This window comes from Muscardinus avellanarius (genome assembly GCF_963383645.1).
Source record: "Muscardinus avellanarius genome assembly, chromosome: 1".
NCBI classification, from domain to species: Eukaryota; Metazoa; Chordata; class Mammalia; order Rodentia; family Gliridae; genus Muscardinus; species Muscardinus avellanarius.
The window spans coordinates 159,436,928-159,509,016 of record NC_137786.1 but is presented as its reverse complement, the minus strand read 5'-3'; the positions used below and the strand labels follow the sequence as shown (position 1 = coordinate 159,509,016).

Genomic DNA, 72,089 nt, shown 5'->3' with positions numbered 1-72,089 from the left:
AAGTAGAACTTTCTTTCACTATACCTAGGCCTAGGTTTCCACAAAGGAGAAATGGTTCCTCATCACTTCCCTAGCAGGTAGATAAATGCTCGTGCTCACTCCTTCTCTCTCTATTTTACCTGAGAATTAGAAAGGAATCTGTTAGGCATTTGATCTTTGATGGTTGAATACTTTCCAAGAAGTATGAATTTTGTTTTTTGTACTTGAGGATTTAACCCAGAAGCATTCTACCTCTAACCCTTTTTAGTTTCTATTTTTAAATAGGGTCTTCTTAAATTCCTGAGGGTTTCACCAGGTGCTTGAGTTCAATTATTTTCTATTCTTTCCTTTGTTCAGATTAAGTCATTTCCTTTGTCCTGTCTGTAAGTTCTCTTATTCTTTCCTCCGTTGCATTCATTCTATTACTGAATCTATTCAGAAAGTTTTTTTTTTATATTCATCATTATATTTTTCAGTTCTAAAATTTCCACTTTTCTCATATATGCAATTATTTCACTGGGATTTTCTATTTTGTTTTTTGCTTCAAGCATTGTTATAACTGTTTATTTTAGGGTGACCATTTTTAAATCCTAGTTAGATAATGACATCACATCACTATTTCATATTCCCTCAATTTCCATATAAACTTTAGAATCAGCTTGTCAAAGGAGTAATTTCAGTAGAGATTCTGTTGAATTTCTAGATCAATTCAGGGACTATTACCATCTTAGTAATATCCAGGCTTCTAATCCATGAACATGAGATATCTTTCAATTTATTCAAGTCTAGTTTCTTTCAACTGGTGTTTTGTAGTTTTCAAAGTATAAGCTTTGTATTTTTTCTTAAACTTATTCTCAAGTATTTTTATTATGTTAATGCTACTATAAATGGAATTTTTTCTTAATCCCAATTGTGGTAAAATAAGCATAACTAAATTTACTATTTTTATACTTTTCTTTGTGCATTATGATTATATATCATAGTGAGGCTCACAGCATTACAAACGCACATGCATACATCATGGGTTTGTTCCCTCCACGTTCCACCCCCTTTCTTCCCTCCCCATACAGGTTAGTGAGACTGGTAGTGATATCTTTATATATGGACATAACATTATTTGAACTGTTCTTTCCCCCAGTCCTCCTTTTTCTCCTCTCTGAATATGTAACTCAAAGAATCACTACAGTCATTTATTAAAAGTTTTTATTTATATACATACACATACTTTAGACAGATTTAATGATACATGTGTGCATATTATATTTGTGTGCACACGCACACATCGAAACTGTAGTCATATTGAATTAGCATTGGAATTCTCATTGTAACATGGCTCTTTGGGGGTTATAAATAACAATAAAATATAGTCAAAATCTAAATTATCTCAATAGTTCTCACATTCTGAGAGATACAGTATTGTTTGATCTTTCCTTATAGCCAAATAAATTTTAGATATATGTTCTCAAGTGGCTGGATTTTGGTTGGGAATTTCCTTAATAATAAAAATTCTTGAAGATTTTCAGGAGTAATTTAATCAATTTTCTTGCTCTGGGCTGAAATCTTTAAACCTTTTTCAGACATCTTAACATACTCCATCTCTCAGTAAAACATTTCCATACTTATTACACTCTTGGGGAATTCTTCTTTATGTCTGACCTGCTCTAATTTGAGCTCGTCTCCTATCTTTTGTCTCCTGACATTTTTAAGGAGACTGGAACATCCTGGATGCATTCACATAATCACCCAAAGAAGTTACCACTTCATTGTCTGACTTTTGAAAAATGCCAAGAGCTATTATCATTAAAGTTAAATAATGCCATGGAATGGTAATTAATTTGATCTTTAACTTTTCTGTATCATATCCTTGCACAGAGAGACAATTGAATATAATAAGTAATACACTGGTTAGGGTTCTGGAGTTTAGTGTGGGTCAGACTGAGGTTTCCCTCTTGGCTTCACCACTTACTAGTAACGTTTTCTCAGGCACGTTGGTTAGCCTTCCTGAGTCCCAGTTTCCTCTTTTGGAAATTGGGATAATAAATGCTTCCTTCCTATGGTTATTATACTTAATAAATTACTGCCTATAAAGAGCACTATACGTGAGTGTCCTGTAAATATGTTTTATTGTTTATGATCTAGGCCCACTCTATTAAAGTAGAGCAATGAGATATAATGCAATACATAATCATCCTCAAGAATTATCTAAGAGGTAGTTTGCCTTTCCCATTGTTCCACAAGGTCAAATTTGAAAGTAGTAATGTAGGTCTTATTTATTTGCTTTTTTAAATGTTTTCTAGTTTAAGTACAAAAGACAAGAGAGAATACTGAATGTCTTTATAAACATTACTTCTTAATTCCTTTGGGATTTTCTCATTTTCACAGAACTCAAGTGTCCTTAAGTCTTGCTGAGTTTTGTGAAAAACCTACAGACAATGATGCTTGGTGGCAACTCGGATATTTCTGGTCAAGTGGCTGTCAGAAATCAATGGAATAATTCTTAGACTATTTCTTGGTCTGCACTGGACCTCTATTAATTAAGTCTAATAGAGAGACAAAGTACCAGGATAAAATGAACAAGCAAGATACAGAACAGAGGGATTAGACAGCATTATACACTGGCTGCTAAGTCAGGCAAATGCTCAGAAATAAATGAGCATGAGCTCACAGTCCTTTTCTGCTTAATATACCCTGCCCTCCCACACAAGGACTATTATGTCAGCATGACAGTTTTCCAGCTTGTAAACTATATGCTACAGCCCTCAAGAAATAAGGGAACATAATCTATGTGAACTAAAAGGGTGCAACAACAACCTTTATTGGTTTTTAAGTTGTCAGCAGATAACTAAGCTAAGTGAAAACCTAGCACAAAGGAATAGGGCTCAGTCCCTGATTTGGATGGGGTTTTGTCCTGTAATAAATAAAGCCTTGACTGTATATCAGTTAGCCTGTGTAATGAAATACCTAAAGCAAGATACTTCTGGAGAAAAAGAGAGTGTTAGCTCACTTTATTTTTCACATTTTTTAAGTTTAAATGTCCAAAAAGCAAGGCATAGGCTCTGGCAAGGGCTCCATGGCAAATCATAATGGCAGATGACAGGAGCATTTGTGAGAGGAAGAAGGCACCTTTAGAAACAGGAAGCCAGAGAGAAGCTCGGTTTCCACAGTCTCTTCTGAGACCCCACCCCCAAGTGAGCTCTGCCCCGCCCCCCTCTAGACTGCCTCTTAAAAATTACACACCGGGCATGGTGGCGCACGCTTGTAATCCCCACGCTTGGGAGGCGGAGACAGGAGGATAGCGCAGGTTGGAAGCCAGCTGTGCTGGCTTAAGAGACCCTGTTTCCAAATAATATATATATAATAAGTCTGGGAGTGTAGCCCGCAGGTAGAAGGGCTTCCAGGAACCCCAATGCCACACACACACACAAATTACACACCACCTCTACTCCAGCAAACCAAGGACCAAGCTCCCAACTCATGAAACTTTGAGCTAGACGCTTAAACCATACCCAAACCGTAGCAGGTTGCTTTCATTTTTTTTAGTGTCTCTAAAGGTATTTATACTACTATTGTATTAAATCATGCTTTTTATTGTAAAAATGTGAAACTTAAAGTGACTTTACTTACAACTATATTATGATTGCATATTTAATGCTATTGCAACTTAAGAAAATCTCCTTAAATAAGTGTGGAGATTCAAAACAGTAAGTTTAATTACAGATTTTATCTTTTTAATGAAAAATGATAGAGCGCTATAGTAAGAAGCTACCAGTTCAACGACATTATTTCTTACATGTGTTCCTAATTCATCAAATGTTTACTGACACTTTACTATGCTCGGAAGGAAAATTTAAATTTCAGTGACTACATTTCTTGTATGATGCTTGCTTAATTCTGACAAGTAAGGTTTGAAAAGCAGAAAATGTATGAAGATTTCAAAAGCAAAACACAAAGTATCCTTTCAGATTCTTCTCAATATCATATTTCTTGTCCCCTTTTTAAATGCTATAAGCTGAATAGCCTGGATTCCTTCCACCTCTTTAATAGAACTTAGTCCTCAATCATTGACTTTTTTTTTTTTTTTTTGGTGGTACTGGGAGTGGAACCCAGGGGCTTTTCTACCTCTGGGCTATACTCCCAGACTTATTTTATACTTTATTTGGAAACAAGGTCTCACTAAGTTGCTGAGAGCCTAACTAAGTAGCTGAGGCTGGCTTCGAACCTGTGTGATCCTCCTGTCTCAGCCTCTCAAGCGCGGGGATTACAAGCGTGCGCCACCACGCCCAGTAATCATTCACTCTCTTTAGGCTCCTATATAGAGGCTGTTTGGATGAGATGTTAATAAGATCAGCACCTCCTCTTTCACCCCAGTCATGGCTTCCATTAAATTGGGAAGGGGGGGAAATGTATGAGAAGCAATTTTCTTCTAAATGTGCAGATTGCGTGCCTGGTTCTGGTTGTCTGATGTTGATCATCAAGATGAAAATAAAAATGTGTGGTCAGCTCAGTCTGAGCCCCTTGCTACTAGCTCTTGCTACTAGCTCCCAATTTTTGAGGCTGGAAGTACAAACATTTATTTGCCCAAGGTACCTCGTAAGATAGCAGTGTGGGTCTGTCTATGAGAGGTCTATAGTATAATCCAAAGTAGAATTCTTTTTTTTCAATATTGGGGATGGAACCCAGGGGCATTTTTCCGCTGAGCTACCCTCCCCATCCCTATTGTTTTTATTCTTTCCATTTTGAAACAGGGTTTAACTGAGTTGCAAAGGGCCTCAGCAAATAGCTGAGGTTGTCTGTGAACTGCAATCCTCCTGTTTCAGCCTCCCAACTGCTGGGATTACAAGCATGTGCCCCCAATTCTTAAACTAAAAATTTCTTTTAAGTATTGTGCTTTATTTTAAAAATCTACAAGCTTTTTGTATCTTAAATCAATGCAATATTTATATTTATATTTTGATATAAAGTGATTTCATCTATAACAGTCTCCAGCTAAGACTTGCTAGATGCTTGCCAACTCCATTTCCTCTTCCTGGGCACACACAGACTCCTTGCAACCCCTCTTAGAACGAGTGACAGAGTCCTGTGATTAAGCTCTAAGCAGTAAGATGTGGGTAGAAGTGATCTACTTCCTTTTCTAGGCCTGGCCTCCATGCCCCAGGCAAGATTGCCCATGCTTTTTCTTTCCCTTCAGTCGTGATTCTAGAGGCAGATTAGTTTAGTAGGGCAGTGACATAAACATAAGGAGCTGTAACCCTCTAGTCCTCTATTCCCACATGGAGAAGGGCCCCATGTTCAGCACATTGTGACATGAGCAAAATACAACCTTTCATTATGTTAAATCTCTAAAAATTTTTTCCTATCAGTTGTACTCATCAAGGTATGATCTCATTGAGTTAATCATTTTCAAAATGGAGCTGAACTGAAGAATAGCATTATCAGGTCTGGTCTCTAGGCAAATTTTCTCTCCTGATGTTAAAATACCCTAGATTTCAAACTCACAAATGTATGTGCACATCATAAGTTTTTTTTTTTTACCAGTCTTCCCTTTTTCCCCTCAAAGTTCTATCAGAGTAGTCATGATATGACATGCCCAGAATGCCATTTTAAAAGTGCAGTAATCTGCCGGGCATGGTGGCACACGCTTGTAATTCCCAAGCTTGGGAGGCTGAGACAGGAAGATCGCGCAGGTTTGAAGTCAGCCGTGCTGGCTTAAGAGATCCTGCTTCCAAATAAAAAGTATAAAATAGGTCTGGGAGTGTAGCCTGGAGGTAGAAGGGCTTCCAGGAACCCCAGCACCACCAAAAATAAATAAATAATTAAATAAAAATGCAGTATTTCGGAGCTAGTTTGGATCAAAATTTTGTCAACTGAATCTTCTCATCCAGAAGAAAAACTGCTTGCATAACATAGCAGATTTAAATGATACCTAACTCACTGTTGTTCCTTTAGTGTGTCAATCTTCATTATAAAAGGATGATTGATAATGTGATTTATTTTACATTAATGACATTGTTACAGGAAAATCATCTGTCCTAGGAATAAATATTATAGAGTGGAACCTTAATCCTTATCTCCCAAGAGAATGATTTCAAGCAGAATGCACAAATTTGGAATATGAGAGGTTTATTTAAGTAAGTGGAGGCACCGTGACAAAAGAAGGCCATGATAAAGGGCATTACAGTTTAGAGAAAGAGTCCAGCTGCGTTCTAGAAAAGGGTTGGTTTATGTTGGAGAGAGAATCTGACGAGGGCCACTTCCCCGGGATGGGAAATGACATGAAGGAACAAAGAAGTTACTCTCCAGAGAGAGGGTTCAAAGCAGCCCATTTCCAGGAGTGTAAACCACAGCTAGTCTTCCATGTGGCCAGTTTTATTCGGCTCAGAAACCTTTCTCCTGATGCATATGAACTTGGAGAGTAGCTAGCTCCTTTTGAGCCACAGCTTAGTGTGTCTGTGCTGGTTTTGCCATGTTGGAAAGGTTTCTCACGGGAGCCTAAGTGAAACCCTGCAGGGTGGAGGTGGACTCTAAAATAGCAAATGTAGATCTTAATCTCTTCTCATGAGGTTTGGTCAGATCCTCTGTCTCATTTTTTCCTGCCCTGTTCATCTCTAATCGACTGAATAAGATAATTTCTGTCACTTATATATTGAGAATATCAAGAGTCGCCATTCCCATATCCATCCTTTTCACCAAATGAAAATCCTAGGACTTGTAACACTCCCTCCTTGCACCTGTTCTCGACAGGTTTCCTATTTTCCAAGGCTGCACCCAGTAAACACCACTTGAGAGCAACCTTTCACCACACTTGAGCACGGTGAGTCCCAGACAATCCCTTCACCAAGTTATTCCACCAACAACCTCTCACCAGGGTCTCAAATTGTTGTAACCTCAAACCACTTAATGGTTGTTCAGTGTACTCTTGGACCATTAACTTTAAGTGAAAAGAAGGAGATTTGATGAGTAAATGATAAAAACCAAGTATAATATTAATGGTAAGAACAATTGTTTCATGTCAGTGGACAAAAGATGATTTCACTGCCAAACTTTCACTAAGTTTTGGGCTCAACAATTGAAGCAATGAGTTCTCCATACATAATGTCTCTTCTCTGCCTCTTTATTACTTCTAAATTAGAGAATTCAAAATTACAGTTATAGGTCATTGGGAATGTCAGCAAGTATTTGATGGCTCCATCTGATAATTCTGGATATTCGGCTCAGACTTGGACCTGGAATTAATGGAGAAATTTATCAGTAAGTAGTAAAGCCCAAAATCTAATTGAAACTTGGCAGTTTGATTGGTTTTACTCAGTGGCAGTGGCAAATAAATTTCTAATCTAGTCTTTGATTGAATTCCACTCTGCAGAGCAATTCTTCATGTCTCACAATAGCATTTCAATGTGGATTTTACATGTATCTAAAGAAGATTTCATTGCTTTATTTTCTCTAATGGAAAGAAAGCCATCAAATATTGGGAATTAATCCAGTGTCTAGCGACTGAGGGTTGTTTTTTGTTTTGCCTTGTTTTAATCCTGACACCATGTCCTTTCCATTGGAAATTGGCAGAGGTTCATCCCTAAATTACTAAATCCTGGTTGTCAAGATAATTAAAAATATTGCTGAGATACTCTGTGGATTTTAAATGACAAAAATGATCTTTACTGGTATTATCAGTGTCGTGGAGAAATTTTCCCATCCCTTCTTTCTCGGTTCCTAGGACATTTCTGTCTGCCAACCAGCAGTATCTTGTACTCACTGCCTGTTTCTGGGGCAGAATGTGCTGGAAAAGTATGCTCAATGGCTGCAAGGTGATCTTAGCTATAATCCTCACTATTTATGTTTAGGGGCTACTCATCAATTCTTCTAATAATCTGGGTCTCTCTCAGAATTGAGCACAACACATCTTCTCCAGTCTATGGAAGGTTCTGAGACAATGTCCAGTTAAATAAAAAAACTCAAAAACCTCTCCTACCATGGTATTGCTTTTCTGTTTGTAGTATGATGACCAAAACTCAACAAGCACTTCCTTCACATACACAGCACAGAGTATCAGCTAAAGTGGACTTGCTGTTAGCACGTCCATCTGATGAGTGTCTACTGTGTTGCATATCACTGAAATGTGATTTCCAGCAGTTCCTTTTAACAAACTCTTACCAGTCATTAGCATTGGGTGGTAGTTTTTCAAGCATAAAAAGTGACTCAGATCTGGTTTTGCCACAAGAAAAATGATCTTGGGGCCTCTTTTCTTCTAATAGCAAAAGTAACTGACTGTATATTGAAAGGCGCAATGGTGGCAATTATTCTGTTTGGGGTTCTTGTCTGTGAACCACAGGGCACACTCTGCTTATGTGTGAATACATGGGCAGAGTCTCAGGAAAGATTTTGGCTATAATATCATCCTTCCTAAATTTTTTTGCGGCACTGGGGATGAAACCAAGGGGCATTCCACCCCCGGGCTACACTCCCAGCCCCATTTTGTTGTTGTTGTTATTGTTGTTCTTTATTTTGAAACAGGGTCTCACTAAGTTGCAAAGCGCCTAAGTAGCTGAGGCTGTCCTTGAACTGCAATCCTCCTGTCTCAGCCTCCCGAATGCTGGGATTAAAAGTTTGTGTCACTATGCCTGGCTTTCAGGAAAGACATTAAAGCACATGGGTTTTCAGTTAAATTAATTCCTGGTTCCAGATATTCACTGCTATTCTTTTTTTCTTTTTATTGGTGCATTGTCATACATCTTAACGGAGTGCAAGACAGTAGAGGTATACATGCACACATCACTCAATTAGCCCTCACCCAATTCCCACCTCATTCCCTCCCCTCTCCTTCCTTCTCATGTAGTGACTGACTTTGATATATTTGTGAATGTACATCATGAGCATTAGGAAATTTCCCTCTTCCCCCCTCCTATTCCCCTCATTTGGGTCACCTTATTTGCTCATCTATAACTTCTCCTTCTTTGTCTACAGTTCCTCTTCTTTTGATTTTCCTAAACTCGCTACTTCTACACAATGACTATCTTGGCAGAGCTTCTTGCAGATTGATGCTCTTGAATAGCACTGGTATCTATTCATGGCATAGATCCTGAGACACGCAGATAATAGGCAGCTTTTCAGAATGCCAAGAATGTTATCTTTTGTCAGAAGATTCCAAAAACCTACTGGATAGGTCTCTTTTACCAGCAAGGAACCCTTTAGTAACAAAAATCCAGAAAAACATTCTTAGATCTAGATGCCATCTATGCTATTGGACTTTAAGACTGAAAGGGAGCACTTGCATTCTAGACTGCATCTAATTTTTAAAGAAGTGAGTAGAAAGCAGAACTCATTGTTTTCCATTAATTTTAATCTGTTCATGTAAAACATGAAGCCATAAAGGCTTGGGAAGAAGCATTTTTAAATATTTTCCTTCTTCTACACTTCATACACATCAACAAAGCCTTCTGTTTTTAAGGTATGTCTAGTTCATATTTTCTTTTTCCTTTTTTCTGTTGGCAGATAATAATTGTGTCTTTTTATGGGGTACTGTTGATATTTTGGCATGTTATATGTTGTTTTACTCAGGATATTCAGGTTACTCATCATCTCAAATATTTATCATTTCTTTGCAATGAGAACATCCAAAATCTTCTCTTCTGGCTAATTTGAATTATATGATACAATATTGCTGACTGTAATCACCTTCTTTGCAGTAGAACACTAGAATTTATTTCTTCTATCTGGCTGTGTACCCCTTAACCAATCTTTCCCCATGTATATGTACACAATAGAATTTTACTCAGCCATAAAGAAAAACAGTTACATCATTTACAGGGAAATGGATGGAACTAGAGGACATTATGCTAAGTGAGATTAGTCAGTCACACACACAAAAAGAAATTGGATGCTTTCTCTAATATGTGAAAGCTAGGGAGAAATGGGTAACAGGAGGAACTCTAGATGAAGAAAGAGATCCTATAGAGGAGCAAATAAGGTGACCTGAGGGGATGGGATGGGGGAAGAGGAAAACTCTCTAACACACATGATGTTTTTTGTTTGTTTTTTGTTTTTGTTTTTGTGGTACTGGGGGTGGAACCCAGGGGCTTTCTACCCCTGGGCTATACTTTCAGACCTATTTTATATTTAGAAACAGGGCCTCACTAAGTTGTTGAGGACCTCAGTAAGTAGCTGAGGCTGGCTTTGAACCTGTGCAATCCTCCTGTCTCAGCCTCCCAAGCACAGGGATTACAAGTGTGCGCCACCACACCCAGCTCACACATGATGTACTTAAACAAACACATCAAAGTCAATCACTAAGCCAAGCACGGTAAGGAGGGATGGGGAGGGGAAGGAGTGGGGATCGGGTAAGGGCTAATTGAGTGATGTGTGCATGTATGTCTCCACAAGTTTTTTATCACATTAAGATATATAACTACAATGAACCAATAAAAAAACTAAAAAGAAGATACTCATATTTTGTTGTCTTTGCTTTGGCCTATTGAAATAGCATACAAAATAAAAAAGAGGGTCAGCCACATTCATTCAACAAATAGACACAGGACAACGGGACAAAACAAATAGCATGATTTTGTTTCTGTGCTTGAATATTTTACTAAGTCCTGGGGTTCTAATATGGGCTTTTCCTTGCTTTTTCTTTGTCTCCCTCTCACCACCATGCCTTTTTGACAATTCATTGATTCAACGAAGTTTTTCAAGCATCTATCATGTGCCTGACACTCTTCTAGTGACTAGCAAACCTACTCAACAAAACTGCCTCCCTTAGGGAAAGTAAACAGACAAAATAAAACAATACACAATTCACTCTGGGTAGGAGCAAGGAGGTAAAGGAAGGTTTCCTGGTAAAAGAGATGCCTAAAATAACTAAGGACTGGCCAAGGGAAAAATATGGATGAGAAACTAAAAACAATTCATTTTATCCTGAGGAAGGGAGAAAATCATGCAGATGAAAAGCAGATGGGCAGTGTGTTTGTGGTGTCACAAGCTATAATTGTAGGTCGAGGCAGCAAGTAAGACCTGCTGGTGAACCACATTATGGAGCTTGGTCTTTGGACAGCCATAATTAGAAAAAGAAGAAATCAGAAAGGAGTGTCAGGATTCGATTTTCAAGTGCCTATTTGACAAGATAAGATTTTCAAGTGCCTTATTCTGTGCCCTTGTGGAGTACCGATTGGTTTCAAAGTTACAAAGACCAGAAGATTCTACAGGTCCAGGATGAGAGGAGCAGCACTGGTTTTTCTTTTCTATTTTCTGTCTGCTCTCTTATTCTACTTTGGACTTGTTGAACCTTCATCCACTCCCAACACTCCTTTCTTGTCCTCCCTGCTCAGTGCAGGCCTTTCCCATGGCCAGTCCCTGTCTTTAAGCAGGGATCAAGATTCAGCATGGATAATAAAATTATTTCCTAATTCCTCATTCTTAATTCATTTTGTCCAGGAACATGTATTACTCATTTTTTTTGTTTGTTTTTTGTTTTGATACTGGGGATTGAACCCAGGGCATGCTAAGCACATGCTCTACCTCTGAGATATACCCCAGCTCTAACAAAGTTTCATACTCTGTTCCCTTCCCCAAACCATTTCACTTCATTCCTCTCATAGCCTTCCCTTGAACAATCAGTTATTTAAAAATATTAAATTCTACTTCTTTATCCTAACTATGTCTCCATTTTCTGCATATTTCCTTGACTTTATCCAAAAGCCTATTTTTACAGAGATGTAAATAAAAATCATGATTATTTATTTACTTATTGTGGTACTGAGGATGGAACAGAGGGGCATTCTACCTCCAAGATAAACCCCCAGCCCTAATTTGTTATTCTTTATTTTGAAACAGGGTCTGTCTCACTGAGTTGCAAAGGGTTTCACAGCTAAGGCTGTCCAAGAACTGCAATCCTCCTGTCTCAGCTTCCCAAATGCTGGGATTACAAGCATGCGCCACCAAGCCCAGATTCATTTAAATTTATAAAAAACAAATTTTAAAAGGCAAGTTCAGGCAAAATAATTATATTTATTGAAAATTCAGAAGTTACATTACTTGACGACACAGTTTTCATATTTTTACAAAGAAAAATAATGGACTCAAGCAAAATGGCATTTATTTTTCATTCAAATTAATAATCCTTTTGAAAAACACAAAAATCCATCCACAGCTTGACTTATTCAGAACAGAAATGTGTATTTTCCTATTTGTTATCTGGAAAACCAATGTAATACTCTTTAGAGTAATTTTTTCAATATGTCATCTTTCTTCATCCACTTTAAATGGTATATAATATCTGTATTTAGTTCACACAGACTACTGGTGCATGTGTGTGTGTGTGTGTGTGTGTGTGTGTGTGTGTGTGCGCGCGATGCGTGCCAGTGCATGCATCTGAGTAGAAAGTAACCAATTTTAATTTGAAATTTGAAGAACTGGAGTTGTCATTTCACTTATCAGAGACATTTCTTAAGCATATTTTCTTATTTCCTAGGTCAAAACCAAATAGTTTCAGAAAGATGTGTATCTTACTAAGTGCTAGTGGCATATATTACATTAGGCATTATCCTTGCAAAGTACTATTACAGTCAGTGATTTAACGTTAGGAAGATCTGGTTATAGCCAGGTGTGGTGGCACATGCTCTTAATCCCAGTACCTGGGAGGCTGAGAAAGGAAGATCACAGGTTCATGGCCAGCCTCAGAACCTAATGAGTCCCTCCACAACTTAGTGAGACCCTGTTTCAAAGTAAAAAACAGAAAAAGAGCTGAAGGTATAGCTCAGAGGTAGAATGTCCCTGGATTCAATCCCCTGTACCAAATGCACACACAAAAAGATCTGGTCATACCTTTTAAATGAGTTTTTCAAATTTTATTATAAATGACACCTCCCTTTCAATGAAGAAAAAGAAGAGAACCCTAACTTGGCATATACTATCAGTAAGAAAATGCACTATTTGCATGGGGCATTATCTGTGGTGAAGAGATGTGGCAGGTAAGCTACGATAAGACTTGTGGGTTTTCTACTGCTAGAAATGACATTAATATAGAACATTAATATTTTATAGATCTTTAAAGATCTTTTATGTGTCTATTATGCACAAACTGAGTGAATTCAATCCCATTGGGAAATTTACAACATATATAATGTCATAAATTACTTATAAAAATGTAGTACACTGTTTAAGCAAGAGGTTTTAGTGAACAATCAAGTGAGGACAGAATTAAGACATACTGTGGCATTGCTAATACAGTACTTCTTTTCATTTGTTAAATCATTAAAATGGTCTTTAACTAACAAAGTTCCTAGCTCTTATTTAGTTGTAAAAAATATTGGCCATGTGGAAAAAAGATCCTGATTTAAATAAAAGAAATATATAAATAAAAGATATATATACAAATACACACATACAGATATATGCATACACAATGTACATATATACACACAGCAGTATATATTTATGTACATATAAAGGTACACATATATATGTACACACACACACACACACACACACACACACACACACACACACACACCCACACCAGTGTTTTGACAATTTGACACTGATCCTAATGAAATTCTTTTGGTATAAAGGAATAGAGATAATTAGCTAAGAATAAGAGCTTCATCAGAGGTAAATAAAGCTTTTCTTTCCCCACCTTAGCAGTGGAAATGATTCTCTGGCAAACAACAACATTCAGAAAAAAGTACTTTCCTGTGGCAGCAGACAGATGCTACAGTCATTTTGGCCGCACTATGATGGACCAAAAGAGAGCAAATGCAGAATCTGACAGGTGCAATCAACCGCTGGCAGAATAAAAAAAAAAAAAATCTTCTCAAGAAATCTTTAGAAAATGTTATGACTTATAACTAAGTTTCAGAGAAAAACTGTCCAATGATAAATACATTGTCAAATATCTCTAAATAAGATTACACTTTGCACTTGAATAGTCTCTTATTAAAAATTAAAACTAGCCAGACATGATGCTTGTTATCCCAGCATTTGGGAGGCTGAGACAGGAGGATTGCAGTTGCTGACAGCCTCAGCTACTTAGTGAGGTCCTCTGCAACTCAGTGAGACCCCGTTTCAAAATAAAGAATTTTTAAAAAAGAGGCTTGAGGTGTAGCTCGGAAGTACAATGCCCCTGGGTTCCATCCCCAGTACTGCAAAAATAAAATAAAATAAATAAATAAAAGTGAAAAAATTTAAATTATTTTTCCCTTTTTAGCCATTCTTCCCCTCTACATTTCAATTTTTTCTTGTATTAAAACCACTGGTAATTTGGTAACTTAAAAATTGAATGCTGGTTCAGCATTGTTACTGTATAATACAGCCTGGCTGATAAATATGCACGAGACATGTTTGTGCTGAATGTAAAAATTATTTATCTTTATGATCTATTCAATATTTCACTGCATTTGATTAATTCTATAATAAAGCAAACAGGTGAAAGTACAAAAATTAAACTGCATACACAGAATAAAATATGTGAAGATAGCTGACAAAAACCTAATACTATTGAATAATGGTTCTTAATTCATTTTATACCAAGTTATAAATTTTTTAAACACCTAATTTATTCTTAGATTCAAGATTACATAACATTAGTTTTGATGAAGATTACTTTTCCTATAATCTCTTCTACATTCTTTTAGTATGACTAAAGGCTCAATATAACAGATTTGATAAAAAGCATTACAAACAATTATTGGTAATATCTAATGTAGATGTTCCTAAAAAGTTTTGAATCTTATGAATTTGTAGCAAAATAAAACCTCTGATATGTATTTAGGGTCACACTTGATGACCAGTGAATGATATAAGCAAAAAATATCTGAATAAGTAAACATTTACATATAAAAATATAGAATATATTTTCTAGAGTAAGTGATGGTATCTTGTAATATTACACATTGGAGTACTACCAGGTTGATTGAAAGGTTTATGTTTTAAAGTGTGAATATTTCTAAAAATCAAGATAAATCTTATTCTTAATGTTTTAAATTTTTATCTTCCCCTTCAATGAGATTCTTTATTTTAGATAACAAGTGTGCCTGGGGAATATGGAGTGATAGAAAGTATTTCTCTGGAAGAAGGCTAGAGTGTTTCAATATTTAGCAGACACGTTTTATTTTTTTGATTTTTCCTAAGCATGCATCTTATGGTTTTTTTTTTTATTCTATCCAACCAGATCAGTCAGACTGTGAGAAGTCAAGTCACAGGGCTAGAAGAGTCCACATATGATATTTTGTCAAGTATCTATTTCCTGACATCAGGAAGATGGTGCCTACACATCTCTGAAAAGGGAAGGAACATGAGAACTCAATCCATGAAACGCAGCATGGCACATTCTAGCAGGGGCATTTACACCAACAAGTGGGTCTCAATTCTATTTAAAACAACACTGGTTCTTTTCCCTTACTGAGGTTTGTAAAAACCTAATAAAGGATTCTTAAGAGTTTCTTGATTTCCTGCTCAGACTATATCCTGAATATATATATATTTTTTCCAGATTTTGAAGTATAAAAATATAATTAAATAGACTTAAAATGAACACAATTTACTTTTCCTCTTGGATGTGATGAGAGGGAGAAAAACCCTGAAAATTCTCTGGCCTGGAAGTGAGAAGATCAGGTTCTCATCATCTCAAGCCTGAGTGATCTTGAACAAATTACTTAACCTTTCTGGGCCATTTCTTTTGATAAAAATAAGGATGTTGTATTGGATAACCTTTAAAGTCCTTTTCAAATCTGACTGAAACATTTAAACTGGGATCTTGCTCTGTGCCTCTGGTTTAGTATGAAGATTAACTACCAATTACAGTGTAGTGTAAAAACAATTTTAGTTTTGGAGGATTTTCTGATATTTACAAGTTGGTCAATGGAGTTTTCTATATTCCTAAGGGCTAACCAAAAGTATGTGGCTACCTAACAAAACATAATAAAGATATTTTTATGTTACAATTAAAATTTACTTTAACATTCACTGGAATGATCTGAAGAAAGACTTTTGTCCTATATGTCCTTATCTAATTCTCTAATGCTTGAAATCCTGTATCCTAAAGAGTAGCATGGGAGTAAGGCGCAGAAATCTTGGCTAATATGTTACTTACTAAAATGAAGAATAATATAAATATTTTTATTCTTTAATTTTTATATTTTAATTTTTAAGACTAACATTTAAAAAAAGTATTGGTTTTACTTAAACCCAAGAATATTTACTTAAACCCAGTTTACCACTACTGGTAAAGAATTATAATTTATTGCCAAAATATGAAAAATATGCCAAAAGAAAAGAGATTTTGGTACTATTTTTAAATATACAGTAATGCATTTTACTGGTTCTTATTTTAATTATTTTCAGGATTGAGACAAAAGTAGAAGACTTATAACTCTGCTTCTACTATTTCAAACCAGGTGTTAAGCATGTTGAATTCAAATTTTGTTGAGTGCCAGGTATAACTCTTGCAGTAGGATAAATAATTTCTTCAACAGTTACATATGTACCTAATAAGAAGCCAACTACTCCAATGAACGCTATAGAAATGTTTTTTAGGATCATCCATATATTGTAATGTTCCTTATAAAATGTAAGAATTTCAATCACAGGTGGTAGGATCAGGGCCAATGCACTGCTGCTCACAGCTCCAACAAGGGAAATCACAATGTCTAAACGAGGAATAAGAATTGCTCCAGCACCTGAAAAATAAACAAATTTATATTTTTCTAGTTGCAATGTTTGGTAAATACATGAATACTAAATGTGGGTCTTTTCAATACAGTAAAAGTAATTAATGGAAGCCAGACTACTAAACTATTGTTTGTGGAAAATCTGCCATAGTTTGTTCTGTGCTAACAACAACAACAAATTAAAAGGGGAGAAGATGGGGATGGGAAGAAACAATGAGAGATACTTCCTGCACTTTCACCTGTCAACAAAGTTTTGGAGTTAATCAACTTTAAATTTTTTCCTGTAAGAAACTTTGTATAGTTTAAAGTATTTGCATTATTCTGCCTGCAATAAGAGATCATTCTATAATGCACAAACATGGGGTGGTAAAATATAAATGGGAGAGATGAGATAGATAGTCCTTACAGTAGAATTCCAATCAAAATGGAAAAAAAAAACAATAAAAATATAAAATCCTTATTACACAAACACCATCATAATCACTGGGCAGTGGAAGTCACTAAAGGATTTAAAATTAGTAGGTGAAGCTAGATGTGATTAGGATAGTTATATATCTCTTAATAAGATACTGATTAATTATAAAAGGAGAATCAGTGTCTACACCATGGGAATATATGTCAGAGACCACCTTAACCAAGTGAGAAAAGCTGACCTCACCAGTAAGATATATTGATGCCATGATGGGATGCATAGCACGACTCCTGTGGAATTCTTGCTTAAAAATATTAACTCTAATCATAAGCAAGTATCAGAAAACTCCAAACTGGAAGAAACAGGACAAAATGACTGGAATTTCAAAAGTATCAAGATCATAGACAAACACAAGGAATATCAAAACTGGAAAGGACTAAGAAGACATGACAACTAAATTCAAGTGGGATCTTGAATCAGTCCCTAGACCAGAAAAGGATATTAATGGCGAAAGTGGAAAAATAGAGTAAGGTATACAAATTAGTTAGCAGCACTGTATTCATGTCAATTTCCTAGTTTTAATAATCATAGTTATATAAGCTGTTAACATCAGAGGAACCAAAACAAAGGATTATAGAAACTCCTCTTTCTTTTACAACCTGTCTAAATTACTTCAAAATGAAGTCAGTGTTTTCAATAAATTGAGTTCTTCTTGACTTTTAATTGTATATATTTATGAAGTACAGTGTGATGTTTCAATATATGTATATACTGTATAATGATCAAATTAAAATAATTAGCATCTCAATCGCCTTATCATTACTTCTTTTTTGAAGCCTTCCAAATACTCTTTTTTCTTGGTGGTACTAGGGGTGGAACCCAGAGGCTTTCTACCTCCAGGATATACTCCCAGACCTATTTTTATATTTTATTTGGAAACAGGGTCTCACTAAGTTGCTGAGAGCCTCACTAAGTAGCTGAGGCTGGCTTCGAACCTGCAGGATCCTCTTGTCACTGCCTCCCAAGCACGGGGATTACAAGCGTGCGCCACCAGGCCCGCCTCCACTCTTCTATTTCTTACACTATAAAATAGGTTGCTGTAAACTAGTCATTGCACTGTGCTATAGAGCAAGAGAATGTATTCCTCCTATCTAACTGTATACTCTATATTGTCAATAGGATTTTCTTCTAAGCCACTGACAAGTTTTCTGAAAGTTTTGATTTGTTGCTTTCATGATTTTGTCTTGATCTTACCAAAAGGTATCAACGGAAGTATCATGAACAGCAAGGTAACTTCTGTGGGTTCTTGGTTTCCATGGCAAAAGAATTTCAACATGTGCCAGTCAGAGAAAAAGGCAGGGGTTTTAATTTAAGCAAAGTAAGGATACACATTCAGGAGAAAAGTGGGCCACCTCAAGAGAGCACGAGAGGTGCCCCGAGATCTTTTGCAATTCCTCTTTATAGAGTATCTAGAAGGAAGCTGGCAAAAGGGTTCAGGGGAGAATGGATGGCTTCCTGGTTCACAAAAGGTGCTAATTCCTTTGGGCCAGCACTCCTCAGAGTTGGACACAGAGAGTACAGAGTGGAGATAGGGGTGTAGGGCTCTGTTAACAAAAAATGTGACTTTTGAGGATCTTCCTGGAGGGAAACAGAACCTAAAACTTCAACAAAGGGTGAAACTCTCAGGTTTTAATTGCCTCAGAAATTTTCTGAGCCATTCTATTTTGATTTAAAAGTGTGGGCCTGACTTCTTAAGAGTAACCAAGCTCTGTTAACTGAAAATTTCAGATTTTTAAACCTTATCTTCCTTCCCTTCTCAATGTGTCTCTTTTCTATCTAAATTTTTATTTCTTCTATTCTACCTTATAAGGAAGGTTTATTTAAAAAAAAAAAACAAGAATTCTATCATATCCCTTCTCCAAACTGTGCATAAATTGTGATTTGTAGAGGTTTGGAGTTACTACCAGAAGTAACGGCAGAATCTGTTCATATGAGAACTGCAAACACCACCACCATGGCCACTAATGACAGCTCTATCACCATGGTTTCTCCTCTGGGACTCCTTTATGCAGGCTTTGCTCTTCTTTACCTGTCTTCTATCATTTTCTCTCTACTCTTGGTTCTTTTTCTTATTTCTAAATTCATTTCTTTTTGCTTTTCTCATCTTTAGTCTCTGTTTTTTAACTAAGCTTTCTGTGAGATATCTATAGCTATACATGAAGTTTAATTTGTTTACTTTGTAATTTAGTCTTGATTGGCTTGTAGTCTCCTGATTTCTCTACTTGTTAAATTTTAGTTTCTGATATTTACTTTCCTTTTTTTCCTCAACATTTTCCAGAAGGATATGATATTAATTTGGAACTAAGTTCCTACCATGATTCTCATAAAACCAGAAGTTATTATTTATTATTTTCAAAGTATTATGAAAGCTGTGCTAGTACTGGAATATTGCTCTGTTTTTTTTGTTTGTTTGTTTGGGAAATCAGGGACATTCTACCTCCAAGCTACATCCCCAGCCCTATTTTTCATTCATTATTTTGAAACAGGGTCTCAACTAGTTGCAGAGAGCCTCACTAAGTATCTGAGACTGGCTATAACCCTGTAGATTACAAGCATGTGCCACCACCCCCGGCTGCTCTGGTATTAATTTTCAAAATGTAAAAAGGAGTCAGAGCCTGGGTGCTATGCAGGCACTCAGACAGAGAGGAGTGGCAGCTGTTAAAATAGTGCTTCTCTTTCTCTCTCTCTCTCTCTCTCTCTCTCTCTCTCTCCCTCCCTCCCTCCCTCCCTCCCTCCCTCCCTTCCTCTTCCCTCTTCCCTCTCTTTCTCTCTCCCCTTTGTCCTAATGTTTACCCATAGTAAAGCCTATGGCCCTAAAAATATATAGAGTAACCGAAAGCCTTAAGATCAAGGTGACTCTGCCTGGGGCATTTCAGAGCAGTAAATATAGCACACTGGGTCTAACCAGCACCTCTGTCTCTTTCCTAAGTGCACAGTCCAGAGGCAAAGAGGCACCACCTGGCTAAGAAATAAGTTACTAGCCCATTGCCTTGGTAACACTGATAAGAACATACTAATACAAAATCTATTTAAAAGCCAGGGATGAAGAGGGGTCAGAGCTCCGTTTCCAGGCTCTCAAGCATGCAGGCATGTTGCTTTTTCTTCTCTTCTCTATTTCCTAGTGATTTTGTAATCAAGACTTGTTAAAGCTGTACCAAGCTGCCTATTAGCCTTAGTTTCCCTATTCACAAATCATAGTTGAATAAGAAAAAGAGCCCACAATGCCATTACAACCATAACAAAAACTAAAGCCTTAAAATTGTTTCAAAATCATAATCTAACTTCACATCTACAGAAACAAAGTAAGATAAGCCTTGATAAATAAAATGACTCTGGAGAAGCTGCAACTCTACAGTAGAAATACTTTATACAGTAAACTTTATGTCTCAAAGTTGTTTGTTATAGCATTTTAACATTTTCTGTAGGGAACTAAAAAGCATAATTCTCAATTGCAATTAGGACTTTTCATGATTTACTGAACATAACCACATTGTTGAGACATGACTCACCTACTTAAAATAGGTATCAGTGTAAAAATCAGGCCAGATAAGCATGACCAGAATCTTGCCGTTCAAAGTAACCTATTTACAATTCAGCTTTCTTTATTGATATTTTTAATAATTAAAGCTGTCACGTCACTAGTAAACCAAGTAAAATACTATTGCTAGAAACAATGTGGAAGAATAGCATATAACTTTAGAATTTATAGACTAAATGAAGTAGTATAATTTCAATATCATAAAGCTATATTTTAATGTTATGTAACCAAAAATATTTGCTAGTAAAAATACCTTGAAATATGTTATTTATGACAGTAGTAGACAAAAAAAGAGAATTATATACATTTTAGAAAAATCCAAAATATAATCACTCAAATGGGCAAAAAATAAACCTAAGATAGTTTAAGATAAGGATAATTTATTCATTACTTATATTCTCTACAGAATCATTAGAAATAAGTTTCCCTGTACCATCTGCAGACATTTATTTTAAATGTCTGATAAGTGATCATTAAATGAAGATATAAAACATTCTAGCCTGTTCATGTGACTCTCAGGCTCCTTTAACTGAATCTCAGAGTAAAAGATTTTTTAAAAGAAATGTATTTTCAAAATAGAAATGCCTTTTATCTATTAAGAAAAAGATTTTTACTGAAATTCTGAAATTATTTTTATTTATTCCAATAATCAAAATGCTAATAAAGTAATATATTTTAAAGTAATTTTTTCCTACTGAATGTTTCATTAAGCATCAGAGTATGGGTTCACTGACTTTATTCCTCAATATTGTTTCTCTTATTAATTGATATAACTCGTTCAAATGATTACTTGAAAAATAAGTTTTACAGTTTTCCAGCTTTATTTTTCTCTTTTCAAACAAATTGTAATACAATCAATTCTTTAAACATATACATAATTTGCATCCCAGACTGCTCAATGAAATTTATAGAGTTGAACAGTTCTAGGTCTATATTTTCTAACCCTAAATGGGCCAAGATGGTTATTAAAACCCCCTGCAGTCTCCAGAATGGTTTATTCCCCAGAACACCAGCACTGTTACCACCCTAGCAGGCTAGATCAGTGTTGTAATCATCCTTATATTTATGGTTATAATAATATTGACAATATGATCGTAACTTCCAGCTACTCTGCTGGTAGTTTGCTGAGGGTTATACTCCACTGAAATGCCATGAGAAGCCTTAACTTTATCTAATAGTTGAGGAAAGAAGGGATTAACTTTTAAGCAGTTGTAAGTTATTTCAACTTTAAAGAAAAACTGAGCACATTTATTTGCAGGAAAATGGAGAATACCATTCTAAGTGAGATAAGTCAAACACAGAAAGTCCAAGGTCATGTTTTCTCTCATATGTAAAAGAAAAAGAGAAAAAAGGAAAGAAAAGCAATCTCATGAAAACAGGAGAGAGACCAGAGTACTGGAAGGAGACTGAGGGAGGCAGAGAGAAGTGAAAAGAAACAGCCCAAATAATGCTATGTGTACATATGAATGTATCACTATGAGTTTCACTATTGTATGTAATTGTAATGCACTAATAAAAATTTTTAAATAATTCAGAAAAAAACTGAGCATACTTGCATACCTTTGAAATCTTGAGTCACAAACTCAATGATCCAGGTATAGAAGAAAAACTTTCATACTGAACCATGGTATATAACTTGCCTGAAGACTCTAGCAAGTAAGTAGTCTTCCTGAGTTTGAATTCTCAAGTCTGTGTGACACCAAAATTCACACTCCTTCCATAACACTCAACTCAAGCTGTTTCTCCAAAAGGCTCCAATGCCACCTTGCAGAGGCATTTTATAATGTGAAACTTTCATAAAAGATTATAGATATTTTTTAACATAGTAATAAAACAAGCCACTGAGCTGGGCATGGTGGTACACTCCTATAATCCCAGTACTTTGTAAGCTGAGACAGGAGGATCACAGGTTCAAGGTCAGCCTCAGCTAGTAGTGAGACACTCATCAATCTAGCAAGACCCTGTTTAAAAAAAAAAATAGGGCTAGGGGTGTAACTTGAAATGGTAGAATGCTCCTGGATTGAATCTCTGGTAAAATGAATAAATACATACATACATACATACATACATAAATACATATATATATGTGCATACATAAGCCACTGAAACTATTAAATAAATAAAACCCTTTCCTATTGGTAGTCATGGAGATTTTGTGCTGTTAAAAATGTCATCAAAAATAAAAAACCTAAGCGGGCTGGGCTGGTGGCTCACACTTGTAATCCCAGCATTTGGGAACTAAGACAGGAGGATTGAAGTTTGTGGACAGCCTCAGCTACTTAGCGAGGCTTTTCACAACTCAGTGAGACCCTGTTTCCAAAATAAAAAGACTAAAAAAATAAAAAAATAAAAATAAAAAACCTAAGAAAAACTAGAAACACAATAAAATATGTATCAACAACACAAGGAGGCCCTTATCAGCACTAATGTTATTTTTCAAAAATTTTTTTTTTTTGGTACTAAGTGTTGACCTAGTAGCATTTTTCCTCAAAGCTATGCCCCCAGCCTGATTTTATTTCTTTATTTGGAAACACGGTCTCACCAGGTTTCTGAGAACCTCACCATATTGCTGAGGCTGGCTTTGAACCTGCGATCCTCCATCTCAGCCTCCCAAGTACTGGGATTATAAGCATGTGCCACTACACCTGCCTCAAATTTTGGTTAGTTCTTTTAAGTGTGTTAAGACTGGATTTGTGGGTTTTTTTCTACCAATGCAGAAAAATCATAGCAACAGAAAAACAGAACTTTAATCCCCAAAATTTCACAGCTCAGTGAATAAAACTGTTTTATAAATATTAAAAATAATAATTTAAGTGGTTTTATTTTCAGAAATTCAATAACAAAAAATTACTTAGATATAAACATGTAGTGATACTTACAAGTAATACAAACCAAGACGGACCTTATCCCAAATTCAAAGATTTGCTTCCACTTGACATGAAATTTGGATATGACTCCAGGGATAATAATCTCTGCTGGAACATAGAACTGAATTGAATATGTCACAAAAATGCCAAAGGAATATAGGATTTTCACTAATTGATATAACCTGTTGAGAAAAAAAAGCAAAATTTAGTCTTTCTCAATATGAAGCTAGCTCTCTTCACTTTTATTTATAAAGGAAACAAGAAATCTAGAAAACAAACTTGGGCCAGAACCTACTAAAAATTTCTTTTCTTTTTGTAAAAGAAAGCCACTAATACCCACTAAGTTTCTAGATGGTATGTGGACAATTCACTTTGACAAGCTTGGAAGGTTTGAACACAGCATGCTAAGGTTTGGGATATAATATTAAAAAATTTTCATTTTGGACAAAGCCATTGTTTTGAAGTTATACTCAGCCCCATGAAAAGCTAATGTTTTTCAACTTTATTTTTAAAACTTGAGCATGCTCACATGCCTTTGAAGCCTTGAGTCATACATTGAATGATCTATGCACATAAAAAAAACTTTATACTGCATTCTAAGTTATAATTCTTCCTGTCTGAAAATCTTGGCATGTATGTCATTAGTTGCAGAAATTTCATGAATCTTAAGTCCAAAAAGAGGGCATCTAAATGCTTTCAACTTGCAAAGATCTCTAAATTATACAATCGACCTATGTTAAACTGCAATAATAAGGGAAATATTGTTGTCCAGTTATTATTTTGTTCAAGTATATTTATCTCTATGAAGCTTGGTGCTTCAAAATAACATAGTAATTCTGAGTGTTATAAATATTTCTAAGCCAAGTGTGGTGGCACACCTGTAATCCTAGTTCTTAGGAGGCTAAACCAGAAGGATCACAGGTTGAAGGCCAGCTACAGCAACTTAGTAAAACCTTGTTGAAAAATAAAAAATAAAAAAGCCTGGGGGTGTAGCTCAGAGCAAGTATGCCTCTAGTTTCAATCTCCAGTATCAAAAAATAAATAAATACTTTAGATTTTTAAAAATTGTTTCTTTTTTAACTTAATACATACTAATTGTCCATATTTATAGGGTATGCCATTGCAGTTAAGGATATGTATAAAGTGTGTGATGATCTTTGAATTTCTACATTGTAGATGTGCTTCTGTCAAAGTTAACTTTCATATTTTGATACATAATGATAAATTTGTCTAGCAAAAGAAATTTTTTTAAATATTGAAGATTATATTGGAAGTAAATGTAGAATCAGAGGTCTCAGATAAACATTATAGAACCTGCTTCCTTGAGTTACAGATGATAAATGTGTTGGTTTTTTTTTTTTTTTTTTTTACTATTTCCAATAATCAAAAGAAATAGCAAACCACCTTTGTAATTTTAGAAAACAAACTAAACAGAAAGCTGTGGATTGAATATGCAGCAGTATGGGCAGTGCTTAACACACATGTTCTCTTTCAGAAGAAACATCACCTATATCCACAATCTTCTCACTTAAGAGTTCTACTTTCCTAAGATTTTTATAAAAACCAAAGAGTTCTATGCAAGGAATATGACTCCACTTTTCATAAAATATTTAATAAGGATTCAAGCTTTCTTCTGCTGGCTTAAGTAGTAAGAATTATAAAGAGTTATTTAAACTGGCCAAGCAAAACGGAATCAAGTAAGTTTATCATTATAAAGTATCCAAGAGCTAGGCTCAGTGGCACATGCTTATAATCTCAGTACTTGGGAGGTTGAGACAGCGTATCAGAGGTTTGGCTAAGACAGGTGTAACAGAGGCTTAAGGCCAGCCTCAGCAACTTAGTGAGATCCTGTTTCAAAATAAAAACTAAATAGGTCTGGGGGGTATATCTCAGAGGTAGAATGCCCCTGAGTTCAAGTCTCAGAATATCAATATCTATCTCTCTCTCTCTCTCTCTCTCTCTCTCTCTCTCTCTCTCTCTCTCTCTCTCTCTCTCTCTCACACACACACACACACACACACATGTATGTATCTCACACACACACACACACACACACACACACAATCTCTCTCTCTGTCACACATCTCTCTCCTCTCTGTCACACACACATACACATATTTAGAAAATAAAAAGTATAAATAGACTTGAAAATATTACAAATAGCATAATTAGAAAAGAGAAAAGTCACTACAATATACCAATAAAAATAAATAAAAGAGAAGCCCTTTAGGTTATCAATAATAAATCTTAACTTAAAATTAGCTAAGGATGTTTTTCTCAGCTGGAGGCTTAAAAGTCAAATATAAATGAGCAAGTTATTGAAAATATGCAAAACTAACCAAAAGACAGCTGCTTCACATACTCTGATATTTAACTGTGGGTAACTAAATGAATATTCTCATTCGTTTATTATTGAAAAGAACATTTGTTTTTTTCTAATTATATTTTCACTTTCATGTTTTGAAAATGTGGTTAATCTTAAAATAAAATGCATTGTTTTGCATAGAAGTACAACAACTTTTATTGACATAAAACTAAAGTTATATAGGCTGAGAATCTGGTCATTAATACTATTCAATATTATTAACTAAATGCAATCACTCTTATGTGGTGTTATGCAGGACAAAAATAGAAATAAATGCTTTGGATCTTTTATTAAATCTTAATATTCATGATTAAATATATTATAAATAATTCTTAGGAACTACATACAGTTACTATGACAAATAATACTTCAAAAGAATAGAATGATTTGTGCTTTAAAATAAACCAGGCGTGGTGGCGCACGCTTGTAATCCCAGCGCTTGGGAGGCTGAGACAAGAGGATCACACAGGACAGGTTCAAAGCCAGCCTCAGCTATTTAGTGAGCCTCTCAGCAATTTAGTGAGACCCTGTTTCCAAATAAAGTATAAAAAAGGTCTTGGAGTGTAGCCCAGAGGTAGAAAAGCCCCTGGGTTCCATTCCTAGTACCACAATAAATAAATAAATAAATAAATAAATAAATAAATAAATAAAATCTTTATACTGGAAGCCAAAAATTTAGTATCTATATCTATAGCAACTATGGAGAATAGTACTACAAAGGTTTCCCCAAAACTAACATTAGATTGACTATACCATCCAGAAATCCCATGGCAGATTATATAACTAAAGAAAATGCAATTAACATGCCAAATAGATACCTTGTTCACTGTAGCACTATTAAGAATAGCCAGGATATAGAATAAACCTAAATGACCACCAAAAAACAAATGGATAAAGAAAATGTGGTAATATAGATACAACAGAATAATATTTAGCCATTAAAAGCATGAAATCCTGTCATTTCTGAAAGTATGGATAGACCTAGAGGGACATTATGTTAAAAGCAGTAAGTGAAGCACAGAAAGACCAACACCATATAATCTCACCCAGCAGTGGAATCCAAAGCAGCAGTTGAGAGTAGAATAGTGGTTACAGTGACTTGGGAAAATGGGGGTGGGGGTGAGAAGACCCCATCAATGGGTATAATGTTATTGTTTGATAGGAGAATAAGTTTGGGTGTTATGTGGCACAACAAGATGAATATAATTAACAATAATGCATCATCTCAAAATAATTAGAAGAGAGAAATCTGAATATTCTCATCATGAAAATACAAGTTTAAAGTGATCAACATGCTAATTACCCTGAGTTGATCACTACCTGTATACAGGAATCAAAACATTACACTGTACCTCATATATACATACAAATGTTATGTGACAACTAAAAAATTGAAAAATTATAAATGATAAGATACCTGTCAAGCTTAAAGTTATTATATTTAAGATTTAGTCTAAATGTTATTGGATTGTAAGAGGAAAAACTATGTCACCTATGTTCTATACATTTAATAGTACTGGAAAAGATGAACTATACTATCATTTTTTAGCACTGATTCTCTTACACTAAGCTATTTAAGCTTTTAGTCCTATTTACATTTGTTTCCTACTATGAAAAGTAAAAAAAGCATATTTGAAAGATATAAAATTATATAATCAACCATAATATGGATTAGTTAAATAAATGCTAAACAACTATACATCTTTGTAATCATGACTATCTGGAGACATATTTATAACATTTGAAACATGTTTCTACTTAAAATAAAATTTGTAAAATGTCATGTAAAGTAAAATTATGATTAAAAAAAGTATACTGCCCAATATTTAAATGAAGACTAAACTGTAGACAAACTCTCATCCAGAAGCTATAGAAAATATAATTTCTGGAGGTGGGTGTGATGGTGCATGCTTGTAATCCCAGTCAGAAGGCTGAGACAGGAGGATCACAGGTTTGTGGCCAGACTCAGACTTGTGAGGTCCTCCACAACTTAGTGAAACCCTGTTTCAAAATAATAAAGAATAAAAAATTAGGGCTGGATGTGTAGCTTGGAGGTAGAATGCCCCTAGGTTCCATCCCAGTACCAATAAATAAATAAATAAATAAATAAATAAATAAATAAATAAAATACAATTTCTGTTGTTGCTTTTCATTAAATTGGTGAGACTTTATCCAAATAGCTGAATGAGTAATATAAAATTAACCAAATCAGCAACTTAGAATTTATTCTTTTCATTTATCAAAACTAAGGTATCATTTTCCATTTCATAGAAAAAGGAATCAGCTTTCATGATAATCACTATCAGTACCTTTTTAAATTTTTGAAACACCAACTTCTGAAAGAAGGAAAAATCAATATATCACTTCACTTAACAAAATATGGTTCTAATATTAAAGAAAACGCTGCCGGGTGTGGTGGCGCATGTTTGTAATTCCAGTATATGGAAGACTGAGACAGGAAGATATCAATTTGCGGACAGCCTCAACTACTTAGTGAGCTTCTCTGCAACTTAGTGAGACCCTGTTTCAAAATAAAGAATAAATAATAAGGCTGCGGGTGCCGTTCAGAGGTAGAGTGCCCATCTCCAGTACCACAAAAACAAAACAAAAACAAACAAAAAAACAAAAAAACACTAAGATGCACCAGTTTCGTCATTTATTAGTCTCAACTGAATTCTAGAAATACTTGAGATACATACAATATAAAGCTGACTAGTAAAGTAGTGAGGAACATAAATGATAGAATGAATGTATATATATTATATATATATATATAGTACTGAGGGTAGAACTCAGGGGCTTTTTACCCCTGGGCAATACTCCCAGACCTATTTCATATTTTATTTAGAAACAGGGTCTCACTAAGTTGCTGAGAGCCTCACTAGGTAGCTGAGGCTGGCTTCGAATCTGTGCAATCTTCCTGTCTCAGCCTCCTGAGCGTGGGGATTACAAGTGTGTGCCACCACGCCTGGCTATATATATATATATATACACATACATACATACATATATATATATTTTTTTTTTAAACCAGGAACCCATTATATCTGTTTCTTGGCATTAAAGATGGTTATTAATATTCTTATTAAAGTATGTCCCTATCAAAATAACCAGTGTTTTGCTCTTATAGTTGTCTCATACTTAAAACAACTTAAATTTTTAATTCTTTTTTTTTTTTGGTGGAACTGGGGATTGGAAGGAATTATTCTACCTCCAAGTTATATCCTCAATCCTATTTTTTTATTCTTTATTTTGAAACAGAGTCTCACTAAGTTACAGAGGGCCTCACTAAGTAGCTGAGGCTGACCACCAACCCACGATCCTCCTGTCTCGCCCTCCCAAGTACTGGGATTACAAATGTGTGCCACCACACCCAGCTAATCCTTTTTGTAAAAAATCACATAGGTGTCCATAAATTCATAGATGGTCTCCTCTGAGAACTGTGAAAAATTTTAGGTTACACAAATAAAGAAATCACAGTAAATAAATGTTTAAGTCATAAATCCAAAAATAAACCTTTAACATTGAGTACTGGAATCTTAAAATAAATATAAACTTGAATTAATAAGCTCATATCTACCTACCATATATCCTGGGGAAGATTTAAAGTTATGCTGCCTTTAATTTCATCACCAAAACACATATATCCTAAAGTAGCCAATGATATATACAAAGTTGTAACAATTCCCATGCCAATATTCAATGCCTGAGGAAAGCGTTTTGAGTCTTTCATTTGGTTTTCCAATGGAAGGACCTAAAAATAAAATAATTTTAAAGGGAATATAAGTACTTCAAAAATAACAATGTCTCATACATACAAATTGGTCTTTTTATAGTCTATATGTAAAATCTTCTTTCCTTTAAAACAACACCTAAACAGGGCATAGTAACACACACTTGTAATCCCTGCACTTGGGAGGCTGAGACAGAAGGATCATAGTTTGCAGCCAGCCTCAGTTACTTAGTGAGGCCCTTTGCAACTCAGTGTGACACTGTTTCAAAATAAAGAATAAAAAATAGGGCTGGGGGTATAGCTCAGAAGTAGAATGCCCCTGGGTTCCATCCCCAGTACTGCAAAAAAATAAAAAAATAATAAAAAATAAAAAACCCTAATTCTTCAAGTATTTTTCTATGTATTTTTACACTACAATTTTTTTAATTCTTAAAAAGATTTAAAAATCAACTCTTACCCAGAAAAACTATGTTTTTAAATAGTCTTTATTTTGGAATGATTTTAGACTTACAAAAAAGGTTCAAAGGTAATACTGAGAGTTTCCATATGCCTTGACAGTTTCCCTTATAGCTTGCATTTTACACTGCCATGTGACATTTGCTACAACTGTCAACCAATATTTATGCATTACTAGTAAGTCAACTCAAACCTCATTTAGATTTCATTAGTTTTCCCACTACTGTGCTTCTATTCCAGGTCTCATCCAGGATAATGAGCTGCATTTTTTCACCTGCTTTTCCTTGGTCTCCTCTGGTCTATAACTGTCGCTCAGTCCTTCCTTGTTGTTCATTGTGTTAACATTTGTGAGCGGTGCTGGTTAGCTAATTTGCAGCTTTTTTTTCCTCCCTTTTTTTTTGGGGGGGGGTTGTCTAATGCTTTTCTTGTGACTAGCCTGTGAATATAGGTTTTAGAGAAGGATTCTGGGGAAACAGAGTCCCTTCTCATCACATATGCTATATACCATCATGATTTCTGCCTGGTGAGCTCATTTTGATCATTTGCTAAGATAGATTGCCAGGTTTCTCTGCTGCAAAAAGTTATTCTTCTTTCCTACTCATCATGCTCTTTTTACTGAAAGCAAGTCTCTAAACCCAGCTCCCACTTCAAGGGCTAATGGGGAATTAACTACACCTCCTGGAGGGAGGAGTCTATATGTCTCTTGGGGTTCTGCTCCATGTAATTATGTTTAATCATTTATTTATATTAGCACAGATATAAATTTGTCCTATGCACTGAATTATAATCCAGTGATTTTATGCATTTTGCCACTCATTGCTTAGATCTTGGCCATTTTGAATTCTAACAGGATGGCTCTTATGTTCCTGTGACATGCCACCATTCTTTTAGTTTTGAGCACTTCCTTAGTTTTTGGTAATTCAAAACACTCCAGATTCATCTTGAATTTCTTTGCTTCAACCCTAAAATCAGCCATTTAACTCCTTTTGTTGGAGAATGGTATTTAGAAATCAAGACCTGGGTGCTAAGTGTGCCTGTTGCTAACAGGTGTTACTGCCTGCAGGCCCTATCAGAAGAAAGGGCTAGGAAACATATGCACATTTACTAACCCATATATGTACACTTCTATAACTATTTGTGTATCTGTATCTACTGTAAATTTTAGTGGGGCTAATAATTTTCATTGTGTAAAAAACAGAACTTTTAAGGAAAATTAAAAAAGACTAATCTTCAGAACATATACTTAGAGCTTACAGTGAAAAAACACTATGTAATAAAAACAGCATAAATTCACTGAATGCATAGAGCAGGCAGGTATTCTAAATGCTTTGCAAGCAGCATCTCACACAATCCTCAGAACAGCTCTACAAGGTATTATCTCTGACGTTATCCCAACTTTTCATATTTTGGTTTCATATGGACACACTAACTGCTAACAGTAGAAAAGAGAGCAGAGGATGGCGTGGATTCTTTTGAGACCATCCAGAACTGAAATATGGGGTTGTTTAGGAATGATGCCAATGCAGCAAAAAAGGAAATCAAAGTTCTGAGGCTTCCCCTGTGTCATGTGACATTACAGATATACAATCTTCTTTATGGAACAGATTTGATAAATAGGAAGGAAGAAACAACATGCCTGGAATTACTCATTGGAATGGAGAATCAAAGACATAATTAGAACTGCTCTTGTAATGTTTTAAGCTTAAGAAACTAAAAGTAGCTGAGTGTGGTGATGCACACTTGTAATCCCAGCATTTGGGAGGCTGAGACAGGAGGATCGTGGTTCAAGGACAGCCTCAGCTACTTAGTGAGGCCCTCTGCAACTCAGTGAGACCCTGTTTCAAAATAAAGAATAAAAAGTAGGGCTGAGGGTGTAGCTCAGAGGTAGAATGCCCCTGGGTTCCATCCCCAGTACCACAAAAAAAAAAAAAGTAAAAGTAAGACTAAAAGAAAATGAAAAAGTTGGTTGTGGGTAAGAAAGTCTATGTCTGATTTTGAAGTTGCTGAGTATGACATGCCAGAGAAACAAAGCTTAAATGGAAATGTCCAGTAATTAATCAGATATTAGAACTCACTATCTAAAGACAAAAATTAAAATCTACAGTTATGTCTGCAATAGAGATAACTAGATCTGTGAGAATTCTCTAAAGAATTCAGACAGTAAAACCCTCAGGAAAACAGGTTAAAATTGTCTTTCAGACAATTTTATTTTGGTTTTGTTCCCATACCAAGCCATCAGACTATGGAAGAGAGAAGACAGAAATATTCTATTTTTCCCACATCTATAAATTCTAGGCCATAAATAAACTTGAAGAATCTTGAATGGAAATATTTAGAATCCTAGAACCCTTATAATACTTACATCTTTTAGAATTAGCTTTTTGATAATACAGTTTCTCAAACAAATATTATATACACAAATATATAAACATGTAAGGAGAATTTATATTGGATTTATAAAAAAGTTATTGTTATATAACTTTGTAACTATTTCAAGTCCCCAAATAACCAAGTCTATAACATATGATGTTTGGGATGTTCTTCAATATGTGGGATATAGATAAAACAAAACCAGATGTGAGTTACATTTCTGAAGCTGAGTGATGCTTACATAGGAGTTCATTATACTACTCTCTAATTTTGGGTAGTTTGAAATTACCATAAAAAAATTAATATCAACTAATATAATTTATTTTGCAACTTAAAAAAAGAGTAAGAAGGCCTAAGTGATATGTCTAAACTTAAGCTCTGAGTGGAAAAACTGAACTATAACCCAAGTCTATACCAAACTAAAAATCATATTCTAGAAATAAAGGACGCTGAAACAAAAAAAGAAAATCATGTGTTTTTGTGTTGATTTAAGATTCTAAAAATAATACAAACTAAATCTTACCACTCCTATGCCTTCAAAAGCAAATACTGCAGTACCAAGAAAAAGTGGGTATTTTCTCCAACCAGCCACTATTGGAAGGTTATGAGGATCTGGCATGTTCTGCAGAAATAAAGAAAGAAAAATAAGACAGGTTACACCTTTATTTAAAAAAAAAAAACTTAAAATGGCAAAATCATATTCTCCTGAGCTTCACACCAGAAAATATGGGTTATAAAAGTGAATGTTTCTTTCAATAAACATTGTAAGCATCTTATGTTAAATGTAGCTAAGCTGTTAAGATTTAATTGCCAAAGCAACTGTTTCCCTTATGCCCACACATTCCACCTAAGCAAAATTCACTTTATTACCTATTTCCACCTGTAAATTCCAGGCTGTGCAAACTGGATATGGCTCCTGCCATAATAGGAAATATATAAGCATACTCAGGTCTGAGCTAAGAGCAGCTATCAACCATTGCTATTGGTGCTCAGGAGAAATTCATTCTCTATTGTCATTGCTCTTTCTGTGTTTCAATGTTTACTCTTACCTGATAGTTGTTACTGCCCTTATTATTTATCTGTACATGACCTGACTGGGTTTTATTACATGGCAGTGATTCATAACCTCATTTCCAATTCTCACAAGCAGGACAAACTCAGAGATGAAACCTCTGTTCAAAATCTCAGACTCCACAATGACCACTTCTTCCAAATACCCAAGTCTGCTCCCTAATTCCTCTCCACCCTGCATTCTACTATGCCTTACTGACTAGAATTCAAGACCAAGGAAAAAAGGTGAACAAAGCAATTGAAGTATGAAGGGTTAGATTACTCGATACTGCTAAACTGTTCAAGACAAGCAAAATGCAATTTCAGTTCTCCATGAATCAGCTCATGCTGTTCCCTCTACCTAGGGAACCACCTTTTTCTTCCCACTAAGGCTTACTTGTTCAGCTAAGGGGCTGTGAACTCCAGAAAGCTGTATGTGATCTTCACTGTTGTTCCCTTACACTCTTATATGCTATGATAGAAAATATATGTTTGGAAATTCAAAGACGAGGGGAGGCCTTGGGGGAAAAGAATCACAGACACAGCATAAGAGTTTGTAATGAGTCAATAATGAAGATTTCATAACAAATTACCTTAGAAGCAATATATAAGATAGATTAGATTAGAAAATAATATAACTGAGATCTCAATCTTTTTTTGGGTCACTGGCCCTTTCTTTGAGTGTGTGGTATTCAAGATTGATCCTTTGGGCATTCTACCTCTGAGCAACACCCCAGCCCTTTATTACTTTTTGTTTTGAAACAGAATCTGGCTAGGTTGCTGAGAGTCTTGCCACATTATTGAGGCTATTCTTGAACCTGTGATCCTCCTGTCTAAGCCTCCCAAATACTAGGATTACAGGCATGCACCAACATACCCAGCTTCAATGACCTTTTTGAGAGAAGAATGCCATACTGGAGCCTGGCAGAAAAGTATACATTATATGTAATATTATATATAAATAATGTGTATAAAATAATTACAGCAGATATAATTTTATAAAAAATTCTGATTTTCAGATTCACTGAATTTCAAGAGTTTATTTTCAAAGAAGCTAGCCTACCCAGACCTGGTGGCACATGTCTAACATTCCCAGTAGCTGGAAGTCTGAGACAGTAGGATCACAGTTTTGACAACAGTCTCAGCAAGTAATGAAACTCTCAGAAACCCAGCAAGACCCTGTTTAAAAATAAAAATAAAATAGGAATGGGGGTGTAGCTCAGATAAAATGCCCCTTGGTTCAATCCTTAGTACTGATAAATAAACAAACAAACTTGGTTGATAATTCTCAGAATAGACAGTGAAATCAGTTCAGGGTTTTGCATATACTTCAGATAATAAGGCTATACTTGTGTAGCAACAGATGATTGAAGCAGTGGGAGCAAATAAAAGTGCCAAGTACAAAAAAAATATAGAATTAGCCAGGCGTGTTGGCACACACTTGTAATCCCTGTGCGTGGGAGGCTGAGACAGGAGGATCGCACAGGTTCAAAGCCAGCCTCAGCTACGGAGTGAGGCTCTCAGCAACTTAGGGAGACCCTGTTTCCAAATAAAATAGAAAATAGGTCTGGGAGTATAGCCCAGAGGTAGAAAGCCTCTGGGTTCCACCCCCAGTAACACACACACACACACACACACACACACACACACACACACATATATAATTACATACACAGCCATCCCTCTGGTTCAAATCTTAAAGGATAAATAATATACTTACACTTAAGGATTTGTTTCATGTGACCCTCTATACTAAGAGCACAATCCTAAATCTCACAAGGTCCCTTTAAGATTTGAACCCTCTGACTGGTTCAAATCTTAAAGGATAAATAATATACTTACACTTAAGGATTTGTTTCATGTGACCCTCTATACTAAGAGCACAATCCTAAATCTCACAAGGTCCAACACCCACCTGATTATGAAGCCTGTGTTTGTCATCTCTGTCATTCCCTTTCTAATTAATAACATCTACCCAAAAGAAATTGACATTTACTGCTTGTCTACTGTGTACCACATATGTAGTTAAGGGATTTTATATAACATTAGTTTTACCTCAAAGTAAACAGTTTTCTTTATATAAGAAACATATGACATTTATTTAAAAACATGTTATACTTACCCTAACAATGTACTGGTAAATTATCACAAGACTGATAGCCATGGAAACATTCGCAAGGAATGAAAGTACAAACAGATTCTTTAGCTCACGAATGAAGACCAAAAGAAGTATAAATGGAAGAAGGCAAAGCATATATATCCTTAGATCAATACTTCTTCTCTCACATGGATTTGATGAGTTGGTACTATTTGAAACAAATACTTTACTCTCCAGGAATCCTTCATGAACCTATATAGGATTACCAAGGAAACAAGGAAGGAGGAAAAACATCTATGAAACTGTAATCATAAAAGAGAGATTAAAAAAGTTATAATCTATATATTCTATGAAAAATTCCTATGGCATACATACTGTATGATAAAATACTTACATTTTTTCAAGATACTTTGGCTTCCTAGAAATATATATAAAGTATAAGAATAATTACAGTAAGTTAAACTTCTTTGCAAGATACCTTTTTTATCATGCTGTGAAAAAATTCACTGGAAAAGTATGAGGATGGATTTACTAATTTCTTTCAAAGTGTTGTGACTACCAAACACAAGATCCCTACAAAGGCTCATCAAAACTGGTAGCACATGGTTGCTACTCCAGGTTACTTTCTTCAGAGCAAGGGGAAAAAGCTCTAAGCACCTCTCACAGTAGTCAAAGTAAAATTTAAAAATCATGGTATAACTTTAAAACTTGTATAAAGTAACTTTTTAAGTTATTATCACTATTAATAATCACTAAGAATCATATATGACCAGATTCTAGATAATTTTTGCTAGGCCAAAAATACCTGTAATATAAATCAACTTAACTTACAACTTATTCACCTACTTCTATAACACTATTTTGAGATTTCAAAAGAAATACAATGACTTATAAGCTCCATATGTGAAAAACTGTTTCTGATTCAATTAGTCATATAATTTATTAAAATAGAAATGAAATTATAGAGGACATTAGAAACAATTTTAAATACTTATAGCTCAAGCAAATCATACTATAATTTAAATACCAATGAAAACTATTTGCCACCAAACACTTTAACCTTAACCTCATTTGAACACACTATGTGTGTGGATACGTGTGTGTGTGTGTGTGTGTGTGTTGCTGAAGATTGAGTCTAGGTGCATTTTATCTCTGAGCTACACCCCTGCCCTATTTTATTTTTACTTGGTTCTTTCTAAGGTACTGAGAGAGCCTCACTAAGTTGCTAAGGCTGCCTTCAAACCTATGATCCTCCTGTCTCAGCCTCCCAAATATGGGGAATACAGGTATGGCCACCATGCCTGGCTTAGATACATGCATTCTTAAGAAACACACCCTAAACAGGGCATGGTGGCGCACGCTTGTAATCCCTGCACTTGGGATGTGGAGACAGGAGGATTGCGCAGGTTCGAAGCCAGCCATGCTGGCTTAAGAGACCCTGTTTCCAAATTTTAAAAAAGAAGTATAAAAATAGGTCTAGAAGTGTAGCCCAGAGGTAGAAGGGTTTCCAGGAACCCCAGTACCACCAAAAAAAAAAAAAGAAAAGAAAAGAAAAAGAAAAAGAAAAGAAATACACCCTATAATTATAACAGCTGTATTCTTTTAGTACTGTATTATGTACTGAACTACATACTTTATATACCTTTCATTTAATCCTCCAAATGACTCCCAGAAATAGGCTATGGTATTGATTGCAATTCAAACTAAAGGAAACTGTGGCTTACAGAAGGGTGAAAACTTGCATAATATCAAGTCAGTAAGAGGTGGTTCTAGGAGTCAAGCTCAGGCCTCAACTTCTGATAGATATTAACCTGACCAAAATATTGCAACCTGAAGAAGGGTGCTCGGCCTCCACTCTGGCATCTTTCTTTGAATGTACTGAGTTTTACAAAGACAACAAGTCAGAAATTTAAAAATAAATTTGGATATGCTTAATAGTTCAAGTGTTTATTTACTTTAACACTTACAATCCCCTATAAGCAATGTTTAGTATCACTATGAATGTACTCAGCATCTCAGATGGCAAAAAAAATTATCTACTAGAATTTTTAAGCTACAGAGATCATTTTAACTCATACTGGACTAACAAACTCTCAAACTACACTATACACCATTTAAGAAATGACTGCGCATCATTTTCATGTAACTGGCCACTAAAACCTTGTATTTTATTTTCTGCAATTTGAAAATGAAACAAAATTATTAATTTACATTACTTGGCTTTAAAAAAGCTGTTTCATTGAAGCTCAATATTCTCAGAGACCAAATTCTTTGGAGCCAACTAATTCTTATCAAAGCAGTACCTCTGATAATTAGATTAAGTAATGTCCAAAGTTAAGCTCTAGCAAAAATTCCTAGCAAGAGAAAGGGAGTTCTGTAAACAATTGCTGAAGGGTTGTTTGAATTATTAAGTGCTTGGGAATTTAAAATTAGCTCTATCACAAATGTCTTATATATTTTAGCATTCTTTGACAGAAAGATGGCTATAAAAATTCTCATAATTAAAAAATACAATACAATAAAAATATAGATACATACCTAGAGCAAGATTCAGGTAAACATTTGAGTCCTTTGGTGCCCTCTAGAGACAGAGATGGGCTAAGAGGACTTCCTATGGTCTCACATGTTTACCAAAATGTAAAACACTGGAATAAATATTATGAAATAAAATTACTAAATTCAATTGTTCCATTTAGAGCTCAAATTTACTAAACCCACTACAATGACCCAGTAATTTAATGGTAAAAATTCCAAAGGCAGGCTATGCTGTTTAGTAAAGCTAAGTGGAGAATTAAAAATGATAATTCCCTAGATTTGAATACTGTTTTATATACAAAGCCTTTCACAAACCTATTGACAATCAAGTTTATGAGGCACAAAAGAATATTTTGTTACTATTTCCATTTTACAAATAAGAAAGCAAGGCTTCTCCAGAGATAAGGGGTCTCACCCAATATGTAAGTTAAAATTAAAGCAAGACTTTTATCAATAGAATTTACTATCACTACATAGTTTCCCCTTATAATACTCTTTCCCCACTCTCCATTGCCATATACAGTGTTATAAACTATCTAAAAGTTTTTTGAGCATCTTAGAATAAGAACAGAGGAATGACTATTGTCTGGAATCATTAGAAGTACTAGAGTTCTCCCCCGCCCCCCAACCGTCTTAATAGGAGCAAGAATGGCCCTCTGATAGTCACAGAGCAGGTTTCCACATCTGTATAGCAAGAAAACTCTCAAAGGAGTTAATGAAATATTGTATTTTCAGTTTCAAATAGATTAAACCAGTAACAATCTCACAATTTTTAATTATAACAGCATTAACTAATTGGTAAGGTTAAATTAACCAGCGTGTGCACTGCTGCATACTACTATCAAATGTACAGGAACATCTATGCAGAGAGTGAAAATCTCTGCACTCATGCTGCTTCAGTGACCATCTACCTGTTGTGCTCAGGCAACATGTTCACTGTTGCTTTCAACTATTCTAAAGGCTGACTGCATGATTTTTTCCATGTTGCTCTTAATGCCTCAAAAAGACTTTCATCTATTTACAGCAGGCCTTCTCTTTACCTATTTCATAGGAAAAAAATCATCCAAAGCTTTTAGACTTTCATTTTCTTCACTTTTTCTTTGTCATATGTACTGTTTTATATACAAAGCCTTTCACAACCTATTGACAGCTGAGTTTATGAGGTACAAAAGAATATTTTGTTACTATTCCCATTTTACAAATAAGGAAGAAAGGCTGTCCAGAGGTAAGGCTTGTCCACACATATAAATACATATAACTAAAATCTGACAATATCTTAAACAATGATAAGTAATTCATATATTAGGTGACAACTCTGACAGATCTAAGTTTTAGTTAATTTCACATGACTTAGGGCACATTACTTGTGTTTTATGATATTACTTCAAAAAATTAGCACAGAAATATTATACAATCATTTTAAAGATTAAATGATACCATAGCTTATAAAATATATAACTTCAAGGCTTTATCAGCATTATTCATAGATTCAAACAGACCTTGTTGGTAACTCTCTTAGGGAACATTAGAAAAGATATAGCACTACTGGGTTGCACAATCCTAGAAAGGTACTATTTTCATGTATTCTATATAAATTATTGGTAAGATTGTATATCTTATCAGCTATAGACCACTAACAGCCTCATAATGAACTACAGTCCCAGAAATATGCAACTGGGGAGTTGAGTAGTTGTATAATCCAAAGCATGGCATCTATAATGAGTAACACTAATGAAATCATTGACACTTTATTTTGATAAATAAATATAAAATAATGAGTAAAAGACTAGCAAGTAGATATGAGCAGTATGGAAGAGGTAGAAAAGAGTAATTAAAGTTAATTATAATTCTGTTTATATTTATTTGTTTCTCTCATGAGGCTTGCAGTCTAGTTGTAATAATTAATTTGCAAGTTAACTTTAAAACAGTAAAATCAAGGCTGTTTTTTAAAGCCAGAAATAAAAAATCAATAAATTCTAACAAAGATGAAGTAAAAGATGACATTGAGGGACAACTAAGAAAGGTTTCACCCAACAGATGACAGTAAACCTAGGTTAGAAACTTTTCCAGATACAAACAAAGCTTATAAATGCTAAGACACTGAACAAAATACTGATCTGAATAGCAAAGCTCTGATTACTAATTGTGATCCTTTAAGAAAACCCTTTTATTTCTCTAAGAAAACTACATGAACTCTTTTAACATTAAACATTCTAAGCTTGTGGCTCAAATATAACATACAAAGAGTCAATATCAGGGGTTAGCAATCTACAGCCTGGAGACAAAATCTGGCCTACCATCTCCTTTTGCATATAAAACTGTACTGGAAAACAGCTGTATATATTTGTTTATATACGGTTGTCTATGGCTGAATTGAGCAGTTGCAACAGAGACAATATAGCCTACAAAGTGGAAAGTCCTTATTTATGTGACACTTTGCCAAAAAAGTTCACCAGTTATTGGTCTTAATATAAAATGAAGCACGCTTTCTACATAGAAAAGAGTAAAATGCATATTTACATATGTAAAGATTCTTTAGAAAACATATTTGCATCATCATTCATTAAAAAACCTATATGACAGCTTTAGATGTTACTGTGTAGTTTTATTGCACTATATGCATTCATATTACTAAATGTTACCAACTGAAATAATGATTAAAGAGCAAGGAATAACAAAAATAATTCAAATGTGCTTTGGTGTTGCTTTGATGGGATTTTTTTTTTTTTTTTTGTACTGGAGATGAAAGCCAGGAGCATTCTACCTCTGAGCTATATCCCCAGCCCTATATTTTATTCTTTATTTGGAAACAGTGTCTCACTGAGTTGTAAAGGGCCTTACTAAGTAGCTGAGGCTATCCATATACCACAATCCTCCTGCCTCAGCCTCCCAAATGCTGGGATTACAAGCATGGTGCACGCCCAGATTGGTAAGAATTTTTACTTCAGTGCTTTTCATATTAGTTCAAATACACTGTCAATCTCCACACTAAGGATTTAAGCTACCTCCTCTTAAAGAAAACCTCCATAATATGGGGAGAATTACAGAAAACTATACATTTTAAATAAAGTATCTTTTTAAATAAGGGCAATAATTACTGAATTTTAGTAATGAATGCTCACTTTATCACCTCATTCTTTTAGATTGCTAGCTAAAATCTAAATTTGAAGTAACTAAGAATCAGTAAATTGTGACATGTTCTGATCTGAAAAAGCAAGCATTATTATAATCATGTCAAGGATAGTAAAATCAACAGCAGCAGAAATCCAACCTGCAAAAGAAAGGACTAAAGAAAACTCTACAGATCTTTTACGAAAGAAACAAATTTTCATTTTCAACCATGGCTTCTATAGAAAAAATATGATGTTGCACACAGGGCATTAGGAGAAATATACTCACTTGTTTCACATTTTCGGCTAAGAAGACAAAATAAACACTACAGAATCCCAGCTGTGTTATCACCAGAAAAAAGTCAACCATACTCCTAAAAAGAGATATCCACAGTAAGTTGTCAGTAAGAGAGGATGAAATGTCAGTAGATTTTATTTCTCTTTTTAATAATAAAATAATTTTATGCTAAAATTCAGGTGCTCATAACAATGAGCAACCACCTAATCGTAACTTTATTTCAAATAATAAAATTGCAACATTTTTCTTTTTTCCTTTATTGAAAAAATTATTGAACATGACAATGTCATTATTTGGCCAGGCCCTTTATAAAAATTATTTGATTTAATTACTGTAAGAATCCTAGAAATTATTATTATAAATTAATTTCATAGCTGGGTGTGGTGACACACATTTGTAATTACAATACTTGAAAGGCTGAGACAGAAGGATCACAGGTTTGCAGCCAGCCTCAGCAACTTAATGAGGCCCTCTGCAACTTAATAAGACCCTGTTTCAAAATAAAATAGGGCTAGAGGTGTATGCAGTTCAGAAGTAGAATGCAACTGGGTTCAACCACCAGTACCATGAAAAAAAAATAACTTATTAATTTCATGATGAGAAACCCAAACCCAAATGATGAATAATTTGACCAAGGTCATACTAAGATAATGAGTTGATATTTGACCCAAATCTGTCTACTTCTAAGTTATTTATTCTTTTACAGCTTTTAAACACTTTTGTTTTTGTGTCTTATCAGATTAAAATAGTTAAAATTAATATAATTTAATAACTGAATAACTGCATATTAAAAACATAGGAAGTACTTACCGTCCCCATGCTGCTTGCTTCTGAAGACAACTCCAAGGACTTATTTCCATGGCAAAACTCATAGTGTCACTGTAACCTAAGGTTGACTTTTTAAACCTGCAATTTAATGACATACATACATAGAAAAAAAATATTAAGTTGGTCTATAAAACCATACCTTGAAAAGAATATTAGGTAAATAAGAATTAATAAATGTAGGGCTAGACACTGACTTGAAATTTCAAAATTTGAAGATCTGCATATTCCTAAACCTGTCTCATAAAACTTAAAATTTTTATTTGCCTTTTTCACCAGCGTATTAATTTTTATCTACTGCTAATGATTATAAATCTGGAGAGTTTAGATTTTTAAACTATCTGTGTTTCACTGTTTTAAATATTTCAAACACCAAAAAATGTCAAATATATTGTTCATATCTAAACTACTCTATCTCAAGAATAGCATTATTTAACAATATTATATATGGCTCTACAATACTTTCACACATTAAATATTTAATTTAAATCTTCAATATACTCCCATGAGATTAAAAGTATTTCTCCATTTTCTCTCTACTCTTTGTTCCAAGTATGCATTGTTATTTAAATATAACAAATAGTTTTCCAGTTTTATCTTATTTTATTGGTTTTGGTTTTTTGGGGGTTTTTTTTGTTTTTTTGGTACTGAGGGGTGGAACCTAGGGGCTTTTCTACTTCCGGGCTATACTCTAAGACCTATTTTATACATTATTTGGAAATGGTTCTCACTAAGTTGCTGAGAGCCTCACTAAGTAACTGAGGCTGGCTTTAAACCTGTGTGATCCTCCCGTCTCAGCCTCCCAAGTGCTGAGATTATAAGTGTACACCATCACGCCCAGCTCCAGTGTTTTTATTTTATTTTTAATTTTTTATTGGTGCATTATATTCATACATCATAATGGGGTAAAACACTTGTGTGGACATACATGTACTCATCGCCCATTTAACCCCTACCCAATTCCCACCCCTTTCCCTCCCTATCCCTGCTTCCCATGCTTGGCTTAGTGGTTGACTTCGATATGTTTAAGTACATTGTGTGATTTAGAAAATTTCCTTCTTCTCTCCTCCCATCCCCTCATTTAGGTTGTCTTGATTGCTCCTCTATAAGATTTCCTTTTACATCTTGAGTTCCTCCTATGACCCGTTTCTCCTTAGCTTTCACATATTAGGGAAAGCATTCGGTTTCTTATGTTTTGTGACTGACTAATCTCGCTTAGCATAATGTCCTCCAGTTCCATCCATTTGACTGAAAATGATGTAACTGAGTTTTTTTAATGGCTGAGTAAAATTCCATTGTGTACATATCCCACAGTTTTGTAATCCATTCATCTGTTGATGGACATCTTGTCTGTTTCCATAGTTTGGCTATGGTGAATTGTGCAGCTCTGAACATAGATACACATGCATTAGTTTAGTAGTTTGGTTTCTTTTCTTTTGGGTAGATACCAAGAAGTGGTATTGCTGGATCAAATGGTAGATTTGTTCCCATTCTTCTGAGGATTCACCATACTGTTTTCGAAAGTGGTTGCACCAGTTTGCAATCCCACCAACAATGTTTTAGAGTTCCCACTTCTCCACATCCTCGCCAGCATTTGTTGTTGTTTATGTTTTGAAAGATTAATTCAGCAACAAAACAGTCGAGACTAGAATACTGGTCTCCCAGAATAGAAAATATTTTTAATAATTTCTCTCTAGTACAATTATTTCATGAAAAGTAAAAGAAAAAGGAATATATTATTTATTGACTGCCTACAAACACATATCAATATAGATACCAAAGACTGTGCCACAAACTGAATACAATTCAATTGATTCAAATAATAAATTAAATACAACTGTGCTATAAATAAAACTTATAAAGCCAGGTGCAATTGTGCATGCCTACACCCCAGTACTTGGGAGGCTGAGACAGGAGGATCACAGATTTGGGGCCAGTCTCAGCTATTCAGCAAGATCTTCAGCAACTTAGAAAGACCCAATAATATGTACGACTACAATGCACCATTAAATACATAAATAATTTTTTAATCCATTAAAAACTAAGTAAAAAAGTAAAATAGGGCTGGGGTAACTCAAAGATAGAATGCCCCTGGTTTCATTATCCAATACCCATAAAATAAAATAAAATAAAATTATATTGCTGCCTCCCTTTCCTGTATGTTATTTTTACTGATTTTTTCCATTTACACTAAAGAACTAATAAGGCAAATGCAATACACTTCCACTGGTTCCTCACCTGTGCCTTCAACCAATCACACATAAAAAATACATGGGGGAAAAATGGGTCCTTATTGAATATGTAGACTTTTTTTCCTTGTTGTTATTCCCTAAACAATACAATGCAACAACAATTTGCATAGCATTTACACTGTATTAGGTATTATAAGTAACTAAAGATTATTTCAGGTATATGGGAGAATATGCAGAAATTATGTGCAAATACTATGTCTTAAGAGGAGCCTGAGTATATGCATATTTTAGTGTCCATGGAGATTTTAGAATCAATCCCCTAAAGTTACTGAGGAATGACTGTAAGCATATTCTGACCACAGTTATGTAAAATTTCACCCTTTTCTATATTCATTATCTTAGAATTGTATTTATAATATATTAAAGAAAATACAACTTCCAGTTATAAGGCACAGTAAAAATATAAGACTGAGCTCTAAATAAATACATAGCTTTAAAAAAATAAATAGACTTAACAAATCCACATTTACCTCTGACATAGAAAGTGACTGCAACGTACCAATATGTGCATACAGTGAACAGAAATAATTCCTATAAACACAAGGCTTATGGGTCCAAGCTGTGGGGAAGAAAATTTATAAGGTTTATAATGTACCAATGAAAGTATGAAAAACTTAAAGCAGCAATAAAAAGCAAAGAAAATAAATTTTTAAAAACTGAATAATCTTATAAGCACTGAGTCAATGGAATATTCATGTGCCATAAAGAACTTTGTTGGATAAAATAGTCATCTGCTTTGTTAATAAACTTGATAGAGAAAAGACTGCAAAAAAATATTTAAGGCAACTCTGTATGATTCCATCTTATCAACTCGGTTACTTAACCCTATGAATATATAGCATAGATAGTCAGAAGAATAAGAAGCACTACAACATCACATTAACATCAGATGGCAAGTCTACAACTATTAGTGTACCACCATTAGAACCATATGCAATTGTGCATAATTATTTAAATGACTAAAAAGCACAGTATTGAATTGGGATTCGGGCAATCCACTTCTATAGACTTTTTTTTTAGAATATGTGTCAGAAACTATGCTTAATAATCAAAATAATTATTTCAAATAGTGGCACATCAAACATTTCAAATACCTACTTATTAGGCAAAGAGATGCCTAGGTCAATTAGTCATAACCAAAACCACTGCCACCAAATCTTATTTTTATTATCAGAAATTTTTCATTTTTTAAATTAGGGTGGATTAAAAATCTCAAAGAAATATAAGCTAAAACATTTTAAAAACTAGTCCATTTTAAAAGGGTTAAATATTATAATTTCACAATTTCAGAAATGAATTATTCCCATCAAGGCTCTCTGTAATTACAATAACTGTCTCTAACAATGCAATTTAAAATATTATTACTAATTTTAACTATTTTTCTTTAAATCTGAAAACTGCATACTTTATTCTGTCTCAAAAACTAAGTTAAATAATACAAATAATCTGCTCTATAATATATTTATAAATATATTTGTTGTTATGAGTAAACTATTTAAATCCCTAAAATTCAAAATAACAGTAAGGCATAACCATATCTGAAAAGACCTGTGTTAGGTTTGGGATTATTTTAATTACATATTAAAAATTTAAAAATTAGGTAGAAATAAAAAAATTCTCATTTTTGTTAAGATATAGTTTACATAATTTTATCAATATAACAGGCATATGGAAGGAAACCCACCAAGAAGTCTTATGTGCATATATGAATTTATCACTTTGAGTCTCACTATAATATATAATTACATTGTACCAATAAAATTCTAAAAAAAATAAAAAACAGAAATATGATCACCTAAATGGCTCCAGACAAGGTTATACTTGACAAAGCAATATGTTAGCTTATAGTAATTTTTGCTGGCAACTATATTTTAACTGGAGATTAAAAAAATAAAGTCTTACCACTATGCCTGCATTTTTTATTGCCAATGGAAGTCCTAAAAGGCCAGTTCCAATATTTCCTTTAAGAAGATGCATAAGAGTTTGTATAAATCTATAAAGTAAAAGTTGTAAAATTTAAACATTTTAGAACAAAAGCCATTAAAATCACATGATCATGATTGCACTATTAGAAAAGAACTGAAAATTAATCCATTGCAACAAACCAAATATTACTTCCATTCCGCCACTACATAAGTCATACATCAAATCCTATCCTTGCTACTTAGAAGTAAAATAATGAATATAGATAATTATTGTGGAGATTGAGTGATTTATTTAAGTGAAAGTAGTTTTGCACAAAATATAAATAAAGAGCATTTTCTCATAAGATACTCTGCTGCTATTATATTCAGAATGCTATTGATTTTCATAGGACAGAAATAGTACTAATCACATGTGACTAATGATTACCAACCTGAGAGGAAGTTATGGAAAGAAAAAACAAACATGTTTTCAAAATTACATATATCATCAGGTAATATAACTATTAATTAATTGTAGACATCATGAATTTCCTAAAAGATTTAACCTAAAAAGAGTTTCAAAGAGGAAACTAAAAGAAGTCTCTTACTAAGAAGAAATACAATTGAAGCTAGGAGTAAAAGCATAAAATTCAACCTCATGAAACAAAAATACTTGCCTAAAATTTTTTTCCAGTTAATTCTTCTTTTCTGAACAAATTTCAAACTACTTTCCTTAATCACTAAATCATTATTATAATAACTTCTAATGATAAGAAAACATCAAAATGTTTTTTAAGTTTTCTTTTATATTATTCTTCACACTGTATAACATGTTTAGTGCCTATCACTATCTAAATCTTAACCATTTCAGAAGCCACTTCTCTTAACATTCTTATTCTTTTAAAAAAGATCTCCTTTTTTTCATGATTCATAGCAACTGATATGTTACCATTATAATAATTCTTATACACTATCCTGTGGCTTAAATGTGATTTAAATGTATTTCCTCTTTCCCAAATAGAGTATAAACTCACTCTTCATTTTTGTGTCTTTCTATAGTATCTAGTATAAGATGATACAAAAATATATACAGAATAAAAAGAAAACAAGAAAAATAAATATACCATAACAGCCCAGCATGTTGGAGCATGCCTATATCCCAGTATGTGGGAGGCTGAAAGGAGGATTGCAGGTTCCAGGACAGCTTCAGCAGCATAGCAAGACCCTGTTTCTAAATAAAAAATAAAACCAGGCTGGGGGTGTAGCTCAGAGGTAGAATGCCTCTGGTTACATTTCCAGAACCACAATGCAAAGTAAAAAAGTAAATAGATAAGCCCTAACACTTACGAAATGCCCTCTTGACCATCAAGTTGGTAATGCTTCTGAACAGGCTGGACCTCTTGTTCATGTTCCTCATCTGATGTCCCATCAAAGTTCTGTTCATTTATCAGGGGCCTCATTACATCCATATCTTTGAAAAAGAAAACAAAGTACTTGACTATTGTTAAAATTGGGAATCTAGCTGGTATAAGTGAATTTTAAAATATTAGGAAATACCACTTGTACTTATTTCCACCCTAATTTAATTTTTCTTAACTCTCTGAAATTTGGCACATTTGGAGTTACTTACTAGATGTCCTGTTTGGATTATACAGTATAGAAAGAAAGGCTTGGGTACTCAGTACAAAGCTTTTTCTACTTTGTCCACATGATGTTTATAGTAAATGATCACAGAATTACCAGATGAGAAATGTGAGTTATCAAATATATTTTCATCTCTGGTTAGCTTCAAAGCACACTATATAGGTAAATAGTAATGACATTTAATGTACTTTAAAAATTATAGCCATTCAAATATTTATAATTTTAATATCAAAACTTTCTAACAACTTCTGAGCATGATTCTGCTCCTACCAGAGAAAAAGGCAACACTCATCACCAGTATCTTTTTTTTTTTTTTTTTTTTTTGGTACTGGGGATGGAATCCAAGGGCATACACCCCCAGCCCTATTTTTTATTCTTTATTTGGAAACAGGGTCTTACTGAGTTGCAAAGGACTTCATTAAGTAGCTGAGGCTGGACTTACAGGAAGATGGCAACCGAGAAAAACAGCGTTTACGAGTCCCGCTAACAATCGATCAATATGGCCACAAAATCAGTGCTTTTCATAGCCAGAAAACACCATCAGCAGAGAAATAAAAACTGTAAATACAAGGAACAGAGAAAAAAAAGACTAGAAGAACAACCAGAGAACACAAAAGAAACCAGCCCGCATTGCGGCGGTGCCTGCGCCATCTTGCCTTGCAGCACCAGGCTTCAGAGAAGAAAGGGACTCAGAACAGAGCTCAAAACCAGAAAAGAAATATGCCAGCCTCATGGCCGAGGGTACAACAGCAGCACCATATTGTCAGCATCAGTGGCGAGTTCACCACGCCCAAGACAGCTCCAGATCAGCGCACTCAACAACCCACCAGGCTCCAGAGAAGAAAGGTAAACAAGGAGCTGAAGTGAGCAGCTGCAGATCATTCAGGTGTAATTCAGCAGTTTTTTCAGCGCAAAGAACATCTAAAACTCCCAGTGATCAAGCTCATCACCCCCCCCCCCCAGGGAATCAGAAGGGAGCTCAAAACCAGAAAAGAAATACACCAACCCCACGGCAGAGTGTGTGGCAGCAGCACCGAATTGCCAGTGGCAGTGAGTTCACCTCACCCATGACAGCTCCAGATCAGCGCACTCAATAACCATAAGTGAAATTGCGGCCCCTAAGGGAGAAATACCAGTACTGCATCCCCAGGGACTTGTGCAGCTTTGACAATCTCCCTGGGTCTGAGATTTTGCAGTCCAACCCAGTGAAGGAGTAGTGGTGGCAGAGATACCACACCCTAGTCGCAACTCCCCATGGGAAAAAGCCCAGCCCGACACCCAAACGGTCTCATGCAGCCTCGATTAACTCCCTGGGTCTGAGACTTTGTGATACAACCCAGTAAAGGAATAGTGGTAACTGAGATTACCACAGACTCGAGATCCAGAGCACCCTAAGTGAAGTCATAGTGACTCATGGAAGAAACCAGAGAAGGCACAAACTTCTGAAATCACGGGAAAGAAGAGTAACAATGGAACAATGAACGCCCACAACCCCACAACATCAGAACCTGACAACACAGAAATTCAGAGATCTCCAGAAGATCAAATCAGGAATATAACTGTAGAAATAATACAGGACTTTTGAAAAGAATTTACAGAGAGTCTAAAAGAAATAAAGGAAGCAATCATTGAGGTAAAGGCCTCAATTCAAAGTATAAACAATCAATTAGGCCACATGGAGAATAGGATCTCGCTCCTAGAAGATGATCACTCCAAAAACGAATGCATAGTTTATAATTTAGAAAAATAAATCAGACAGCAGGAATCTGACATTGAAAAAATATGGGCCCATTTTAAGAGAGCTAACCTAAAAATAATTGGAATAAAGGAGGGAAAAGAAGGTGAAGCCAAAGGGATCAATAATCTCTTCATGGAAGTAATAGCAGAAAATTTTCTAAACATAGAGCAAGAGATCGATATACATGTCCAGGAAACTTATAGAACTCCCTTTAGACAGGATCAGAGAAGAGGTTTCCCCACGCCACATAATTATCAAAATGACCAATGTGGAAGCCAAGGAGAGAATCTTAAAGGCAACAAAAACAAAAGGCCAAGTGACATTCAGAGGCAAACAACATTTGTTGAACAGGCTATCTTTTTTCCAGTGTATGTTTTTGGCCCCTTTGTCAAAAATCAATTGACTGAAAGTGTGTGGACTTGTTTCTGGGTCTTTTATTCTGCTCAATTGGTCTATGTATTTGTTTTGTGCCAGTACCATGCTGTTTTTATTACAATGGCTTTGTAGTATAGTTTAAAGTCAGGTATTGTGATTTCTCCTGCATGGTTTTTGTTAGTGAGAACTACTTTGGCTATTCTTGGCTTTTTGTTATTCCAAATAAATTTAAGGAATGATTTTTCTTTGTCTGTGAGGAATGATCTTGGTAGTTTAATAGGCATGCGTTGAATCTGTAGATCACTTTTGGGAGGATGGCCATTTTAATATTTATTCTGCCAATCCATGAACATGGAAGATCTTTCCATCTTCTAAGATCTTCTTCGATTTCTTTTTTCAATGTTTTATAATTTTCTTTGTAGAGATCTTTTACCTCCTTGGTTAAGTTTATTCCTAAGTATTTTATTGTTTTGTGGGAGATCCTGAGTGGAAGTGTTTTCTGAATTTCAGTGAATTTTCAGTGGATTCATGGTTGGTGTAAAGGAAAGCTGATTTTTTGAGATTGATTTCGTATCCAGACACTTTGCTAAATTTGTTGATCAGTTCTATAAGCCTTTGGTTGAGTTTGTTGGGTTTTCTAAATATAGTATCATGTTATCTGCAAATAGTGAAACTTTGAGTTCTTTTCCTATTTGTACTCCTTTGATTTCCTTTTCTTGCCTTATTGCTCTGGCTATAGTCTCTAGTACTATATTGAAGAGAAGTGGTGATAATGGACATCCTTGTCTCGTTCCTGTTTTTAGGGGGAATTCTTGAAGTTTTTCCCCATTTAATATGAGGTTGGCAGTGGGCTTATTGTAGATTGCCTTTATGACATTGAGATATGTTCCTTCTATTCCAAATCTCTGCAGTGTTTTTATCATAAGTGGATGTTCGGTTTTATCAAATGATTTTTCAGCATCTACTGAAATGATCATATGATTTTTGTCTTTGATTCTATTTATATGATGAATTACATGAATTGATTTTTGTATGTTGAACCAGCCATGCATCCCTGGGATGAACCCTACCTGGTCATGGTGTATGATTTTATTTATATGGTTTTGAATGCATGTTGCTAATATTTTGTTTAATAGTTTTGCATCCAAGTTCATCAGAGATATAAGCCTGTAGTTTTCCTTCCTTGATCTGTCTTTATTCAGTTTGGGTATTAGTGTGATATTGGCTTCATGGAATGTATTTGGGAGATACCCGGTTTTTTCTATTTCGTTAAATAGTTTGAGGAGTATTGGGGTTAGCTCTTCTATAAAGGTTTTATAAAATTCACTTGGAAAACCATCTGGTCCTGGGCTTTTCTTTGATGGTAAGCTCGATATTGCCGTTTCAATCTCTTTGATGCAGAAAATTGGAAATTAACCCCACTTTCTCACCCTGCACAAGAGTCAATTCAAGATGGATCAAAGACTTGGAAATCACACCAGAGACCTTGAAACTCCTTGAAGAGGGCATAGGTCCAACACCACAACACATAGGCACAGATAAACTCTTTCTCAACAAGACCTCAAAGGCACAACAAATTAAAAGGTGATCAATATGTGGGATTGCATGAAACTGAAGAGCTTCTGTTCAGCAAAGGAAACAATCAAGAACCTCATTTGAGAGCCAACAGAATGGGAGAAGATTTTTGCCACCTACATCTCCGAAAGAGGATTAATATCTAGAATATACAGAGGACTCAAGAAATTCAACAATAATAAAACAAATCATCCAATATCAAAATGGGCAAGCAAACTAAATAGATACTTCATGAAAGAAGAAATTCAAATGGCCAATAAATGGATGAAGAAATGCTCAACATATTGGCAATCAGAGACATGCAAATCAAAACTACCCTTAGATTTCACCTAGCTCCAACTAGAATGGCAATCATTCAAAACACAAACAACAACAGATGCTGGCGAGGATGTGGAGAAGTGGGAACTCTAAAACATTGTTGGTGGGATTGCAAACTGGTGCAACCACTTTCGAAAACAGTATGGAGAATCCTCAGAAGAATGGGAACAAATCTACCATTTGATCCAGCAATACCACTTCTTGGTATCTACCCAAAAGAAAGGAAACCAAACTACCAAACTAATGCATGTGTATCTATGTTCAGAGCTGCACAATTCACCATAACCAAACTATGGAACCAGCCATGATGTCCATCAACAGATGAATGTATTACAAAACTGTGGGATATGTACACAATGGAATTTTAATCAGCCATTAAAAAAAAAAACTCAGTTACATCATTTTCAGTCAAATGGATGGAACTGGAGGACATTATGCTAAGTGAGATTAGTCAGTCACAAAAAATAAGAAACCAAATGCTTTCCCTAATATGTGAAAGCTATGGAGAAACGGGTCATAGGAGGGACTCTAGATGAGAAAAGAAATCCTATAGAGGAGCAAACAAGACAACCTAAATGAGGGGATGGGGGGGGGAGGAAATTCTCTAAAACACACAATGTACTTATAAACATATCAAAGCCAACCACTAAGCCAAGCAGGGGAAGGAGGGATAGGGATGGAATAGGGTGGTAATTGGGTAGGGGTTAAATCGGTGATGTGTATATGTATGTACACACAAGTTTTTTACCCCAATATGATGTATAAATATGCACCAATAAAAAAATTTTTTTAAAAAGTAGCTGAGGCTGTCTGCGAACCACAATCCCCCTATATCAACCTCCCAAATGCTGGGATTACAAGTGTGCACCACCACACTTGGCTACCAGTATCTATCTTATCCTAATACATTCATTAAATTCAAATTTATTGAGATAACAATATTAATAATGCTTATTAAATGAATTTTAAAAATTGAGGTTGTTTCGTCCAAAAACATGTAATAAACCTACATAATAGGGAGCTACAATACCTAAGTAATATAGCTGGAAATTTTAAGCTTACATTAAATTTGCAAAAAATAATACAAAAAGTATTATGTATACGTACAGACTCATTTTTAACTGTTTAACATTTACTTTTTCTCTCTCAAATACATACTCCTTTTTATTAAATACTGGAGAGTAAGTTATACATAACATGCCACTATGTGTCTCCTAAGAAAAATTCTCTTTAAAATTTGCATTAGTTAGCTGGGCGTGGTGGCACATGCTTATAATCCCAGCATTCGGGAGGCTGAGGCTGGAGGATTGCGGTTTGCGGACAGCTTCAGCTACTTAGTGAGGCACTCTGCAACTCAGTGAAACCCGGTTTCAAAATAAAGAATAAAAAATAGGGCAGGGGCTGGTTCCATCCCCAGACCAGAAAATAAAAAATTGCATTAGTTAACACTGATGCAGTATTTAATCTGTATTCTACATTCCACTTTTATAAACTGTACCAATACAGTCCTTTTGCCATGTTTTTATATTTTATTTCTATCTAGGATCACATGCTTCATTTAATTCAGTTGTTCTACTGATGACCTTTGACATTATGTCTTTTATGATGACCTAATCATCTTTTTTCTTTCTTAATTTTTACAGTCTTGTTTAAAAGTTTTGTTTGTTTTTGGAGGGTTGGGTAGCAGGTATTGAACCATTCTACCCCCAAGCTACATCCCAGCGCCTTTTATTTTGAAACTGGATCTTACTAAATTGCTAAGGGGATCTCTTAGTTGCTGAGGCTGGCCTTAAACCTATGATTCCCCTATCTCAGCCTCCCAAAAACCGGGATTGCAGGTGTGGGATCACAGGTGTGTGCCATGATGCCTGGCCTTCACAGTTTTAAATGGTAACCTCTGGTCGGGCGTGGTAGCACACACTTGTAATCCCCATGCTTGGGAGGCAGAGACAGGAGGATCGCGCAGGTTCGAAGCCAGCCACGCGAGCGCGGGGTTAGGAGACCTGTTTCCAAATAAAAATATAAAATAGGTCTGGGAGTATAGAGCGGAGGTTGAATGGCTTCCAGGAACCCCAATACCACCAAAAAAAAAAAAAAATGGTATTCTCTGACATATACCTATTACCTGAATAACAACAATCTTACTCTATTTTCTCCTCTCTGTCCCTTAGTCTTCATTTTTCAGTTGAATTCTTTCTACTCTGGCAATATATATGAAGCTTTACATACTGTTCTTCCAATCATATTTTATCTATATCTTAGATTAATACCTATAACCAATATCAATATTCATAGTTAGTTCTCTGCCAGTTTCCTTAATCGTTCCTTGGATGGATGAAGTCCATCATCCTATAGAGTATGCATCAGAATGAGCTGTAGGGCTTACTAAGATAGGAAGTGATGTACTCCAACCCAAAGTTTCTCATTCAATAGTCTGGCGTGGGCCTGAGGATATGCATTTCTCACAAGTGTCTGAATGATGCTGACACTGCTGATCTGAGGATCACATTTTGAGAACCACAGTTCCAGTCGATTTCTTGGGAAGAGCTCATGGGCACAGTATTCCCTGTGTTTCTGCATATTAAAATCTGTTTTCCTATAGACTGTATATCTGAAGAACAACCAGATATAAAATTCTTGGCTCATGCTTTCTGTCTTTGAGTTTCTTAAAATTCTGATTCACTCCTGCCTTGCTTTTGTACACTTTTCTTAAAAAGTTTCATTCCGGACAATGTTCTCAGCCTTTAAGATTTGTTCTTTCTGCTGGAAGGGTTAAGGATGGTTTATTATCTTTAAAGTATATATAGTTTTATTGTGACATGTCTCAGAGATTATAATACAAAATCAATTTCTCCAGGGACACAAAGTGAGCTTTTTTGATATACTGATTTAGATTTTCTTTTATTCCTGGAAAAGTTTTCTTGAATTAAAGCTTTAAATATTTGTTTTGTTCAAATGTTTTCTTTAGGAATTCTAATTAGATGCATGTTGTGTCATCTTTTCCTATCTTCAATTTCAACCACTTTCTGATTCTTTTGATGTGATTCTTTACCTTATTTACATTCTTTTTTCTTTACCTTATTTACATTCTTTTTGTCTTTCTTCGATGATAAATTTTCAATTCACTACATTCTTTCTTGGACACATTACAATTTATTTTTATCTGTGATTTTAACGATTTATAAGCATTTACAGTACTGTGGGAACTGACATATTCCTGCATGCATGCATGCCTCCCACTATCAGGTTTATGAGGGGTGTCTCCACTACTCTAGGTATCCTGTTCCTAGAGGAGCGACATTTTGCTCAGGCTGTCCACTTCTGAGCAGATCACATTCAGATTTGTTTCCCATCCCCAATGCTGTGAATTACTAGCTTCTGACTGACTTTTAACACTTGAACTGTGCTTCCTCCCAGTGCTCCTCCTACCCTGTCATCTTCTTCAAAGAGATCTGAAAGACTCCTCTGCCACAATACAAGATTGCAGGAGCAACAGAAACTCTGGAAATTGGCTATTTCTTTTTCTATTTTTAGACAATTTGAAGTTTATAGTATCCTTGCTTTCCTAGTAATACTAAAAGAGTATTTATCAGAAATGGCTTGTTTGTGTTCCTTGTTGAATTTATACATTCAGGGGAGAATGTGTTTAGACATTAGGATTTAGGCAGTCAACATTAGTCTAGAGTCAAGTGGAATTCAACATATTAGTTTCTTATAAGAAATAAGGTGACCTAACTGAGGGGATGGAAGGGGGGAAGAGGGAAACTCTCTAAAGCATAGGATGCACTTAAACAAACATATCAAAGCTAATCACTAAGCCAAGTATAGGAAGCCGAGGGATGGGAAGGGAATGAGATGGGGATCAGGTAAGGGCTAATTGTGTGATACATGCATGTATGTATCCACATGTCTTTTATCCCATTAAGATGTATGACTACAATGCATCAATAAAAAATTTTTTTAAATAAAGGATACTTTAAAAAAAGAAATTCTTTAATATAGTCTATTTTAATATAATTTCTTGCCCTAATAATGTAGCTAATATAGAAAGTAAAACTCACTAGATTATCAAATGTTCAAAATTCCTGGCATCCAAATTAATGAGGACTGTCTATATTTTCAAACTCTGCAACTTTTGCCTATACTACAAAATTCTTTAATCTTTAGGATATTATCCATTTTGTAGGATTTCCATGGGTTTTTGTTCTTCAGCACAGAAAACTGGCATAGTCTAGACCTGTGCATAGTGAAAATTCACTGTTTTTCCCATAGTAATTCTAGTAGGGTATATACACTACCTCATAGTTACTCTAAAATTTATTAATACAAATTATGTTTACTCTAGAAATTTGTTGGTATAAATTATATTCATCTTTTGTTTGAACAGACCTATATCCTTTTCTGTTATACTCCATACAAACTGATACTTTATTTTGTAAAACCATCACATTAATTTTCTAGGACTTTCATAACAAAGTACTGCAAAATGGGTGACTTAACCAACAAGAATTTGTTGTCTCAAAGTCCAGAGGCTTGAAGTCTGAAATCAAGGTGCTGACTGGGTTAGTTACTTGTGAGGACAGTGGAAGGCTTTGTTCCAGGCCTCTTTCCTTGCTGACAGATGAACATCTTCACATGGCACTCCCCCTTTTTATAAAGGACACCCAGCAGGGCCCCAACTTCACTAATTACATCTACAATAATTCTATTTCCGAATAAGTTCACACTGTGAGGTAGTGAAGGTAGGACTTCAATAGGAATTCTGGAGGAAAACCATTTAATCAAAACATCCATCATTATTTGCATCTACTCATTTCAAACAGAAACATGTTACTCTTTTTATTCCTAAATTTAATCCATTGTTCTTGCTTACTCTCAAGCTCAATTTTTATTAATTCAGTTTATCCAAACTGTGAGTTATATAAACTTTCTCATTTCCTTTTGCCCAGGGCTGTGCTGTACTTTTCTGTGTGTTCTGTGCTGAATTAAGTTCACTACCTGTCCTCAATAAAGATAGCTATCACTACCAACCTTTCAAAAACTGAACAATCTGTAATTTGAAGCACACTGCCCAAGAGATCACAGCAGCAACAGAAACTCAGGGAAAAGGTAAGTTTTCTTATAACCTTAAAAAATGTCTATAAATAAAGGTTTCCTTTTAATAGTATCATCAGGAAATTTATTTTTAATATCTTTTTATATAAAACCTGAAAATCTATAATTGTTCAATGATCTATAAAAAATAGTTTTGTAATTCACATAATGCTTTTTAAAAATAGCATTATGAGCTACTTAGTGAGGCCCTTTGCAACTCAGTGAGACCCTGTTTCTAAATCAAGAATAAAAAATAGGGCTGGTTGCGTAGCTCAGAGGTAGAATGTCCCTGGTTCTATCCCCAGTACCGCAAAAATAAAATAAAATAAAATAAAATAAATAAAATAAAAATAGCATTACAATGTTACCAATTCCCATGTACAAGTTAACTGGGCTCTAAATCAATCTTAACAAACTTGTCTCATCTCTTGTATTTTGGGGAGGAGGTAGGATTTAACGGGGTGATGTGTGCATGTATATCTACACAAGCTTTTTTATTTTTTATTTTTATTTTTTTGGTGGTACTGGGGATGAAACCCAGGGGCCTTCTACCTCCGGAATACACTCCCAGACCTATTTTATATTTTTTATTTGGAAACAGAGTCTCTTAAGCCAGCTGAGGCTGGCTTTGAACTTGTGCGATCCTCCTGTCTCAGCCTCCCAAGAACAGGGATTACAAGCAATCACACCCGGCTCTACACAAGCTTTTTATCCCATTAAGATGTATCAATTCAATGCACCAATAAAAAAATTAAATTAATAAAATTTATTCCAGGAAGTTATTCTAAATAACTTCTCATGAGATTAAAAAGTTAATTTTAAAAGTTAAAACCATTTTAAAAATATGTATTAACAATATAAGGATTTTAAGAAGCATAGACTTCTGTATTGTTTTGATTCTATCATGAAAGCAGAATTAGGCAATGTGGCACATTTTTTTTCTTTTTTTGTTTTCTTTTTCTTTCTGGTGTTTGACCCAGGGGCTTTCTACCTCCAAGCAACACCCTAACCCTATTTTATTTTAAAACAGATTCTCAATAAATGGCTGAGGGTCTTGCTAAATTTCCAAGACTGGTCTCAAACCTGTGATTTTCCTGTTTTAACCTCCCAAGTACTGGGATTACAGGTGTGAACCACCATGTCCAGCTAATATGAAACGTTTTAAACTAAGTTCTACCTATGCATTTATATTCTTAAAAGCAGTTAAAAATCTCTTAGGACTCCCCCCCCCCGGCAATTTTAATCTACATCACTGAGGTAACATTACACACCAAGAAATACACATTTTTAAACTAAAATAAGAATGGGTGAAACAACTATATTTAAAACTAATATATTATATTCAATGGTATAAATAGTTCTCTAAGGTAAATAATAAAAACACCCAATTATGGCTATATATAGTTTCCAGCTAGGAAATACATACTCAAGAAGTTGCATTTTTAAGCCTAGATCTCTGAGGATGTGCTCTATTAGTAAAGAGAATCAATTATTTTTATAAAATTTAGAAGCTTCAAGTAATACTAAATACTAAGTAACATTTTTATTCCAAATGTCAGTACACAGTATAGAAAAGTGCAATAGTATTACTTTCTTATATTTATGTAGCTCTTTGATTTTATAGGATAGGTACAAGCATTGACATTGGTCCTGACTGAATGGAACACTCTTACTGAAATACTCTGCCAACTCTGGGTTGGTGTGATGTGACTGAAATGTAAGGTGCATGTATAGGGCAGAAGATTAAGCTAGAATGCTTGAAAGTTTTCAAAGCAGTCTTGTCAAGAACTGCAACACCTTTCCTATGAAAGTCTCTGACTCAGGTTCCAGAAAGATAGCACCTATCACAACCACAATTTCCTCCCCTTGGTTATTTCATAGCATCACATCAGGTGAAAAGCAGTGATGTATGGAGTAAAATTATTAGCGTTCCTACTCTCTGTGATCTTCCTATGCCATTTTACAAAAAGATGTGTAGGTGGAAGTGGTGGGTGTTTTCCTGACATAGTAGATTCCCAGGGCCTACTTTCTGATTTGCTAGTAAGGAGGGTGGTAAGGACTAGGATGGTATTTATACAAATCGGCATTGCAAGCAAAGCATCCTATGGGAGCTTAAGCAGAGTGGCCCAAGCCCTCCCACAAATCTGGCTGATTTCTTGCCCTTCTTATCAATGTTGACTGACAACAGCCCCACAACCCAAAAGGCCTGTATGTCCTAACTGAATGAATTCAAAGAAAGATGTTTCAATCATATTCTTTTCAATATCATAAATTTAATGGAACCCCAATTAGTATATGTTAAATACCACTAGATGCTAAGAGTAGAACAATTACTGACACAAACAAAAATCTTGCCTCCATAAAGTTCAAATTCTACAGAAAGAGACAATAAATAATGGAATAAGTAAAATAAAAATAAGATAGTGTTGAATACGAGAGGAAAGAAAAACAGGGATTGAGAGGAGAGAGAAAGAGACTATAATTTTAGAACAACTAAGCAGGCCTCACTGAAAAAGCTGCATTTTTGGTGTTGGTGGTACAGGAGATAGAACCCAAGGGCCTTCTGCCTTCAGGTTACACATCAGCCTATTTTATTTTTTATTTGGAAGCAGGGTCTAATTTTTGAGGCTGGTACTGAACCTATGACCCTCCTGTCTCAGTCTCCCAAATACTGGGATTACAGTTGTGTGCCACCACACTCGGCTCAAAATGTCACATTTTTAAAGAAGACTTGAAGGAGGTACAAGAGTGAGCAATGTAGATGTCTGGGGAAAGTTATCCAGCAGCTACAATAAAGGCAAAGGCTCTCAGGATGTAGAGCCCAGTGTCTTTAAGGGACAGAAAGAAAACAGAATAGCTAGAGAGGAGAAAACAGTGAGAAAATAGTAGGAGAAAAAAAAATTTGCAATCTGCAGGAAAATGGATGGACCTAGAGAACATTTTATGATGTGAGTTTAGCCAGTCACAGAAAGTGAAGGGTCATATATTTTTTCTCATATGCAGAAGCTAAGGAGTAATCAAGATAAAAGAGGGACTTTGGAAAAGGGGAAGCCTAAGTGGAGTGAGGGAGATGGTCTATGGGAGGATGGGGAAAAGGGAGAATGAAGGAAACACTTCCATTGTTGTTATATACATATGTGAAAATACCATCTCAATATCATGTATTGGGAAAGGGGAGGGACCTAGAGAAAACAAACCAAGTGCTATGTGCATGTATGCCACTAACAGCATGAACTACATTATGATGTGAGACTATAATGCACCAATAAAAGCACAAATAAATAAATAAATAAATAAATAGTGCTACTTTGAAGAAAAAGGAAGGAAGGAAGGAAGGAAGGAAGGAAGGAAGGAAGGGAGGGAGGGAAGAGAGGGGAAAGGGCTAGGGGTGTAGCTTGGAGGTAGAATGCCCTTGGGTTCCACCCCCAGTACTGCAAAAAAAAAAAAACTCAACATGGTAAAAGCTTTAAAAGAGTTAAGAACATATGAAATAAAATCTAAATACATATAAGTAGTTAAAAATTACATGATATGCCGGGCATGGTGGTGCACACTTGTAATCCCAGCATTGAAGAGGTAGAGACAAGAAGATCGCGGTTCACAGGCAGCCTCAGCTACTTAGACCCATTATTTACAACCCATCACAACTCATTGAGACCCTGTTTTAAAAAATAAAGAATAAAAAATGGTGCTGGGGGTGTAGCTCAGAGGTAGAATGTCCCTTGGTCCCATCCCCAGTAACCAAAAAAAAAAAAAAAAATTACATGATACAACTAAAAGCCTATTATTAATTACACTAAAACTTATTATTTGTTGATGTTTTGCTGTGATTTTTGGCCAAGTACTAAATTAGTAAACTCTAAAAGAAATCTGTGATTATAGGCAAAAACTAATAATGCTAACAAAATAATAAACAATGGATATTTAACTAGGCATAAATAATTATGAGTGGAAATACATAGATTAAACACTAGCTTAATTCAATATTATATATTATACATCCAACATATATATATAATGTTTCTTTATTACACAATGCTTCTATACCCTTTTAAGATTGTCCAGACAGTTGTTTCAACCTCATTTTTCTATCTTAAAATCTACTTAAATTACCAGCTATAGATAAAGAAAAATCACAATAATTCTGCAACATGTATCAGTCTTTACATATTTACTTTTTCACCTAATAATTATACTTCTGGCAAGCTAGTAATGAAGAAAAGAATTTCTCCACAAAGATGTGAGCCAAAACATTGTAAATGTTGAAATCTGAAAATGACCTAAACGTGAGAGATCAGGAAATTATTAAATTAACTAAAGCAATCTACTTTATAAAGTATTACACTGACATTAAATTATGGTTTTGAAGAAGCCAGGTGAGGTGACACACTATAGTAATCCCAGCATTTGGGAGGTTGAGACAGGAGGACTGTGGTTTAAGGACAGGACAGCCTCAGCTACTACTTAGTAAAGCCCTTTGCAACTCAGTGATACCCTGTTTCAAAATAAAGAATAAAAAATAGGGCTAGGGATATAGCTCAGAGGTAGACTTCCCTTGTGTTCCATCCCCAGGACCACACACACACACACACACACACACACACACACACACACACACACATATGGTTTTGAAGTCTAAGTAAACCATGGGAAAACATCAAATGCTGAATGGCAATAAACTATTCACAGTATAGCTGCAATAATACTTTAAAAAGTTAAGTAGAACTGAAAGAAAAAAAATCAAAATTTGAAAAAACATTAACAAGGATATAAATATGCAAGTGAATAATGAGTATCTTTTTCTTTTTCTGGAAAATGTAAAAAGTAAGAAAGTAATAAACTTGCATTGCTTTCATTATCATATCAAGAAAAAGGAAATCACTTACATTTTGGCAACAAACTAAAAGAAAAGTACAAATAGTTTCTATGATATTGCCACCTGAATCTATAAACTACTATCTAAATATAAAATAGGAAGAGTAACTACTGTATTCATTTCTAAGGTAGAGAAAGTATGCACACAAGAAACCTTCCAGAAGTCCCCATGGTCTATGAAATAAAAATCAGAACTTAGGCTTAAAGAAGCCCCATCTTATTATCTCTACCAGTACTTTCCACAGAGATACCCACTTTTTAATTTCTTTTTAAATTAAATAATACCTAGCCATTATAAAAAATATATAGGAAGACATAAGGATAAAAATAACAAAATTTAGCTGGGCATGATGGCGCATGCTTGTAATCCCTGCACTTGGGAGGTGGAGACAGGAGGATTGCGCAGGTTCAAAGCCAGCTGCGCTGGCTTAAGAGAACCTGTTTCCAAATAAAAAAGTATAAAAATAGGTCTGGGAGTGTAACCTGGAGGTAGAAGGGTTTCCAGGAACTCCAGTACCACCAAAAAATAAATAAATAACAAGACTTAAAAATATAAATATGTTGTTTAACATTTTTAATGAAAATTTATTTCACCACCAAAAATTACCATTATTAACATCTTAAAATATTACACAAACACACACTTTCCCGTACAATTCTCATTCAGTCCCATGGCTTTAAGTGTTACCTATATGCTGATGACATTTAAATTTCTATTTCTAGAGCAAACCTCTGAGGAATTCTAAATATAAATGTAATCGCCTATCCAACATCAATACTTTTTAGATATCTCAAACTTCACATACCCCAAACTGAAATCCACATGTTTACCACTAAACCTGTTTATCCTATGATATTACTCATCTGTACTAGTTATCTACTATATTATAACAAATCCATGGCTGCTGTTGGAAGACCTCAGTTCCATGCAACATGAAACTTTCCTTAGGGCTGCTTGAGGATCCTCACAATATGGCTGCTGACTTCCTGAAGTGAGTGATCCTAAAGAAGAGAGCTAAGAGAAGAGCACAATGCCTTTTATGACCTAGTGTTAAAAACATAAATTATCTCTTCTACCTATTCATTAAAAGCAAGTTACCAAGTCTAGCCCAGTCAGGAAAGGAAATTAAGGTCCTCTTAGAGAAATATTGAAGAAACATTGCAATTTCATTCTTCTAGATACACGGACTCCTGATACATCCTTGTGTCTTTTGCCTCACTCTCAACCTCCCCTCTCCACTTGCAAATATTCAATGTCTATTCATTTCTCTCCACTTAAACTGTTGTTACTATACAACTTTGAAGGACATGTGTATCTGTTTATAGTCCATTCTTCATATAGCAATCCATGTAATCTTCCCCCTCCCCTTTTATGCACTGCGGATTGAACCCACAGGCATTCTACCCCTGAACTATACCCTCAGCCCTTTTTATTTTGAAATAGGGTCTCACTAAATTGCTGAGACTGAACTAGAACCTGTGATCCTCCTGTGTCAGCCTCCCAAGTACTGGGATTATAGGTGTCTGCCACATGTTTGTATTCCCAAGACAACAAGGGATAAAATCCATCTGGAGACTCTTAATGAGCTGCCACATTTGAAAAAGCAGAACAATAACTACTCAGCATAGGCCTTTTAAACTTGAGTCAGAACATGTCACTTTAAACCGCCCAATTCCCTAACTCCTGATTTCCCTTACTCTTCTTTTCAACTAACATACTATATAATTAGCTATTTTTTACCCACTTCTCTTTACTAAATATAACTCCAGGAGAGTGTGTTGTTGTTGTTGTTGTTGTTGTTGTTGTTGTGTTTTTTTCACGGTATTGGGGATGGAACCCAGGGGCATTCTATTATTGCCTTAGTAAATATTCTGGAGGTAAAACTGCTGGGCAAAAGAATATGTACATTTTTAAGGATATATTATCCAACCTAACTATAACACATGAGAATGTCTATTTCTTTACTAAGAGGTGATTAATAACTTTAAAACAGTCAGATAGACCTAGTTCATATCTGGGTTCAGCTATTAATGAGTCTAAAATTGCTCTATCTACAAAAGGGGATAATAACAGAACTTGCCTCAGGGAATTGTGTAGATTAAAGGAGCCAATTAATAAGTGAAGCACTTATTAACACACTGGCTTGTACACAGTACTCAGTAAAAAGTTGCTTCTGCCATTATTATGACTCGAAAGAAAACAGCAAAGTGTTCTGCACATTAGTAGAGGCAAATCAGCCTTTAATAAAGTAAATGTTTAATTCAATCTCTCTTTTGTGTGTGTGTGTGTGTGTAGTACTGGGGATGAAACCCAGGGGCATTCTACCTCCAAGCTACACCCCCAGCCCTATTTTTTTATTTTGCAACACAGTCTCACTGAATTGCAAAGGGCCTCACTAAGTAGCTGAGGCTGTTGGAGAACCGCGATCCTCCTGTCTCAGCCTCCCAAATGCTGGGATTACAAGCGTGCACCACCACGCCCCGCTCAATTCAACCTCTTCTTGACGTTTACAATTAATCGTTCAGCATGAAATTAAAAATATTCCCAAGTACAGTGAGAACAATCATTACCACCACGATCCTTACTTTTCTTTTCTTTTGAACAGGGTGAAAACACACACATTCCAGGGTCGCTGGTGAGAACAGACCAGAGGAAAGCAGGTGAACAGAATCTGCCAAGAGAAGAAGCTACAGGTCTCACCCTCTGGCTCTGGTCAGCACCTCCTGTGTTCCTGGGGCGACAAAGGATCCCCCTGGTGACTCCCAATGAGCTGTCGCGTTGGGAAAGCAGAACAATGACAACTTCCTTAAAGCATCATTGGAAGAAGCCCGAGCTCCAGGGCGCAGGCTCCGCGGCCTCAGACGCCAGGGCAGGCCCGGGTCAGTGCCTCCCAGAGGAGGGGGAGGCATGCTGTGCTGGGCTTACATTCGAACCCGTGCCAAGCCCACAACTCACCCCCCACACGCACACGCACAAACACGCGCGCACACACACGCAGCGGGGCCGCGGCGGGCGGCGGGCCTGGCGCATCCCCACGGCCGCCCCGCGCCCGGCCCACGCGCGACGCCCACCTAGCTCCTCGCTCCCCGCCGCCTCGGCCGCCGCCGACGTCGCCGCTTCCATCTCTCCGGGGTCTCCAGGACGCCGCCCACCCGGGCCCGCTCTCCCGCCGCGGCGCGGCCGGCCGGCGTCAGGCCGAGGCGCCCAGCCCGCGGGACCAGCGCCCGCCGCCCGCCTGCGCCTCCCCGCGGGCCCCGCCGCGCGCGATGAGCATGCGCAGTGCGCGCCGCCCCGCTCCGCGGGAGGGGGGCGCGGGGAACAGCTGGAGAAGCAACCGCTGGATGACCCCAGCGCGCGCCCGGGAAGGGGGGGGGCTTGCAGAGAAGCAGGCCCGTGGGGATCTTTAAGAGGACCACTTAAATTTGGGGCGCCCATCAAGTCTGCAAGGTGTGAGCGTTCTGTGAAGTCACTTTGGAGAATGCGCAGGAAGAGGATATTTGTCTTCTGTGTTCGAGTTCTAATCTTTGGTTATATTCATATCCTCTCTCTCCCCCTCCCTCCCTCCCTCCCTCCCTCCCCATATTTAGAGACACCGGATGCACTCAAGTAAGAATTGAATGTAGTCACCAACAGTTTCACTTTAAGGATGTCTCAATACCCTTCAAGGTATTTGATGTTAACTGTGGGGCCGAAAGAAACTTAAGGTTAATTATGTGAATACAATGTCAAATACTCTTAAGCACGCTACATACCTTATCTTATTTAATTCTATGACAACCCTGTGAGAAGATTCTAATTCTATATTCATTTTACAGATGAGGGAACCATTTAAGGCACCAGGGGTAAGTAATTCATCCAAGGACAATAAGCTAGTCAATAGCCGAGGTGGAATTCTGTCTGCCACTAGAGCTGGGACTGCAAAGCTAGCCTCTCAGGTGGTTACGGGTAAATTATGTGTGTGTTTAGGGGTGGGGGGTGGGGTTACTAGAGACTGAATTCAGGCACAGTCTACCTCCAACCTACACTCCCAGTACTATTTCATTTTTATTTTGAAACAGGGTCTTGCTAGGTTGATGAGAGTCTTATTACTTGCTGAAACTATCCTAGAACCTGTGATCCTCCTGTCTCTGCCTCCCAAGTACTGTGATACAAGTGTGTGCCACCACTCTGGGCTCCTATGAATAAATATTTGATGAGTCAATAGAGAATTGTAAATAATAATTATAATTATAAATATCTATTGACTAATAATAATTAAGCAATAATTATAAAATGGCTTCCATTATTTCATTTCATAATTCTTTAAAGTAAAACTATCAGACACTTTTTTATTTTTATCTGTTTCAGTTTGGTGCTTTTAGGAGAGTTGTATGCATGTGTTTTGGGGTATAGGGACAGCCGTCTAATTTCCAGGACTAATGGTATAACAACATGATGATAGTGTCAAATATTTAAACACTCCAAATTAAAAAGGAACACAGCTACATCCTAGCTACCTCTCTCCCCCTTCCCATCCTTTGTAGCATTCACTAGATGATTAGTTATAGTGATGGCTTGCCAAAACCCTGTTTTTCCCTGAAATCAATCTCAATTGCTCATACACATGCAGTGACAAATCACAAAAGGAGATTTTATTTGAAGCATTCCTAACAAATATCAAAGATGTAGGGGGAATAGAGAAAGAAGAACTCTAACCTGGAACATAACTAAAGCAATGGTCCCTAACTGCTATTGGATGGACCACCTGGTGAGAGATCAGAAAGAAGATATGAAACAGAAGTGATAGCCTGCAGGTAATTGTCCACTAACCACTCCTTGTAATGAGAACACTCAGAACAGGATCTCAAAGAGGAACATTGTCATTTGCATGTTAAAAAAAAAAAAAGACCAAAAGACATTATCCCCTAGTCTCAACTCCAGAAAAAGTAAATCTGGCAATAGTGAAGGAAAAAAGGAGAGGCAAGAGTTGAGACCAGCAGTCAGGTTCAAGTAATAGCCAAGTAATAAAGAACTGTCTTCTTATATCATGGCTTGAAAATTTATTTACTATGACTTCTGCTCTAGACCTTATACGTAGAAAGAAGTTTATGTTCTAAGACCCTCAGTAGATGCCTGAAACGGCAGATGATATTGAAATATATATAGTCTTTGTATTTATTATTTTTTATATTTATTATAATAGTGTTTATACATTTATTTATATATACTGTTTTCCCATATATACATATTTTCTATATATATATTGTTTATACTGATATAGAATGTCTCTTAAAGAGCTCATTTATTAATATTCAGGGTTAATATAGTGGAGTCATGAGGATTGTAATCCCAGCAGTGGAAAAATCCTTTCATTGTAATGGATTTACCTGGGTGGTATTCTGTAGACCAGTAGGGGGTAGCTGAAGGAGATGGATCCCTGGGGGTGAGGCTCTGAAGAGTATATATTCTTCCTCCTCCTCCTCCTCCTCCTCCTCCTCCTCCTCCTCCTCCTCTTCCTCCCAAGCACAGGGATTACAAGCTTGTGCCACCACGCCTGGCGAGAAGAGCATTTTAAGCGGTGGAACAGATTTCCCCATTTTACACGTGGAGAAATGGTTCCTGTTTGGACATGTTGATTCGAAACACTTGAGGAACATCTTAACAGAGATATCTATTACATCGATGTTGGATTTTTAAAAGAAATGAACAGGGAACAGAAAATAGAACAAAAAAAAAAAGAAAATAGGAAAAATAAGATCAAGTTATTCATCCAGCAGATCCAATGTCTGAATTCAGAAAAATAAAAAATATGAGAAGGAAAAAATCAAAGTAATGATATAACAGAATTTCTTTTTTGTGTGAAATACAGCTCTTTTTTTAATAAGCTTTTATTAGTATACTATAGTCTCATGTTATAATGTAAATCATGTTGATAGGACATACATGTATACAACACTTGGTGCCCCCCCCAGTGCCTCCCCATTCCCCCCTTCCCAATACAGAGTACTAAGATTCCTATTAATATATTCACATAGGTACACATAGTCGATGGTAGTATTTCCATTTATAAACCTCAGTCTTCCCCCTCCCCTTACCTTAGACCACCTCCCTGCCTCCAGTGAGGTTCTTCTCCATAGTGTGGAGTCCCTCAGATATCCAAATTACTCTATAACTTAGGCATATTAGAGAAAACATATGACCCTTCACTTTCTGTGATTTGCAAATCTCACTTAACATAATGTTCTCTAGGTCCTTTTCTTTTCTTGCAAATGACATAATTTTGTTCTTTATTCCTGGATAGAATTCCATTGTGTATATTTACCATACTTTTGTAATCCATTCATATGTTGATGGACAACTAGGTTGTTTCCATAATTTGGCTATTGTGAATTGTGCTGCTATGAACATGAGTATGCATATATTATTCTAAATCTCTGAGTTTAGCCCCTTCAGAAAGATACCCAGGAGTGGTATATACAGATCATATGGTTTCTGAGGACTCTCCACACTGATCTTCATAGTGACTTAACTAATTGGCAATCCCACCAAAAGTGTAGAAAAGTTTCTATTTCCCTACATGCTCACCAACATTTATTGTTTTTTCTTGATGATTGACTTCTTGACTTTCTTGACTTCTTGGTGATTGCCATTCTAATTGGGGTTAGATAGAATCTCCGTGTAGTTTTGATTTGCATCTCCTTGATTTCTAATGTAGCAGAATTTCTTTGAATTGAAAGACAGGTGTTTTTAGATTTGAAGAATCCACTGAATTTCCAACATAACAAATGAAAACTGGCCTATGCCAATATTTCTTATTGTAAAACTTTTAAAACAGTGAGAGTTGCTTGGCGTGGTGGTGCACACTTGTAATCTCAGTACTTGGGAGGCTGAGACAGAAGGATTGCACAAGTTTGAAGCCAGCTTCAGCTACTTAGTAAGGCTCTCAGCAATTTAGTGAGACCCTGTTTCCAAATAAAATATAAAATAGGTCTGGGAGTGTATCCTAGAGGTAGAAGTTCCCTGGATTTCATCTCCAGTACCACAAAAAAATAAAATAAAATAAAACAGTGAGAATAATAGTTCCTAAAAAAAAAAAAACTTCCCCAGATGAAAAAAATAAATAAGTAGGAGGCAGTGGGAGAAGGGCTCATTTGAATGGAATCACATCTGACCCCTCAGAAAGCAACATCAAAAGCCAGAGTACAATGGAGAATTGCATTCTAATGTCTGAAGGGAAAGCACATTCAACTTGCAATTACATGCCTCGCCAAACTATCGATCAAATGAAAGGGTAAAATAAACACACTTTATTCAATAAAAAAGCATATACATCCCATGTGATCTTTCCTAAAAAGCACCATAGAAACGCTCCACAAAATTAAGAAGGAAACCTAAAAAGGAGAAGATGAGGTATTTAAGAAAACAAGACTTCAACACAGGAATCCTAAGAGGATGCCAGAAAAAAACTTTCAGAATCACAGTTGTGCCGCAGTGCTAGAGAACAATCAGTCAAAAATGGGACAGGAAGACTTAAAGGAAATAAAGAAATAGTGAAACTGACTGATAATCTGAAAAGGGTAGAAAATTGAACAGAAACATTCTGAGTTTTTGGAGCATGTGAGAAGGCTTTGCCACAGATGTGAAGAGAGCCAAGCAGATGAGGATGAAAAGCAACTCCAGTTGGCAAAATATTGGTAACAGAAATATTAGTATACTCCATCATTTGCCTTGGCAGTAAATAGAACATACAAAGTCATAAGAAAACCAATGTAATGGAGAATGCATTACAACTCCGAGGATGTACATACAGTGAGAAGAAATGTTCTATTTGAAGGTTAATATTAAAATGGTAAATTCTATGCCTGGCGTGGTGGCACAGGCTTGTAATCCCCCGCACTTGGGAGGCGGAGACAGGAGGATCTCGCAGGTTTGAAGCCAGCCGCGCTGGCTTAAGAGACCCTGTTTCCAAATATAAAAAAGTATAAAATAGGTCTGGGAGTGTAGCCCGGAGGTAGAAGGGCTTCCAGGAACCCCAGTACCACCAAAAATAAAAAATAATAAAAAATAATAAAATGGTAAATTCTAACCTTTTTTTTTTTTTTTTTTTGGTGGTGGTACTGGGATTCCTGGAAGCCCTTCTACCTCCGGGCTACACTACCAGACCTATTTTATATTTTTTTATTTGGAAACAGGGTCTCTTAAGCCTGCGCGCCTGGCTTCAAACCTGCTCGATCCTCCTGTCTCCGCGCAGGGATTACAAACATGCGCCACCACGCCCGGCTTATTCTAACTTTTTATCTTTGTAAAAATAATTGTAAATAAAACGTAAAATTAATCGTGAATGTTATTTAGAATTAGTGAGGTAAATAGCAAATGGAACTATGAAAAGAGTGTCTAAGAAAGGTAATTGTAGGGAGATACAGTACACATGCTTGTTTCTTATTTTATGTCTTATTTGGTTCCTTAAACTATGTGCATAATAAAAATAAAAACTAAATTTATAAGAGCAAAATCACCATCTCTGCAAATTTATAATTTTATTAAGACAAATATCTAAGCACATAATCTATACTATACTATGAAATTTATTGTTTAACACAATGTTCTGTTTGTAGTTGTTCTTAAATTCTTTGTTTTTAATGCCAAGTATCTCTCTGCCAGGGGACATAGCAATTTCAGATTTCAAATTTTTGAAAACTGGGCAAGACAGTGAAGGAAGTAGGTTTTGTGAAAAGTCTCTTGAAATTTTAAAGTTAAAATAAAAGAGAAACTTCTGTTTATATGTAAACTTTGTCTCTGTAAATTATAAGTATTTTTGCTTTCAAGTTAGGAAAAGGTAAATTTTCCACAGTGTGTGGAATTTTTTGATAGTCTAGTTTCACTGACTGACGCAGGTAGGGTTCCCTAAAGAAGCATGACACTCTAGAGAAAAAGGAAGTCCAAACTGAAGAACTAGTTGACAGCAGGATTTGCTTTACCCCCAGATCCACCACACCTAGCATCCTTTCACAGAAATTTGAAGCAATACTGTTAAACCTGTAATTGCAATGTGTACCACTGAGCATATAGGACAGTGTTGGAAAAATCCTCTCAACAATGAGCAGTCTAAAAAATATTTCTGAAATGTTTAAGAAGATAACATTTATAAAGCTTTGGTCATTTCTGAAAAGCTCTTGAATTATCTACTGCCCAACCCCCAAAGGTCGAGATAAAATTTAAAGTCCAGTTTCCCTATTATGTTCATTATTAAAATAATTATGACTCCCATCTGTATGCCAGGCAACATACCATGTAACCTTCCCCAGCTATTTTCCATCATTCCCTCCAAATTCACGCTCCCTTTTTTCTGACTTTCTCTATTCCCCAGAAGTCTGGTCTGTGTAGAATATCTCAGCACACTTCCTAGAATGCTGGCCTCTAGTTTGGTTAGACCACTAGAGATAACAAGGGAATCACAGGGTGTTGTTATAATAGATTAAGAATTTTTTTCTTCTGGTGCCCTCCATATGGAGTTCTACTTGTTGGCATTACTCCTCCGTGAAGGCCACGGCTTCGGGCAGGCAGGCTTTTTCCTATTGCCTGTCCAGATCCAGAGATAGAAATGCTTTTCCCCTCCCACCCATTGCCTGTCCGTGAGTACTACTTCTTCCATTGCCAATTTTCCTAAAAACCAGCTAGCCAATTTGGGCTTCTATAAGTACCATAGTTTGGATGGCTTATAAACAACAGGAATTTATTCTCCGTAGTTCTGGGGGCTGAAAGTCTGAAATTAAAGTGCCAGCAGACTCCATGTCTCATGAGGGTTGTTCTTCCAGGTTACAAACTGCCAACTCCTCCTTGTACTCTCACACGGTTGAAAGAGGGTGGGACAGTTCTCTGGAGTCCTATTTTTATAAGGCCACTAATTCCATTCATGAGCATGTCACTTTCATGACCTAATCACCTCCCAAAGTCTCCACCTTCTGGTACAACCATACATATAAATC

At 35.6% G+C, this 72,089-nt stretch overlaps 1 protein-coding gene across 1 annotated transcript; it reads right to left on the bottom strand.

Annotated features, from left to right (window-relative positions):
• Nucleotides 1-16,344: 16,344 nt before the first annotated feature.
• Nucleotides 16,345-65,247, bottom strand: SLC36A4 (solute carrier family 36 member 4; the record flags this gene model as incomplete). Its single annotated transcript, XM_080695383.1, has 11 exons — nt 16,345-16,640; nt 23,521-23,690; nt 29,458-29,627; nt 32,956-33,054; nt 35,605-35,832; nt 41,515-41,599; nt 42,334-42,429; nt 45,071-45,159; nt 46,503-46,593; nt 47,852-47,975; nt 65,196-65,247. The coding sequence occupies 11 exons, from the start codon at nt 65,245-65,247 to the stop codon at nt 16,345-16,347; spliced, it is 1,500 nt and encodes a 499-aa protein (XP_080551509.1).
• Nucleotides 65,248-72,089: the final 6,842 nt, after the last annotated feature.